General features: G+C 41.9%; 3 protein-coding genes across 3 annotated transcripts in view; 2 read left to right on the plus strand and 1 right to left on the minus strand.

Moving 5' to 3' along the window:
* LOC125537143 (uncharacterized) overlaps nucleotides 1-2,729 on the minus strand; it is a 4,440-nt gene extending 1,711 nt beyond the window's left edge. Inside the window, exons 1-5 of the mRNA XM_087539916.1 lie at nucleotides 2,031-2,729; nucleotides 1,739-1,909; nucleotides 1,310-1,576; nucleotides 207-804; nucleotides 1-75 (exon numbers count right to left, since the gene is read on the minus strand). The exon at nucleotides 1-75 is cut by the window's left edge and continues 139 nt beyond it. Of these exons, the coding sequence (XP_087396042.1) occupies nucleotides 1-75; nucleotides 207-804; nucleotides 1,310-1,576; nucleotides 1,739-1,909; nucleotides 2,031-2,507 (1,588 nt within the window). The 5' untranslated portion in view covers nucleotides 2,508-2,729. The remainder of the gene's footprint in view (nucleotides 76-206; nucleotides 805-1,309; nucleotides 1,577-1,738; nucleotides 1,910-2,030) is intronic.
* A 27,680-nt stretch (nucleotides 2,730-30,409) lies between these two features.
* Nucleotides 30,410-32,033, plus strand: LOC125541727 (uncharacterized). The gene is made up of 2 exons (XM_048705072.2): nucleotides 30,410-30,720; nucleotides 31,707-32,033. Exons 1-2 carry the CDS (start codon nucleotides 30,516-30,518, stop codon nucleotides 31,778-31,780), a joined length of 279 nt encoding a protein of 92 aa, XP_048561029.1. The 5' UTR covers nucleotides 30,410-30,515; the 3' UTR covers nucleotides 31,781-32,033.
* Nucleotides 32,034-53,166: 21,133 nt separating this feature from the next.
* Nucleotides 53,167-56,064, plus strand: LOC147985653 (uncharacterized). Its single transcript, XM_087541677.1, has 5 exons — nucleotides 53,167-54,578; nucleotides 54,660-54,962; nucleotides 55,043-55,143; nucleotides 55,234-55,894; nucleotides 56,013-56,064. The coding sequence occupies exons 1-5, from the start codon at nucleotides 53,380-53,382 to the stop codon at nucleotides 56,062-56,064; spliced, it is 2,316 nt and encodes a 771-aa protein (XP_087397803.1). The 5' UTR covers nucleotides 53,167-53,379.
* The last annotated feature ends 16,025 nt before the right edge of the window (nucleotides 56,065-72,089 follow it).

The raw sequence follows: 72,089 nt of genomic DNA on the forward strand, positions 1-72,089 counted from the left end.
TAGTGTTCTTGTCATGTGTGCTAGGGCCACTGCTTGCATCAGCAAAATGCTCTTCTGTAGCGACCATCTTAAGAGCTGTAGCAAAAAAATACAAATGGATGAGTTTGCAAGAGATTGTACAAAAAGAATTTGCTGGAATCACACAAATGTGAAAAAATGATATGGAGAAAAACAAAAAGAAATGATGCAAGATGAAGGAAGCATACTTGGGCTGTCATCATCGTCTGAAACAGGAAACACGGGGATGTTTGCATAGATGGGGCTGACTGTGCTCTTCTTAATTATAGGCTCATCCGTGGAATGCATCATCTCATAGTCTTCGGAGCCCTTTGGGAACAACTCACAGGATGGCTCGTCGTCCCAAATGCCGGCTGTCGCACTCCTGGGTGCATCATAGAAGAGTGGGGGGCTGTGAGGTGAGGCGTTGCCTTCCATCTCGAAACTCACTCTTTGTTGCTCACAAGTTTCCGCAGCCTTTGTTGCAACTTCTAGGTTCAATCCGGTGACTTCATCCTTGTTGATGCTAGGTGTTGTATCTTGAGCTTGAGCTTGAGCACCAATGTCGGCATTTGCAGCTTTAGCATCATTCTCTTTTCCACGACATTCGTCCATGATAGGTGCTTCAAAGGAAAAGTTGGGTTCATTGGTAGCTGTGATGGCGTCTCCAACATCACGAAGGAGAGCAGCCATCCGGTTGCACTGCAATTCCTTTAAACACTGTCCAAACTTGCCTACTACACCATCCACCTCTGCTGCAAAAATACCCTTGTGCTTGTCGTAGAGCATTTGAAACTGAGTTGGTACCTACAAGAAGGCAAGTGGCCAACATTTTTAGTGACAAGTATATCCAGATTTTGAGAAGTATGGATGTAAAAAAACACAAATGTGGGTGTAGCACATTAGAGGTATGGATGAAGCGAGAAACAAGTAGGTGTGCTGCTGTGTCACTATGTATCAAATAAAAGTGTGATTGTAGCAATTTACTGTCATGGATGAAGCATAAAAAACAAATGGTCTATACCTTTAGGTAGCAAATTATTGATATGGATGTAGCAAAATTATGATATGTTTGAAGCAAAAACAGAATGTAGTTGTAGCACACTAGACATATGGATGCAGAAAAAAAGCCTAGTAGGTATGAACTTAAACCACATATGAAGCAAAAACAGAACATGGTTGTAGCATATCAGAATGAGGGATGCAGCAAACAAAATATACACTTGCAGCTGGGTATAGTAAATAATGCAAAGCCAAAGGCAAACAGGAAATGAATACAAAGAAAAAGATAGTGTAGATGGGGGAAAAGTACCCTTAGATCTTGCATGCTAGGGAATGATTGCTGCAGCCAATCGTTGAGCGAGGATGATAGGTGTGGTTCAGCTTCAACATTTTGTTGAGCCTCGTTTGATTGAGAGTCCTTTGCTTGAATTTCAGCACCTTGAATTTGGCTTCCTTGGCCACTAGTTCCTTGGCCACTAGGTGCTTCAGCACCAACTCCCTGCCCACTGGCTGCTTCAGCACCAACTTCCTGTCCCACGAGTTGTGCTGCATAGGGGGTGTTGCACAAACTCCGTATCTAGGAAAACAAAACATGAGTGGCGGAAATAAGAAGGCTGCCATAACCTAAATGGAAAAGCAAAGATTGCTACATGCAAATTCAGTGAGCAAAAAACAGGGGGAGGGGTCTTAATACTCCATTGGCAAAGGAAAATACATAGGCGGGATGTAGCAAAATTACTTGGGTGTGTTTCCCGTAGAAAGGTTGGACAAGAGTGAGCTTGTTCTTGTCAACTTTATCCAACCAATCAAAATCCTTTTGACAAACAAAACGTATCCTCGGCACGGAATAATCAATGGCATGCTCATTTGGGAGGCCGGCCGAAATATCAATATGATCCATGTATATGATCTGCATAGAATGGAAAAGGACATTAGCCAACAAAAACATAAATGCGAGCTATAGAAATGTATATAAGGTTTCATGCAGCAAAGAAAAAAATGCATGTATTTCATAATGTTGCGTTGCATACCGCTAACATGGGAAGGCATGAAGCGATCTGAAACTCCGCTGCTTTTTTTGTATTTGCTTGCATCCTCTTCTTCTCTTGAAAGACTCCAACCTCCTCCATCACTCGTGCCAACAAGTGCTCATCCCAAGCGAATTCATGCACCAAAGACATATCTTCCAAGTAAGCTAGATACTCAAGATTCACCATATTGCCAGTGCTTGGGCACAAAACTGTTGCCAACGCAAGGAGTGTCCACGTCCTATTTATCATAACCACATCCTCATCGCTGCAACTAGTGAGCAACTTGACAACATGGGCGATTGGAGCCCTGTTCCCCTCCTTGTAGATGCTGCGAAGCTCATGTTCATCACTCTTCTTAAGAAGCTTCACGGGTCTATCACCGGATGGCACGTTGAAAATCCTTTTCACCATGAGCTTGCTGAAGGTGATGGACTTGTTCTTGTGTTTGAACTCAGAGAGTATGTGATTCGTGTTCATCACAACAAACTCAATGAGCTCATGGGGCACCTTGAAAGACCGGATGTCCAACAAGTCTCCAAACGGTCCCTCCCTTATGATTCTCTGTTTTTCTGGTGTTACTTGCTTCCCAATCTCAGCCAGCCTTTTTGAGTTAAACCTTGACTTAAAGCCACATAGATTGCCTTTCTTCTTGATCTTATTCTTAACCTTCTTACTCCCTTCATTCTCACCAGCGGTGCCTGCGACATCTACAAAAAGGAAAAAAAACAAGTCAATAAAACCCTAAAACTGCATCATCAGTAGCTAGGAAAAAACATACAAGAACACCTAAAAAATCTGTAAAACCTATGAAACATATAAGCACACATAAAAAATGTACAGAATAAAACATTGCACTCTAAAATTAGCATTTATACAAGTACGTCTGCTATAGAATAAAACCTAGGAGATTTTGCAGCACCAAGAAACCTATTTACAGATTTACATGGCAAACAAGGATGCCTCTATGCGGTGTGTGATTCCTTTAGGATCTCAAACAAGTTAATTTTCAGTGTCATTCTATTCACCGCTGGAGCTTGAGATACATAAGTAAGAGTTCACATGTTTCGTGTAACTCTGCTGCTGCGAACACGCGTTCGGCGCAAGGCCGGTCATAACTCCGTCACTCCGTGTAAGCTACTGGTAAATCCGCCGCATAAGATTCATGTTCAGAGATGAATTCATTTCTGTTCGTTCTAGTTTCAGCAATCAAATCTGAAATGATCCTCGATTCAGAAGCAGGGGTATTGGGCTGCGGAGTTCAAACTTGGTTCATCATACGCAAAAAAAGGTTCGGAATACATATTGATCTAGTACATTTGCTGGTAAACTCTAGTACTCCTACATGCTTGCAGATGATGATCTTAGACAAAGTGCACGTACATTTGCAAAAGTACAAAGTTGGTTTCGGCCCTATATACAACACAAAAACACAAACACAGCAGTGTGCATGCATCTTCACATGGTGATCTGAATTTTACTCTGTTCTACTGTATCATCTAAAACAAAATGTTCCTCACAAATTCCCCTCAGAAGTGTCCAGTGACCATTTAAACATAGGAATACCATTTCCCTGTATCCAATAGTTCGTGGATGAAAAAAATCCCAAATCCTAATCCCAATCCCATCCCAAATCCCTAGTGAACACAAGATTCAAATCCACCACCCGCCCCCTCCATCTGCCCGCGGGAACACCACCCGCCCCCTCCCTCTGCCCACGGGAACACCACCCCGCCCCTCCCTTGACCCGCGGGAACACCACCCTGCCCCCTCCCTCGACCCGCGGGAACACCACCCCGCCCCCTCCCTCGACCCGTGGGAACACCACCTCGTTCCCGTCCGTGCCGGCGCCGGCGCCGGCCCGCGGGAACACAAACGACTCGCCCGCACCATAACTCGCCCTAACCCTAAAGCCAACGGGGGAGGGGGAGACAACAATGAAAGGGAGAGCAGGAGGGGAGAGTTACCATCCGGGGAAGCCATAGATCACCGGAGAATCGAGATCCGCCCTGGGCCGCCGCCGCCGCTCTTGATCTCTAGGCGCCAACAAGCCCGTCGCCCGCAGGTCGCCCTGCCTCCTCGCACCGAAATGACGCCCCCGTGCGGTTGCAGCAAAAAACTGGGGAAGGGATAACCCGTGCGCGTTAAAAAAACACGGGTCTGTGGTGACACGTGGCACAGACAACGTCCTTGGATCAAAAGAGATCCAACGCATGGAGCGCGACCGGCGCCCCGGCCACAAACACTTCCCATATAATAATGCCATGATGTATCACAAAAACTAGTTTTTCAGAAAAACACAGGGAAAAAACTTTAAATAGGAGAAAACACATATTTTTGCCATTATATGTAACATGCAAAAATACCATATGCCTACAGAAAATAACAACGCACAATCTCTAAATTTGCCATGATTGTGGGAAAAACAAAATTCCCAAATTTGCCATGTGAAGTAAGTACAAAAGGTTTCACTATTTAAAATGCCATGTGAAGTAAGCAAATATCAAAAAACAATTGCCATGAGAACTAAGTACAGAAGTTTCTCTAAAATTACGCCATGGTTTCCTAGAACATTTAAAAAAATGTCGTGAAATTTTACAAATTTCCATGGTCCCTAGAACATTTTCAATTAAGGGCCATGGAAAAAATTCCATGGTCTAATTAATAAAAATGCCATGGTCTAATAAATATGATATGCTACAAAATGATAAAACTACAATGCTCTAATTAAATAAAAAATGCCATGCTACAAAATGATAAAAATACCACGGTCTAATTAAATAAAAAATGTCATTATACAAATGATAAAAATATCATGGTCTAATTATTAAAAATGTCATGGTCTGTTTAATAAAATGCCATGGTCTAATAAAAATGTCATGGTTTAATTAATAAAAATTCATGCTACAAAAAAAATAAAAATGTCATGGTCTAATTAAATTAAAAAATGCCATAGTACAAATGATAAAATGGCACGGTCTAATTATTAAAAATGCCATGGGCTATTTAATAAAAACGCAATGCTACCTATGATAAAATGCCATGGTCTAATTTTGAAAATGTCATGCTACAAATGATAAAATGCAAGGGTCTAATTTTTAAATATGCCATGCTACATATGATAAAAATGCCATGGTCTGAAGTAGATAAAATCTCCATGCTGCATATGATGAAACTACCATTGTCTAATAAATAATTTTCCCATGGTCTGAAAGATAAAAATGTCATGCTACCTATAATAAAAAATACATGACAAATTTAGGAACTTGTTCTCTAATGAACATATGGTAAATTTTGGCAAAAAAAACTGTAATGTACACAGTAAAGTAGAATTAGGGGATTTGTTTCTTTCAAAAAAGATGGCAACAATTTCTATGGGAACATATCAAAATTTAGGGGATTGATTCTGCAAAAAAAACATGCTAAAAATACACACAAAAAAGGAATCGGATGTTATACACTCCCTCCGTTTCAAAATACAAGATGTATTAGGTTTTTCAAAAGTTAATGCAGCACATGTTTGACCAACTTTTAGAAAAAAAGTGCTGACATATAGAATACCAAATTTGTATCATTAGATCTATCATGAAAAGAATTTTCACATTTTATTTATTTTATATCGCAAATATGTTGGGGAACACAGTATTTCAAAATTTTTACCTACGATCACACAAGTTCTATCTAGGAGACGCATAGCAACAAGACGGGAGAGTGTGTCTGATACGTCTCCAACGTATCTATAATTTTTTATTGCTCCATGCTATATTATCTTCTGTTTTGGACATTATGGGCTTTATTTTTCACTTTTATATTATTCTTGGCACTAATCTATTAACCGGAGGCCCAACCCAGAATTGATGTTTTTGCCTATTTTAGAGTTTCACAGAAAAAGAATATCAAACGGAGTCCAAACAGAATGAAACCCTCGGGAACGTGATTTTTGGAACGAACAAGATCCAGGAGACTTGGACCCTACGTCAAGCAACCAACAGGGAGGCCACGAGGTAGGGGGGCGCGCCTACCCACCCCCAGGCGCGCCCTCCACCCTCGTGGGCCCCCTGTTGCTCCACCAACGTACTCCTTCCTCCTATATATACCTACGTACCCCCAAACGATCAGATATAGAGCCAAAACCCTAATTCCACCGCCGTAACTTTCTGTATCCACGAGATCCCATCTTGGGGCCTGTTTCGGAGCTCCACCGGAGGGGGCATCGATCACGGAGGGCTTCTACATCAACACCATAGCCCTTCCGATGAAGTGTGAGTAATTTACCTCAGACCTTCGGGTCCATAGTTATTAGCTAGATGGCTTCTTCTCTCTTTTTGGATCTCAATACAAAGTTCTCCCCCTCTCTTGTGGAGATCTATTCGATGTAATCTTCTTTTGCCGTGTGTTTGTTCAGACCGATGAATTGTGGGTTTATGATCAAGTTTATCTATGAACAATATTTGAATCTTCTCTGAATTCTTTTATGTATGATTGGTTATCTTTGCAAGTCTCTTCGAATTATCACTTTGGTTTGGCCTACTAGATTGATCTTTCTTGCAATGGGAGAAGTGCTTAGCTTTGGGTTCAATCTTGCGGTGTCCTTTCCCAGTGACAGTAGGGGCAGCAAGGCACGTATTGTATTGTTGCCATCGAGGATAACAAGATGGGTTTTTTTTATCATATTGCATGAATTTACCCCCCTACATCATGTCATCTTGCTTAAGGCATTACTCTGTTCTCTTGAACTTAATACTCTAGATGCATGCTGGATAGCGGTCGATGTGTGGAGTAATAGTAGTAGATGCAGGTAGGTGTCGGTCTACTTGTCTCGGACGTGATGCCTATATACATGATCATACCTAGATATTCTCATAACTATGCTCAGTTCTGTCAATTGCTCAACAGTAATTTGTTCACCCACCGTAAAATACTTATGCTCTTGAGAGAAGCCACTAGTGAAACCTATGCCCCCCGGGTCTATCTTCCATCATATTAATCTTCCAACACTTAGTTATTTTCATTGCCTTTTATTTTACTTTGCATCTTTATCATAAAAATACCAAAATATTATCTTATCATATCTATTAGATCTCACTCTCGTAAGTGACCGTGTAGGGATTGACAACCCCTTATCGTGTTGGTTGCGAGGATTTATTTGTTTTGTGTAGGTGCGAGGGACTGGCGCGTAGCCTCCTACTGGATTGATACCTTGGTTCTCAAAAACTGAGGGAAATACTTACGCTACTTTGTTGCATGACCCTTTCCTCTTCAAGGGAAAACCAACACAGTGCTCAAGAGGTAGCAAGAAGGATTTCTAGCGCCGTTGCCGGGGAGGTCTACGCAAAAGTCAACATACCAAGTACCCATCACAACCCTTATCTCCCGCATTACATTTTTTGCCATTTGCCTCTCGTTTTCCTCTCCCCCACTTCACCCTTGCCGTTTTATTTGCCCTCTCTTTTTCACTCGCCTTTCTTCCGCCATGTCTGAATCAAAAAGGGTTGGGGGTTCTCTCCCGAGTTTTTGTACTTTGGACAATCCTTCTATTCTTGCTAAGCTCATAAATAAGGATACTATGGAAAAACCTACCGGAGTTATCAATGAGAATATTAATAATTTTGATGAAGATGATTCCGGAATTTTTCGTTATTTACTTGATGAATCTTTGAAATATGCTTGGTATAGACTATTAAGGATCAGGGCTAGCTATGTGCCTCAATACCAAATTGAAATTTACTTAAAAAGCTTTTATATTGCCCTTCCTTCTTCTTTTAAGCATGTCTTAGATTCTATATTTGAAGAAGGCTTTCTTGAAGGGGATGCCGTAGACACTTATGAGAAGATCAAAACCATATTTGGGCACCCCATGAATGAGAAAGTTGAGTCTACATCTCTTTTGCTCTCTTACCAAAACGAATCTATCAAAGAGATGAAGGCTAGCTTAGATACAAATTTCATAATGTACTTAATCTTTCTTCTACCATCAATAGCCATGTGCTTTATCAAAATAGAAATATTAATTCCATAGATAGCAAGTTTTCTCTTTTCTTCCCTAAAACCAAAGATGACAATACCTAGATCTATCCTTGCTTTTTATGCCTAGCTAGGGGCGTTAAACGATAGCGCTTGTTGGGAGGCAACCCAATTTTATTTTTATTCCTTGATTTTTTCTCCTGTTTAGTAATAAGTAATTTATCTAGCCTCTGTTTTGGTTGTGTTTTTTGTGTTTAATTAGTGTTTGTGCCAAGTAGAACCGTTGGGAAGACTTGGGGAAAGTCTTGTTAATCTTGCTGTAAAAAACAGAAACTTTAGCGCTCAAGAGAACTGCTGCATTTTTATTTGGAAAGTGATATTTAGTTAATTATTTTTGCAGATGATTAATAGATACATTCCTCACTTCCAACAATTTATTTTAGAATTTTTGGGGTTCCAGATCTTGCGCTAGCTACAGATTACTACAGACTGTTCTGTTTTTGACAGATTCTGTTTTTCGTGTGTTGTTTGCTTATTTTGATGAATCTATGGCTAGTAAAATAGTTTATAAACCATAGAGAAGTTGGAATACAGTAGGTTTAACACCAATATAAATAAATAACAAGTTCATTACAGTACCTTGAAGTGGTCTTTTGTTTTCTTTCGCTAACGGAGCTCACGAGATTTTCTACTTTAAGTTTTGTGTTGTGAAGTTTTCAAGTTTTGGGTAAAGATTTGATGGATTATGGAACAAGGAGTGGAAAGAACCTAAGCTTGGGTATGCCCATGGAAACCCCAATATAATCTAAGGACACCTAAAAGCCAAAGCTTGGGGATGCCTCGAAAGGCATCCCCTCTTTCGTCTACTTCCATTGGTAACTTTACTTGGAGCTATATTTTTATTCACCACATGATATGTGTTTTGCTTGGAGCGTCTTGTATGATTTGATTTTTTGCTTTTTAGTTTACCACAATCATCTTTGCTGTACACACCTTTTGAGAGAGACACACATGATTCGGAAATTATTAGAATACTCTATGTGCTTCACTTATATCTTTTGAGTTATATAGTTTTGCTCTAGTACTTCACTTATATCTCTTAGAGCACGGTGGTGGATTTGTTTTATAGAAACTATTTATCTCTCATGCTTCACTTAGATTATTTTGAGAGTCTTAAATAGCATGGTAATTTGCTTAAATAATCCTAATATGCTAGGTATACAAGATTAATAATAAAATTCTCTTATGAGTGTGTTGAATACTATGAGAAGTTTGATACTTGATGATTGTTTTGAGATATGGAGATGGTGATATTAGAGTCATGCTAGTTGAGTAGTTGTGAATTTGAGAAATGCTTGTGTTAAAGTTTGTGATTCCCGTAGCATGCACATATGGTGAACCGTTATGTGATGAACTTGGAGCATGATTTATTTATTGATTGTCTTCCTTATGAGTGGCGGTCGGGGACGCGTGATGGTTTTTTTCCTACCAATCTATCCCCCTAGGAGCATGCGCGTAATACCTTGCTTTGATAGCTTGTAGATTTTTGCAATAAGTATATGAGTTCTTTATGACTAATGTTGAGTCCATGGATCATACGCACTCTCATCCTTCCACCATTGCTAGCCTCTCTAATACCGCGCACCTTTCACCGGTATCATACACCCACCATATACCTTCCTCAAAACAGCCACCATACCTACCTATCATGGCATTTCCATAGCCATTCCGAGATATATTGCCATGCAACTTTCCACCGTTCCGTTTACTATGACACGCTCCATCATTGTCATATTGATTTGCATGATCATGTAGTTGACATTGTATTTGTGGCAAAGCCACCGTTCATAATTCTTTCATACATGTCACTCTTGATTCATTGCATATCCCTGTACACCGCCGGAGGCATTCACATAGAGTCATATTTTGTTCTAAGTATCGAGTTGTAATTGTTGAGTTGTAAGTAAATAAAAGTGTGATGATCAGCATTTTTAGAGAATTGTCCCAAGTGAGGAAAGGATGATGGAGACTATGATTCCCCCACACGTCGGGATGAGACTCCAGACGAAAAATAAAAAAATAAAAAAAGGCCATAAAAAAGAGAAAAGGGCCAAATAAAAAAATGAGAGAAAAAGAGAGAAGGGACAATGCTACTATCCTTTTACCACACTTGTGCTTCAAAGTAGCACCATGATCTTCATGATAGAGAGTCTCCTATGTTATCACTTTCATATACTAGTGAGAATTTTTCATTATAGAACTTGGCTTGTATATTCCAATGATGGGCTTCCTCAAAATGCCCTAGGTCTTCGTGAGCAAGCAAGTTGGATGCACACCCACTTAGTTTCTTTTTGAGCTTTCATATACTTATAGCTCTAGTGCATCCGTTGCATGGCAATCCCTACTCACTCACATTGATATCTATTGATGGGCATCTCCATAGCCCGTTGATACGCCTAGTTGATGTGAGACTATCTTCTCCCTTTTTGTCTTCTCCACAACCACCATTCTATTCCACCTAAAGTGCTATGTCCATGGCTCACGCTCATGTATTGCGTGAAGATTGAAAAAGTTTGAGAATGTCAAAAGTATGAAACAATTACTTGGCTTGTCATCAGGGTTGTGCATGATTTAGATACTTTGTGTGGTGAAGATAGAGCATAGCCAGACTATATGATTTTGTAGGGATAACTTTCTTTAGCCATGTTATTTTGAGAAGACATAATTGCTTAGTTAGTATGCTTGAAGTATTATTATTTTTATGTCAATATTAAACTTTTGTCTTGAATCTTTCGGATCTGAATATTCATACCACAATTAAGAAGAATTACATTGAAATTATGCCAAGTAGCATTCCAAATCAAAAATTCTGTTTTTATCATTTACCTACTCAAGGACGAGCAGGAATTAAGCTTGGGGATGCTTCATACGTCTCCAACGTATCTATAATTTTTGATTGCTCCATGCTATATTATCTTCTGTTTTGGACATTATTGGGCATTATTATTCAATTTTATATTATTTTTGGGACTAACCTATTAACCGGACGCCCAGCCCAGAATTGCTTTTCCCCCCTATTTTAGAGTTTTGCAGAAAAATAATATCAAACGGAGTCCAAACGGAATGAAACCTTCGGGAACGTGATTTTTGGAACGAACAAGATCCAGGAGACTTGGACCCTACGTCAAGCAACCAACAGGGAGGCCACGAGGTAGGGGGCGCGCCTCCCCCTAGGCGCGCCCTCCACCCTCGTGGGCCCCCTGTTGCTCCACCGACGTACTCCTTCCTCCTATATATACCTACGTACCCCAAACGATCAGATACGGAGCCAAAACCCTAATTCCATTGCCTAACTTTCTATATCCACGAGATCCCATCTTGGGGCCTGTTTCGGAGCTCCGCCGGAGGGGGCATCGATCACGGAGGGCTTCTACATCAACATCATAGCCCTTCCGATGAAGTGTGAGTAGTTTACCTCAGACCTTCGGCTCCATAGTTATTAGCTAGATGGCTTCTTCTCTCTTTTTGGATCTCAATACAAAGTTCTCCCCCTCTCTTGTGGAGATATATTCGATGTAATCTTCTTTTGCGGTGTGTTTGTTGAGACCGATGAATTGTGGGTTTATGATCAAGTTTATCTATGAACAATATTTGAATCTTCTCTGAATTCTTTTATGTATGATTGGTTATCTTTGCAAGTCTCTTCGAATTATCAGTTTGGTTTGGCCTACTAGATTGATCTTTCTTGCAATGGGAGAAGTGCTTAGCTTTGGGTTCAGTCTTGCGGTGTCCTTACCCAGTGACAGTAGGGGCAACAAGGCACGTATTGTATTGTTGTCATCGAGGATAACAAGATGTTTTCTATCATATTGCATGAATTTATCCCTCTACATCATGTCATCTTGCTTAAGGCGTTACTCTGTTCTCTTGAACTTAATACTCTAGATGCATGCTGGATAGCGGTCGATGTGTGGATTAATAGTAGTAGATGCAGGCAGGAGTCGGTCTACTTGTCTCGGACATGATGCCTATATACATGATCATACCTAGATATTCTCATAACTATGCTCAATTCTGTCAATTGCTCAACAGTAATTTGTTCACCCACCGTAAAATACTTATGCTCTTGAGAGAAGCCACTAGTGAAACCTATGGCCCCCGGGTCTATCTTCCATCATATTAATCTTCCAACACTTAGTTATTTTCATTGCCTTTTATTTTACTTTGCATCTTTATCATAAAAATACCAAAAAAATTATCTTATCATATCTATCAGATCTCACTCTCGTAAGTGACAGTGTAGGGATTGACAACCCCTTATCGTGTTGGCTGCGAGGATTTATTTGTTTTGTGTAGGTGCGAGGGACTGACGCGTAGCCTCCTACTGGATTGATACATTGGTTCTCAAAAACTGAGGGAAATACTTACGCTACTTTGCTACATCACCCTTTCCTCTTCAAGGGAAAACCAATGCAGTTCTCAAGAGGTAGCAGTGTCCACGTACCCTTGTAGACCGAAAGCTGAAGCTTTTTAGTAACGCGGTTGATGTAGTCGAATGTCTTCGCGATTCAACCGATCCTAGCACCGAACGTACGGCACCTCCGTGTTCAGCACGATGACGTCCCTCGAGCTCTTGATCCAGTTGAGGATGAGGGAGAGCTCCGTCAGCATGACGGCGTGGCGGCGGTGATAACGAAGTTACCGACGCAGGGCTTCGCCTAAGCACTACGATGACATGACCGAGGTGTGTAATTGTGGAGGGGGGCACCACACACGGCTAAGAGAAGACTTGATGTGTCTTTGGGGTGCCCCCCTCCCACGTATATAAAGGAGGGGGGAAGAGGAGATTGGCCCAAGGGGCGCGCCAAGGGGGGGAGTCCTACTTGGACTCCCGGTCCAAGTAGGATTTGCCCCCCCTTTCCTATTCCAACTAGGAGAAGGAGGGAAGGAGGAAGAGGGGAGAAGGAAAGAGGGGGGCCGGCCCCCCCTCCCCTAGTCCAATTCGTTTTGGTCAAGGGGGGGGCTCATGTGGCCTTTCTCCTCTCCTCCAACAGGGCCCAATAGGCCCAATACCTCTCCCGGGGGGTTCCGGTAACCTCTCGATTCTCCGGAAAAATGCCTGAACCACTTGGAACCATTTCGATGTCCAAATGCAACCTTCCAATATATGAATCTTTACCTCTCGACCATTTCGAGACTCCTCGTTATGTCTGTGATCTCATCCGGGACTCCAAACAAACTTCGGTCATCAAATCACATAACTCATAATGCAAATCGTCATCGGAAGTTAAGCGTGCGGACCCTACGGGTTTGAGAACTATGTAGACGTGACCGAGACACATCTCCAGTCAATAACCAATAGCGGAACCTGGATGCTCATATTGGTTCCTACATATTCTACTAAGATCTTTATCGGTCAAACCGCATAACAACATACGTTGTTCCCTTTGTCATCGGTATGTTACTTGCACGAGATTCGATCATCGGTATCATCATACCTAGTTCAATGTCGTTATCAGTAAGTCTCTTTACTTGTTCTGTAATGCATCATCCCGTGACTAACTCATTAGTCACATTGCTTGCAAGGCTCATAGTGATGTGCATTACCGAGAGGGCCCAGAGATACCTCTCCGATACACGGAGTGACAAAGTCTAATCTCGATCTATGCCAACTCAACAAACACCATCATAGACACCTTTAGATCATCTTTATAATCTCCCAGTTACGTTGTGACGTTTGATAGCACACAAGGTGTTCCTCCGGTATTCGGGAGTTGCATAATCTCATAGTCAGAGGAACATGTATAAGTCATGAAGAAAGCTGTTGGAGATATGCCCTAGAGGCAATCATGTATGATGATATTTCCTATGTGTTTATGAATAAAGATAGTCCTTGGACATTATCAATGATGTGTATCAGCAAGTACGTGACTTGTCTGTGGGACTATGCATTGTATGATAACTATCCTAAAAGGTCCCTAGTCGAAAGGGCTATGTGAATGCGCAACCAACTGGACTAGCATATGACACGGTCGATGGCTTGGTCTCACTAGCCATGGAGCATTGGATGCTAACCGGATAATATGGACTAGGAAGGATTTGGTCGGATTCGACGTAGTCGGATCTGAGTTGAGACAAGGTCTGAGTCGGACAGACCCAACTATGAGACGCATCGATATGTCATTTGTGAGTCTCTAGTACAATATACGTTCTATGTCCTAAGACCTGAGCTGGCGCTTGTACCCGGGATGGTGACAGACTTGCTTTGGTCCAACCAACGCTACTCCGTGACTGGGTAGTTACAAAGGTAGGTTTCGGGCTTGTCCAGACCCATGCTGCGAGACATGGTCGAACAAGATGGGATTTGCCCCTCCGATCAGGAGAGATATACTCTGGGCCCCTTGTGTGATCCGACCAGGATAAGCATGGCCATGCGACAAGGATTATGAGATAATCTGGTTTGTGGTTGGCATCACTGGAACGAGAAAGAGGTCGGGCTAGCACAAGGATGACAAACTCTCCTTGAGCCCGACAACATATATCGTGTGGCAAAAGGAATGGAAGTATGATGTACAGGTTCGCCTAACCAGCTTCATAGTCTGCTTGGTGTTCGGCATGCCTTGCTAGGGGCCGCTACCAACCATGCAGTTCGGAGATGATTCGAACTACGACCAAGCCGGCTTGAACCTAAGGGGTCGCGCGCTTAAGGGAAGGAACCTATGAGGTCAGAAAAGGAATATCAAACGGAATCCAAACGGGATAAAACCTTCAGGAGAGTTATTTTTGGAACAAACATGATCCAGGAGACTTGGAGTGGATGTCAACAAATAAGCGAGGAGGCCACAAGGCAGGGAGGTGCGCCCAGGGGGGTAGGCGCGCCCCCACCCTCGTGGGCCCCTTGCAGCTCCACCGATGTACTTCTTCCTCCTATATATACCCATATACCCCGAAAACATCTAGGAGCACCACGAAACCCTATTTCCACCGCCGCAACCTTCTGTACCCGTGAGATCCCATTTTGGGGCCTTTCCCGGCGCTCTGCCGGAGGGGGAATCGATCACGGAGGGCTTCTACATCAACACCATAGCCTCTCCGATGATGTGTGAGTAGTTTACCACAGACCTTCGGGTCCATAGTTATTAGCTAGATGGCTTCTTCTCTCTCTTTGGATCTCAATACAAAGTTCTCCTTGATTCTCTTGGAGATCTATTCGATGTAATTCTTTTTGCGATGTGTTTGTTGAGATCCGATGAATTGTGGGTTTATGATCAAGATTATCTATGAACAATATTTGATTCTTCTCTGAAATCTTTTATGCATGATTTAAATATCTTTGCAAGTCTCTTCGAATTATCAGTTTGGTTTGGCCTACTAGATTGATCATTCTTGCAATGGGAGAAGTGCTTAGCTTTGGGTTCAATCTTGCGGTGTCCTTTCCCAGTGACAACAGGGGCAGCAAGGCACGCATTGTATTGTTGCCATCGAGGATAAAAATATGGGGTTTATATCATATTGCTTGAGTTTATCCCTCTACATCATGTCATCTTGCCTAATGCGTTACTCTGTTCTTATGAACTTAATACTCTAGATGCATGCTGGATAGCAGTCGATGTGTGGAGTAATAGTAGTAGATGCAAAATCGTTTCGGTCTACTTGTCCGGGGCGTGATGCCTATATACATGATCATGCCTAGATGTTCTCATAACTATGCGTTTTTCTATGAATTGCTCGACAACAATTTGTTCACCCACCGTAGAATTTGCTATCTTGAGAGAAGCCACTAGTGAAACCTATGGCCCCCGGGTCTATCTTCCATCATATTATTTTCCTATCAACTTGCTATTTCTATTACCGTTTAGTTTGCAATATTTATTTTCCAATCTATATCATAAAAATACCAAAACTATTTATCTTATTATCTCTATCAGATCTCACTTTCGTAAGTGGCCGTGAAGGGATTGACAACCCCTTTATCACGTTGGTTGCGAGGTTCTTGTTTGTTTGTGCAGGTACTAGGTGATTGTGTGTTACCTCCTACTAGATTGATACCTTGGTTCTCAAAAACCGAGGGAAATACTTACGCTACTGTGCTGCATCACCCTTTTCTCTTCAAGGGAAAACCAATGCATGCTCAAGAGGTAGCAAGAAGGATTTCCGGCGCCATTGCCAGGGAGGTTGCATCAAGTCAAGACATACCAAGTACCCATCACAAACTCTTATCCCTCACATTACATTATTTGCCATTTGCCTCTCATTTTCCTCTCCCCACTTCTAAAACGATTTTCGAAAACCTTTGCCTTTTCTTCGCCTTCTTCCCGCATGTATCTTTGTTTGTATTTCCATGTGCCTTCTATTTTCTTGCTAAAAATCTATTGATATGGATTCACTTAAAGTGTTCTACTTGGATCATATTCGATCCTTATGCGCTCGTGCTGAAACCCCAACTAGCCTAGTTGATGGGAAATCTTTAGATGAGCATGCTCATTTTGTGTGTCACCATTTGTTTGAAAAGGGAGAATCTTATGGGATCAAATAAACATATTGCTATGTTATGCTTGGAATCTTTGTGAAATTTATGATTTTACTTGTTGCTCTAAGAACCCTAAAAAACACCTCCCCTAACTATGTGAGTTTAGATAATGAAATCTTATCTTCTTATGCAAATGATGTTTATAGTTACTACGATATCGAACAAATTAAAGAATTTGTTGCTCTTAAGGGTGCTTATGAAGTTGCTTCTTTGATTGAAAAGTATGATATTACTCTCTACGAATCTGAAAATTTTGACATACTTAAATATTGCTATGAAAACTATGCTCATAATGTCTATGTCAAATAATTTATTGAAAGAATGACCGTTGCTTGGGGAGAAAATAATGATATGCATGAATCTATAGATAATTATGATTCCGATGATTTGATTGAAATATCCCTTGATGAAAATGATGCTTGCTATTCTTGTGGCCATGATGCCAATATTTATGAATATGAGTTTGCTATAGTTCCTTATGTTAAACATGAGATCGTTGCTATTGCACCCATACTTGATAGTTCCTTCGATGAAAAGCATGATTGCAATTATGTTATCATAAATTCTCTTAATGCCAATTGTGTTAATGATATGCAAAACCTCAAGCTTGGGGATCCTAGTTTTGCTATGACTACTATTTGTTGCAATGCTCATGATTGGGGTGATTCTTCTTATGATCTTGAAAATTTATTTAAGCCCCATGATGAATATAAGATTGATAATAATGTTTGAAATATTGAAAGTGGGTTTGGAAGAGTGTCAATTTTAGATCCCACATATTTGGAGAATGTTCAATCTTATGAAATTTTTGATAAAAGTGGGTTTGGAGAGGTCATGACTTTAGTTAATGTTAATCCCACTATTTTGGAAGAGTGTCAACTTTGCATGCATGTGGATCGTTGATGTCTACTACACAACCTTCTTCTTATAGACGTTGTTGGGCCTCCAAGTGCAGAGGTTTGTAGGACAGCAGCAAATTTCCCTCAAGTGGATGACCTAAGGTTTATCAATCCGTGGGAGGCGTAGGATGAAAATGGTCTCTCTCAAGCAACCCTGCAACCAAATAACAAAGAGTCTCTTGTGTCCCCAACACACCAAATACAATGGTAAATTGTATAGGTGCACTAGTTCGGTGAAGAGATGGTGATACAAGTGGTATATGGATGGTAGATAAAGGTTTTTGTAATCTGAAATATAAAAACAGCAAGGTAACTAATGATAAAAGTGAGCACAAACGGTATTGCAATGCATTGAAACAAGGCCTAGGGTTCATACTTTCACTAGTGCAAGTTCTCTCAACAATAATAACATAATTGGATCATATAACTATCCCTCAACATGCAACAAAGAGTCACTCCAAAGTCACTAATAGCGGAGAACAAACGAAGAGATTATGGTAGGGTACGAAACCACCTCAAAGTTATCCTTTCTGATCGATCTATTCAAGAGTCTGTAGTAAAATAGCATGAAGCTATTCTTTCCGTTCAATCTATCCTAGAGTTCATACTAGAATAACACCTTAAGACACAAATAAACAAAAACCCTAATGTCACCTAGATACTCCAATGTCACCTCAAGTATCTGTGGGTATGATTATACGATATGCATCACACAATCTCAGATTCATCTATTCAAACCAACACAAAGAACTTCAAAGAGTGCCCCAAAGATTCTATCGGAGAGTCAATACGAAAATGTGTGCCAACCCCTATGCATAGGTTCATGGGCGGAACCCGCAAGTTGATCACCAAAACATACATCAAGTGGATCACGTGATATCCCATTGTCACCACAGATAAGCACGACAAGACATACATCAAGTGTTCTCAAATCCTTAAGGACTCAATCCGATAAGATAACTTCAAAGGGAAAACTCAATCCATTACAAGAGAGTAGAGGGGGATAAGCATCATAAAATCCAACTATAATAGCAAAGCTCGCGATACATCAAGATCGTATCACCTCAAGAACACGAGAGGGAGAGAGAGAGAGAGATCAAACACATAGCTACTGGTACATACCCTCAGCCCCGAGGGAGAACTACTCCCTCCTCGTCATGGAGAGCGCCGGGATGATGAAGATGGCCACCGGAGAGGGATTTCCCCTCCGACAGGGTCCCGGAACGGGTCTAGATTGGCTTTCGGTGGCTACGAAGACTTCTGGCAACGAAACTCCCGATCTATTGTGTTCCCCGAAGGTTTTAGGGTATATGGATATATATATATATACATATATATATAGGCGAAAGAAGTTGGTCAGGGGAGCCACGAGGGGTCCACGAGGGTGGATAGCGCGCCTAGGGGGTGGGCGCACCCCCTGCCTCGTGCTCTCCTCGTTGATCCCCTGACGTGCACTCCAAGTCTCCCAATTGCTTTCTTTCCAAAGATAACTCTCCCGAAGGTTTCATTCCGTTTGATATTCCTTTTTTTTGAAACACTGAAACAAGGGAAAAAAACAGGAACTGGCACTGGGCTCTGGGTTAATAGGTTAGTCCAAAAAATAATATAAAAGTGTACAATAAAGCCCATAAACATCCAAAACAGATAATATAATAGCATGGAACAATCAAAAATTATAGATACGTTGGAAACGTATCAATCGTGTTGAAAATATTTTATGTGATAGCTATTTTGTTGAATTTTCTTATGATCCCACATGTAATTATTATGAGAGAGTAAAATATGATTGGAGAAATTTTCATGTTACTAAATTACCTCTCGTTATGTTGAGATTGCTATTGTTTCTTTCCGCTTCGTTGCATATGCTAGTTTTTGCTTGCCTTGATAATTTGATTGCTTATAAAATACCTATGCATAGGAAGTATGTTAGACTTAAGTGTGCTTGTCACATGTTCTATGATGCTCTCTTTGTATTTCAATTACTATCTTTCATGTGAGCATCATTGAAATTATCAATGCCTAGTTAGGGGCGTTAAACGATAGCGCTTGTTGAGAGGCAACCCAATTTTATTTTTGTTTCTTGCTTTTTAGTTCTGTTTAGTAATAAATAATTCATCTAGCTTATGTTTAGATGTGGTTTTATGCTTTTAATTAGTGTTTGTGCCAAGTAGAACCTTTGGGAAGATTTGGGGGAAGTTTATGTGATCTTGCTGTAAAAAACAGAAACTTTAGCGCTCACGAGATCTGCTGCCATTTTTTTACTGGAGAGTGAAATTAGGTTGATTCTTTTTTCAGATGATTAATAAACAAATTCCTCATGTCCACCAATTTGTTTCAGAATTTTTGGGGTTACAGAAATATTCGAAACCTACAGATTACTACAGACTATTCTGTTTTTCGTGTGTTGTTTGTATATTTTGATGAATCTATGGCTAGTATCGGGGGTATGAACCATAGAGAAGTTGGAATACAGTAGGTTTAACACCAATATAAATAAAGATTGGGTTAATTACAGTACCTTTAAGTGGTGGTTTGTTTTCTTATACTAACGGAGCTCATGGGATTTTCTGTTGAAGTTTTGTGTTGTGAAGTTTTCATGTTTTGGGTAAAGATTTGATGGATTTTGGAATAAAGAGTGGAAAGAGCCTAAGCTTGGGGATTCCCAAGGCACCCAAAGGTAAAATTCAAGGACAACCAAAAGCCTAAGCTTGGGATGCCCCGGAAGGCATCCCCTCTTTCGTCTTCGTCTATCGGTAACTTTACTTGAGGCTATATTTTTATTCACCACATGATATGTGTTTTGCTTGGAGCGTCTTGTATGATTTGTGTCTTTGCTTTTTAGTTTACCACAACCATCCTTGCTTTACACACCTTTTGGGAGATACACACATGAATCGAAATTTATTAGAATACTCTATGTGCTTCACTTATATCTTTTGAGCTAGAAAATTTTGCTCTAGTGCTTCACTTATATCTTTTTAGAGCACGATGGTGATTTTATTCTATAGAAATTATTGATCTCTCATGCTTCACTTATATTATTTTAAGATTCTTATAAAACAATATGGTAATTTGCTTTGGCTATAAAATTAGTCCTCATATGATAGGCATCCAAGATGGGTATAATAAAAACTATCATAAAAAGTGCATTGAATACTATGAGAAGATTGATACTTGATGATTGTTTTGAGATATAAAGATGATGATATTAGAGTCATGCTAGTTGAGTAGTTGTTAATTTGATAAATACTTGTGTTAAAGTTTGTGATTCCCGTAGCATGCACGTATGGTGAACCGTTATGTGATGAAGTCGGAGCATGATTTATTTATTGATTGTCTTCCTTATGAGTGGCGGTCGGGGATGAGCGATGGTATTTTCCTACCAATCTATACCCCTAGGAGCATGCGTGTAGTACTTTGTTTCAATAACTAATAGATTTTTGCAATAAGTATGTGAGTTCTTTATGACTAATGTTGAGTCCATGGATTATACGCACTCTCACCCTTCCACCATTGCTATCCTCTCTAGTATTGCGCGACTTTCGCCGGTATCATAAACCCACCAATTACCTTTCTCAAAACAACCACCATACTTACCTATTATGGCATTTCCATAGCCATTCCGAGATATATTGCCATGTAACTTACCACCATTCCGTTTATTATGACAATTTATATCATTGTCATATTGCTTTGCATGATCATGTAGTTGACATCGTATTTGTGGCAAAGCCACGTGCACAATTCTTTCATACATGTCACTCTTGATTTATTGCACATCCCGGTACACCGCTGGAGGCATTCACATAGAGTCATATTTTGTTCTAGCATCGAGTTGTAATTTTTGAGTTGTAAGTAAATAAAAGTGTGATGATCATTGATGACCCACAAGTATAGGGGATCTATCTTAGTCCTTTTGATAAGTAAGAGTATCGAACCCAACGAGGAGCAGAAGGAAATGATAAGCGGTTTTCAGCGAAGTATTCTCTACAAGCACTGAAATTATCGGTAACAGATAGTTTTGTGATAAGGTAATTTGTGATGAGTAACAAGTAATAAAAGTAAATAAGGTGCAGCAAGATGGCACAATCCTTTTTGTAGCAAAGGACAAGCCTGGACAAACTCTTATATGAAGGAAAGCGCTCCCGAGGACACATGGGGATTATCGTCAAGCTAGTTTTCATCACGATCATATGATTCACGTTCTGTACTTTGATAATTTGATATGTGGGTGGACCGGTGCTTGGGTGTTGTCCTTACTTGGACAAGCATCCCACTTATGATTAACCCCCGTTGCAAGCATCCGCAACTACAACAGAAGTATTAAGGTAAACCTAACCATAGCATGAAACATATGGATCCAAATCAGCCCCTTACGAAGCAACGCATAAACTAGGGTTTAAGCTTCTGTCACTCTAGCAACCCATCATCTACTTGTTACTTCCCAATGCCTCCCTCTAGGCCCAAACAATGGTGAAGTGTCATGTAGTTGACGTTCACATGACACCACAAGAGGGATGACAACATACATCTCATCAAAATATTGAACGAATACCAAATTCACATGACTACTAATAGCAAGACTTCTCCCATGTCCTCAGGAACAAATGTAACTACTCACAAAGCATATTCATGTTCATAATCAGAGGGGTATTAATATGCATAATGGATCTGAACATATGATCTTCCACCAAGTAAACCAACTAGCATCAACTACAAGGAGTAATCAACACTACTAGCAACCCACAGGTACCAATCTGAGGTTTGGATACAAAGATTGGATACAAGAGATGAACTAGGGTTTGAGATGAGATGGTGCTGGTGAAGATGTTGATGGAGATTGACCCCCTCCCGATGAGAGGATCGTTGGTGATGACGATGGTGATGATTTCCCCCTCCCGAAGGGAAGTGTCCCCGGCAGAACAGCTCTGCCGGAGCCCTAGATTGGTTCCGCCTCGTGGCGGCGGATTTTTGTCCCGAAAGCTTGCTTATATTTTTTCCTCAACAAAAGACACCATATAGCCAAAGATGGGCATCGAAGGGCCACCAGGGGGCCCACGAGGTAGGGGGCGAGCCCAAGGGGGTAGGGCGCGCCCCCACCCTCGTGGCTGGTGGGTGGCCCCCTCTGGTACTTCTTGCGCTCAGTATTTTTTATATATTCTGGAAATAACTTCCGTGAAGTTTCAGGACTTTTGGAGCTGTGCAGAATAGGTCTCTAATATTTGCTCCTTTTCCAGCCCAGAATTCCAGCTGCCGGCATTCTCCCTCTTTATGTAAATGTTGTAAAATAAGAGAGAATAGGCATAAGTATTGTGACATAATGTGTAATAACAGCCCATAATGCACTAAATATCGATATAAAAGCATGATGCAAAATGGACGTATCAATCATCATTAGTAGAGCATTGTCCCAAGTGAGGAAAGGATAATGGAGACTATGATTCCCCCACAAGTCGGGATGAGACTCCGGACAAAAAAAAGAGAAAATAAAAGAGGAAGGACATAAAAAAGAAAAAAAGAAGGCCCAAAAAAAGAGAGAAAAAGAGAGAAGGGACAATGCTACTATCCTTTTACCACACTTGTGCTTCAAAGTAGCACCATGATCTTCATGATAGAGTCTCCTATGTTGTCACTTTCATATACTAATGGGAATTTTACATTATAGAACTTGGCTTGTATATTCCAATGATGGACTTCCTCAATATGCCCTAGGTCTTCGTGAGCAAGCAAGTTGGATGCACACCCACTTAGTTTCTTTTTGAGCTTTCATACACTTATAGCTCTAGTGCATCCGTTGCATGGCAATCCCTACTCACTCACATTGATATCTATTGATGGGCATCTCCATAGCCCGTTGATACGCCTAGTTGATGTGATACCATCTTCTCTTTTTTGTCTTCTCCAGAACCATCATCCTATTCCACCTATAGTGCTATGTCCATGGCTCACGCTCATGTATTGCATGAAGATTGAAAAAGTTTGAGAACAACAAAAGTATGAAACAATTGCTTGGCTTGTCATCGGGGTTGTGCATGATTTAAATATTTTGTGTGGTGAAGATAGAGCATAGCAAGACTATATGATTTTGTAGGGATAACTTTCTTTGGCCATGTTATTTTGAGAAGACATGATTGCTTTGTTAGTATGCTTGAAGTATTATTATTTTTATGTCAATATTAAACTTTTGTCTTGAATCTTTCGGATCTGAACATTCATGCCACAATAAAGAAAATTACATTGAGAATTATGGTAGGTAGCATTCCACATCAAAAATTCTGTTTTTATCATTTACCTACTCGAGGACGAGCAGGAAATAAGCTTGGGGATGCTTGATACGTCTCCAACGTATCTATAATTTTTGATTGTCCCATGCTATTATATTATCTATTTTGGATGTTTAATGGGCTTTAATTTACCTTTTTATATATTTTTGAGACTAACCTACTAACCAAAGGCCCAGTGCAAATTGCTGTTTTTTTGCCTATTTCAGTGTTTCGCGAAAAAGTAATATCAAACGGAATCCAAATGGGATAAAACCTTCGAGAGAGTTATTTTTGGAACAAACGTGATCCAGGAGACTTGAAGTGGACGTCAAAAAAGAAGCAAGGAGGCCATGAGGCAGGGAGGTGCGCCCCCACCCTCGTGGGCCCCTCGCAGCTCCACCGACGTACTTCTTCCTCCTATATATACCCATATACCCCGAAAACATCCAGGAGCACCACGAAACCCTATTTCCACCACCGCAACCTTCTGTACCCGTGAGATCCCATCTTGGGGCCTTTTCCGGTGCTCTGTCGAAGGGGGAATCGATCATGGAGGGCTTCTACATCAACACCATAGCCTCTCCGATGATGTGTGAGTAGTTTACCACAGACCTTCGGGTCCATAGTTATTAGCTAGATGGCTTCTTCTCTCTCTTTGGATCTCAATACAAAGTTCTCCTTGATTCTCTTGAAGATCTATTTGATGTAATTCTTTTTGCGGTGTGTTTGTCGAGATCCGGTGAATTGTGGGGTTATGATCAAGATTATCTATGAACAATATTTGATTCTTCTCTGAAATCTTTTATGCATGATTTAAATATCTTTGCAAGTCTCTTCGAATTATCTGTTTGGTTTGGCCTACTAGATTGATCTTTCTTGCAATGGGAGAAGTGCTTAGCTTTGGGTTCAATCTTGCGGTGTCCTTTTCCAGTGACAGCAAGGGTAGCAAGGCACGTATTGTATTGTTGCCATCGAGGATAAAAAGATGGAGTTTATATCATATTGCTTGAGTTTATCTCTCTACATCATGTCATCTTGCCCAATGCGTTACTCTGTTCTTATGAACTCAACACTCTAGATGCATGCTGGATAGCGGTCGATGTGTGGAGTAATAGTAGTAGATGCAGAATCGACTCGGTCTACTTGTCGCGGACGTGATGCCTATATACATGATCATGCCTAGATATTCTCATAACTATGCGTTTTTCTATGAATTGCTCGACAGTAATTTGTTCACTCACCGTAGAATTTGCTATCTTGAGAGAAGCCACTAGTGAAACATATGGCCCCCGGGTCTATCTTCCATCATATTATTTTCCTATCAACTTGCTATTTCTATTACCATTTATTTTGGAATCTTTATTTTCCAATCTATATCATAAAAATACCAAAAATATTTATCTTATTATCTGTATCAGATCTCACTTTTGTAAGTGACCGTGAAGGGATTGACAACCCCTTTATCGCGTTGGTTGCGAGGTTCTTGTTTGTTTGTGCAGGTACTAGGTGACTTGTGTGTTACCTCCTACTGGATTGATACCTTGGTTCTAAAAAACTGGGGCAAATACTTACGCTACTGTGTTGCATCACGCTTTCCTCTTCAAGGGAAAACCAACGCATACTCAACAGATAACATTCTGCGTGTAGGAAAATTTTAATTTGCAGTTGACGCGCCCTACCGTAGAACCCAACAGAAAGCAATAGCAATAAAATTAAACGATCATTATGCTAAACTAACAGATGGGTTTTGTCCATCACATCATTCTCTAATTATGTGACCCCGTTCATCAAATGACAACACATGTCTATGGTTAGGAAACCTAACCATCTTTGATTAACAAGCTAGTCAAGTAGAGGCATACTAGGGACACTATGTTTTGTCTATGTATTCACACATGTATTAAGTTTCCGGTTAATACAATTCTACCATGAATAATAAACATTTATCATGATATAAGAAAATATAAATAATAACTTTATTATTGTCTTTAGGGCATATTTTCTTCAAAATATTGATAATTTGTTCCAAAATCATGGTCAAACATAGACGCATTTTACTTGCATGAAAATGGATACACCTTATATTCTAAAAACAGAGGGGGTACATTATAATTGTCATGTTCTGCACAAAAATTTTCCTACAATATATTTTTGGCATGGGGACACACGTGAAAATGCCATGGGACACATTGTTAAATTGAACAATTTTCCAATGCCATGGGACACATTAAAATAAACAAAACTGAAATGCTTATGGATGGTGAATCTTGACATCTAGGTAGATATGGTCCATGTTTTGTCGCGTGCTTTACATTTATATTGCTATAATTGCCATGTGCCCTAGTACTAAGTACTAACCACAATGTTTCTTCATTTGAGTTGTTCATAAAAACTGATGCGTCTCTCGTGCATGATGGCATGACAATTTTTCCATGAAGTTTGAAATAAACTTTATCAAATGCATAACCACAAATCAGCGAGGACTAAAACTACCAAATGAGGACTAAAGGAATTGCTAGGCAATATGAAAAAATGCTATATATTTATGAAAAAAAATCTTCATACACGCATCAAATTTTCTCACCCCAATTCAGACAAAAAATGCAATTAATTTTTCTTTACAAGCACATCAGGAGGCTACCACGACGATGTCTAGGAGCTCACTGACACAGCCATGGCGCTCGGGCTCCAGGGCTAACCGAACGAGGGAGAGAGGGAAGATGAGCAGAGAGAGAGAGAGAGAGAGAGAGAGAGAGATCAAGGACAGAGATAGGTACGGGAGGGAGACGAAGAAGGAGAGTGTGGACTTGCAAAACATGCTCGGCCTCCGCGTGCCCACCTGCCCCTGACGGCGCCACATCATCCTCTTCGTCCATGACTAGACAACCGCCGCGTCTAGCTCATCCAAAATTGAGCTTCACCGCCACTCCCGTCGCCACCGGCGCAAGCAAAGCAGCGAGAAGCCTCGCCGTTGTGACCACCACACGCACCCGCCAACGTAATCCGCCTCGTTGAAGAAATCAATAGCGGCAACACCAGTGCGCCACCCCCATGCCCAGCCCAACTCTGCCATGTCGCCCTCGGCGCAGCCCGCCAATGATATGAGCGGGGAGTGGTCTCACACTCTCATCTTGCCGCTTCCGTGTCACGAATTGGAAATTGAGGAAGGGGAAGACAACGACTGTGAAGTGATAAGGTTGGTGTAGATTCTTCAACACATTTGCGTCGATGAAGCCCACAACGAACATAAAAAAACATGTAGTTGCTACTTCACGTGCTTCGAGATCCATACTTTTCATCGTACGGTTGATGGCTACTGTAAGGGGAATGTTTTTATGTGGTGCTAACAATTTGGTAACTAGCTTTGTAGCTCTAGAATTATTTAGTCTATCTTTCTATCTATTGCTTGAATATACCAGGGAAGATCCAAAATCTAATGAGGCTACTATCAAATGTTTACTCATGAATAGGGCAAGCTTTTTATGACCTCCCTCCCAGCAAAGGTCACCAGATATAATAAAGAGCCCCTTGAACAGGAGACCAAGTTTACCTGTAATGAGAGTATCATAGCTTGTATTATGCATACCAACTAGTCAATTCTGATAAGATGACATAGAAGTATATAAAGAAAAAAAGATTAAGTATCATATCATGATACCATATCATAATAAATAATGTACTACTATTCTAGATAAGAACACTAAGATACTAACCTACACTACAAGAACCCCCATGCGTTGCAACGGGGCCACATTAATTTTAAGAGTTCAATATCAATTATGTTAATATTACATTTAATATTCTCATACATATCATGTGACATTGGTGACCTTTTTTACCATCAAATTCTCACACACACACACTCTCTCCCTCCCTCTTCCTCACTCTCTCTCCCCCTCTCCCTCACTCTCTCTCCCCCTCTCCCTCTCTCTCTCTTTCTCTCTCTCTCTAACACACACACATATCCATCTTATTAGGTACGGGACCATAATCCATTTATTTCACACGCACACGTGCTAGTGCATAACAATATGGATTATGTGTATTATATTTGCCACCACAACTGAGGGAATTAATTTCATGTAATCGGCCAGCCACAACTCCATGACAAACAATACATCTAAATTCTCAGCGTTATTTTTATGTAACATTGGCGAGAGGTAAACGACGGTGATTGTTTCCTTTATTTGGAGATTGATTACCATCCGTGGGTTAAGCTGGGTACTAAAGAAGAATCTGATTGTGATACATGAATTGATTGTTGCCTTGTACGTTTGGTTTTGGTATTTGAAGATTGATTACCATCCGTTAGTTGGGTTACCAAAGAAGAAATCAATCACCATATGTAGAAAAAGGAACTACATTGCACATGCTTACACCTCATGTACTCGTGAGAATATATAGAATTGGAGCAAACAAAATAAGTGCAGACGAGAGATAAAACATCAATGAGGATCCCTAATGTCTTGACTAATATGTTGTCCTCTAGCTTGAGAAGCACCTACAAGGAAGGGCTAACATACAGAATCACGAGCCACTCCAATTTATGACTCACACAACTTCATCTTCAACCTGTTGATTATGCGTGAACCTCAACGTACCATGTGGTACTGTTGGAGGCCATGATGACCTAGTGCACCTGTGACTCACCAACGTTTCATCATGCGCAACGCCTCCTGGAACGCCTTTGTCATCGCATGACAGAAGGTAGGAACGCGTTAAGAGAAATTGAGGCAAAACAACAAACAAGTGGCACCCCTCTTGTAAATATGTAACATCGATATCTTTTGTTAATTAAATTCAGTAGAAGCCTCTCCTATCGTTTCCTCCTAAAAAACAAAAGAATGGCACAATTGAATGGTGGTATCACACAATCCAACTCTTCACGTCAGCGAACTCCTTAATCTGCCTGGCCCTATTCTTATTCAAAAGGTTGTGCAACCAGGACCGGTTACTCCTACAATTTTGCTGTCGAGACACGACTTATGTGATGCAGTAAAGCACATGAAAGAGATGACGTCGCTGACGAGATCTTGGCGATTATATGCATGTAGAAGCGCTTCTTGCCTGCGAATCCATAGTCAGATAGAGAAATTGGAACCCATTCCCATCACCAACTGATAAAGAAAGCACGTAAGAAAATTGATATCGGGCCAACTTGGATCTTCGGTGATTGTCCCCCGGTATGGAGAATTTAGGAGGGTGGGTGCAGGGAGTGGCCTTGTGGATGATGGATGAAGGTGCGGAGGGATGTGGTCGCCGGAATGTCGAAAGCGGAGAGGGTCGGGCACGTTAGGTGGAGCCGGTGGTGCGCGACAACCGGAGGCGGCCCAATCATGGGCGGCAAACCGACGATAGCCTCGGCCCATCTCTCGACGCGGCGAAGATAGAGAGGACGGCGCTGTCGGTGCTCGAGGCCGCCGCTCGGCACCATCTACATTGAGGGGAAAGCGATAGGATGATGCGGGCCTAGGGGTTGCGGAGGAGGGTGGGGGTGTGCGATTTGAATGAATGGTTCTGCCCACTATTTTCTTGTACGTGGCGGTGGAGACGGCGGCGTCCAGCCATGCAGGCGAGGCATGGCTCGAGACGGGCACACGGCGAGGCGCAGAGGCGGTGGCGATTTTTTGCTACTGAGATGCAGGGTGTGGGATTGATCGTTCATGTTCTCTTTTCCTTTTTAATGGGAGATGGATGCGATTTTTTCACGAGGGGAGAGATACGACCACATACAGATTCCATAATAAATTAATTAGGTCCATAACGGGATTTGTTTACAATGCGTTAAGATTTACGTGTTAGTTTTCTTAATAAAGAAATGCACTGATGTAGGGATCGATTGATTCGGGTAAGGAAAGATAGATTCGTGATCTTTTATATGTTAGGAAATTACTAGTTTGCAAGGAAAGAGTGGAGAGAAAAAGAACCGTACAAATTCCATAATAAATTAATTAGGTCCATAACAGGATTTGTTTACAATGCGTTAAGATTTACGTATTAGTTTTCTTAATAAAGAAATGCACCGATGTAGGGGGCGATTGATTCAGGTAAGGAAAGATAGATTCGTGATCTTTTATATGTTAGGAAATTATTGGTTTGCAAGGAAAGAGTGAAGAGAAAAAGAACCAGTACGATGGGGTGGTGGGAGGTGGGACGAAGAAAAATCGGACAAAATTGGGAGGTGGGAGGGGGCCGAGTAAAAAACCGACGAAAAAAACCCAACAAAATTGAGAGGTGGGAGGGAGGACGAAAAAAAAGGGAAGATGGGACGAAAATAAATCCGGAACGGAAACTACCAACTGAGACATTAAGAGTAGAGATTATAAGCTAGTATCACACACTAATATCATACACATGATACTAACTTATGATCAGAATTGCTAAGTCTTAGTCGATTGAAATGTAATGAAGTCCCAGTCGATACTATATTCATGAGATCGTACACAAAGATTCATGCAAAAATTTCCTGTAAATTTCCTCTACTTTTTAATATATTGTGTCACTTATTGATACTACCACCGGCCTAACCCAAGCAACATCAATCCAAACACCCCGCAGAAAAAAAACATCAATCCAAACAGCGCGGGCGTGTCCAGAAGTCCTACACGACCGTTTGGCTCCAGTCCAGATGTCCACCACGCTCGACCAAAGGGCACCGCCCCAGCACCACGCGTCCCCCCAGAGGCTCGCGGAAGCCTCCAGAGCCGCCACGTTGAAACCCCTTGCTCCACCTACTCTACTCTCCCACCGCTTCGCTCCACCGATCCAAACCCACTTCGCAAAACCTCTGCACGAAAGAGCCCCCAAACCCAACAACGAGCGAGCGATATCCATGGAGAAGAAGGACCTGCTCGGCGTCCGGACGAAGCCGGCGGCAGGGAAGCGGCGGCGCAAGGTGGCAGCTGGCCCGGGACTCGCCAAGGCGATCGCGGAGTACCTCGCGTCCGACTCCTATATGTACGCGCCGCTGGTCTCAGAACCTCAGGAGCCGCCTCCGCCGCCGCCGCCCGCGGCTGCGCCTGCGACAAGTACTCCTGGTTGGTCACCGATCCCTCATTCCTAATCCTTCTAGCGAGCGATGTAGAATCATGTACTTGCGTGTGGTAATTTAGGACCCGTTTCAGATAAATGCCACTGTGCCCTGTTTTTACTTAGAAAATCCAAGACCGGGTACAGTTTAGCGCATAATTCCACTGCTGACCTGGTGAAATTTCAGTGTGTGTTGCATACCTGCATCCCACAGCGAACTGCTTGGGCAACTGAGAACTACTCCCTCCGTCCCATAATGTAAGACGTTTTTCAACACTACACTAGTGTCAAAAAGCATCTTACATTATGGGACTGAGGGAGTAGGTAGCAGCGCAATTTGGTATCTATACAGTAGTACATGCTGGTGCCTAATACGTGTAATCCGCGGGGAGGACGAATCTTTTGATGTGAGTAATACTAATTTTACAGTTCAGTTCTACTCTACTACTTGACCAAAATAGCAGACGGTAGAGATAAAAACTGAGAGCTGGAATTTAGAAGAGAAGATATCAGAATTGTGTACGTGGATAGCTAACAGTATAGCCCACGGGAAGATATCAGAATTCTTTCTAAAAAAGAAGATATCAGAATTATGTTGATCGTGCTGCCGGAATTCAATCTTTTGGTGATCGATATAGCAGAAGGATGGGGTTGCATTCAACTGTTTATTATACAGAGATGGTTGAAGGAACATATAGTCTTACAAAGCAAATTAATCCAGTTAGAGTTGTTACTGATCTTCCAGATTTCCTTCTTCCCGTTTAGTTGCCGTCTTAAGAAAAATGTAATGTTGTTGTTTATCACGATTCTGTGGAATCTTGAAGTCTTGAGTTTAGCGAGTCTTAAGCCATTTTCCATTCAGTCGAACATGTAGCTTGCTTTTCGATTGTCTGCTTATTAATTTATTTGGACCAAACTATTTATTGGTTGGCTGCTTCATTTCAATTCAGTTTAGTCAAGTAAGATGTTCACCTCATGATATATTGTCGTGCAGCTTCTGCAGAGAAAGGAGTAGCTCTGGTGCAGAAATACAGAGGCTCTTGGCGTGGTACATTTGCTGCCTGTTAGAAGCATTTGTGGCGATGTAGCTGTGTGGCCTTTTAGCATAAGCTTTAAAGCTTTCCCGATGTTGTTTTATTCTCCTTCGACTATGCACATATGCTTTCTCTAACAATTTACCTTTGTTCTGGAGCCACTGTCTCTGAGAAAGGCTAACAGTTAGTTAATCCAGGGGCATATGCAACTATCTGTACCTTATCTTGTGTCTTCACTGATGCAACCGGACTCTCGGTGTATCTCGTATGATGTTCTGGTTCTGCTACTTTGCTGCCTTTTCTTTGGATGTAGCTTAATTCCTTTGATTTCTATTGTTTTGTTTGTCTATCTCACCTGAAAAGTGAATAATCTTACTGCATTCTCGACCGTAGTATATATCTGTCGAACTAAAGTTGGTGCAGTCAGGATGGGCAAAGCACCGATCATTGGGTAGGGTTTACTGGGTTGTTTGGTTTGTCATATGAGCATCTACAATCGGGCCCACCACTTCCCTTCGGGCGGAGCGGACAGCTAGAATACCGGGGAATCGAAAATACTCAATCAGACCCACCAAACCTATACCAAATGTTTGGGAAACGTTTGGGGCCGGGGCGCCGGCCGAAGCTTCGGCCGGTCGCGTCCACTCGCCTAGCCACACGTAGGATGGGGGCCCACTCGCGTCCACTCGCCTAGCGACACGTAGGATGGGGGCCCACCCACATGCATCTTCTTTCTCTTTTTTTCTCTTCTTCCTATCGCTCATATCTCTCTTCTCTCTCCCTGCCGCCATGGTCAACCCGACGCCACACGCCAGAGGCCTCTTAGGGGAATCAGCCGATCTGGCCGCCCTAGACCAGATCCGCGTGGATCCACATGCATCGAAGCTTTGCCTTCTTTGCCGGACCCAGCCAGGATGGAGTTGTAACCAGCCATGACAGACTACACCCCATGGCGTAATTTGCTGGAACTGGCAGACGTTGAGGGGTACAACCATGGTGTTTTTTTTGCTACAACCGTTTGTTGGTTTTGCTCTACTATTGGCGTGCAGAACCTTGCAACTCCGGTGACCCTCGACTGGAAAGTGGTGGAGGCATTGCAGAACCTGCTGCATGCGCTCATGCTACAATCACGCGTTCATGCTATAATAGCTAATCCAAAAGCTTCAAATGAGATGAAAAAAAAGCTTCAACTAGATATATAAAAAGCTGCAAGCAGTCATTGGCATGTTAGAATGCTATGTTGGAATGCTACAACTGTTGACATAAAATGCTACAACCCTTGATAAAAAAGCTTCAACCAAAACGATAGAAAAAGCATTAACCAAGACTGTTACAACGAAAAATAGCTGCAATTGTTGATAAAAAAGTTTCGACCATACATGCAAAAAGCTACAACCATTAAAAGAGAAAGCTACAACCATACACTGCACAATCAGAAAAGTTGCATCCGTTGTAAAGAAAGCTTCAATCGTATGTGCGAAAAGCTTCAATCGTTGCCATGTCAAAATGTTACAACCATTGACATAAAATGCTATAACCCTTGATGAAAAAAGCTTCAACCGAAACAATAAAGAAAGCATTAATCAAGACTGTTACAATGAAAAATAGCTGCAACCGTTGATAGAGAAGTTCCGACCGTAGATGCAAAAAGCTACAACCGTTAAAAGATAAAGCTACAACCATACACTGCATAATCAGAAAAGTTGCATCCGTTGTAGAAAAAGTTTCAATCGTATGTGCGAAAAGCTTCAACCGGCATGCGTTGCCACCGGAGCTGCAATCACAGTTAATGGCCTGGTAGCCGTCGTCGACGCAATTTTGGTGCAGCGATGAGCATCAATGGCGAGTCGCGGCAGCGGAGCTACAACCGAGGAGAGCTACAAGCGTCGCCGCTGCAAGCTGCAGCCGCAGATGTAGTTTGTTTCATGCGTCGCGACGACGATGAGAATGGCCGGCGAGTGTTGGAAGCGGCGACGGGGACGGGCGACGAGGGTGGGGACCGGCGACGGGGATGGCCGGCGAGGGTGCGGATCGGTGATGAGGACGACTACCGGAAGGGCTAGGAGGCGCGGCGCGGCGCAGCCCGAGTGAGGGGATCGGACCCGAGGAAGAAGAAGCTGGGGTAATTTTTTTTGCTCCAGATCCAACTGCTACGTGGCTCGCATCGGGCAGCTAGGACTGGACCGGCCGAAATTTTCGGCCGATGCGCCGACGCCTAGCAGTGCCCCAAATGTTTGGGCTGTCCGGCACCCTTCATACGTAACTCCACCAAACTCATCCAAAGCTATGCCAAATGTTTGGGCTGTCCGACACCCTTCATATGTAATTTTACCAAATCAATCTCAAATGTTTGGGCTGTCTAGGACCCTTCATATGCAACTCAGCATATATTGGGTGGATATGAGGTGGTCAAAACCTCGGCTCTTCCAGCCGCACCATCCCAGGGACTTTGCCCAATAAGCAGCAACGGCAACACACGAGGAAAAGGGCATGTTGTCGAGGGGCGGCCAGGAAGGAGCAGGTTGAGGCCATGCCACCATGTTGGGCCGGCCGGAGGACACAAACAATAGTCGGAGGAAGGCCCAAACTTTGCTAGATCGGATCTGGGGTGGAGGGGAAGGGGGTGCCACGGTGCGTCAGGGTCGGAGTGGCCTGCCATCACCATCCCGGGGCGGCGTGCAGCTTCGTCGGTAGCCCTCCAACAGCGGCGATGCAGAGGGAGGAGGGAGCTAGCGGCGGTGGCTAGCTTTCCCTCATGTTGCGGGGAATGAGTTTCACCCAATTCTACACACACAAAAACGAAAAAAAAATCATAAAAATCAAACTATTATACAATAATTACTTTATGTAACAAGGATATAGAGAGAGATTGTAGAAAGGGATGGGATAGTTATTTTTGTAAATTCCTCAACTTAAGAAAAAACACATATACATAACATAAAAAATAATAAGTAAGATGAGATTCGACCTCCCCCTGCATACTTAATTTCTTCTCCTATACAAAAGCTAGCAAACCCCGCTCCATTGGTAATTCCATCAATAACACCCTTATAAAAAAATGTTAGTTCGGTTAATCCTCTTATATCGAGGATAAAAAAGTCCCTATTATACAAAATATTTATATAACCATGATTATATGACCAACTGATGGTGTGTGTCTTTTCTTTCGATTTGTAGGTTGACGGTGACCAGATTAAGCATGGCGACTTAAGAAATTGTTTGCTATTTACTTCTATGGCAATTTCCTGTTTCCTATCCCGGCAATTTTGCCATGTGAATTAACATGTTGTATGGTGGTGGCATGATTTTTTTTTGAATAAAAAATCTTATAACATGGCAATACGTTGTTTTAGTTCATTCACATGACATTTTTTTGAATCTTTTCTATCCTAAATCATGGCAAATTTAGATAATTGTTTGTAATGGTCACATGTGAAATGTAGGGTTTTGTTGTTCTATACAACAATCCATGTTTTTAATAATGTTTTAGTAGTCGCCAGACAATAAATTCTTTCACTTTTGTACATTTGCATGGTAAAAAAATTAGGACGTTTTTCTGTCCCAAATGACGGAATTTTTTTATATAATTGTTGTTATTTTCACATGGCAAAATGTAGGTATTCTGTTTCTGAGTTGAACCATGGCAAAAAAATGGGTTTACCATGGCATTTTCATTGTAATTTTCCCTTTTACCATGTATTTGTAGATACTATGGCATATTATTTTCTTGAACATAGTATTTTTTCCATGATCCTTTTAAAAAAATCCACTCATCTATGATTTTCCTACCTTCCACCATTATATAGACATGAAAAATGCACACATATTACGAATTTCATCTGTCCGAGTTTCAACGAGCCAATGTGAAATTTGATGACACATGCCAATTTTGGTTTCCTTTGCCATGTCCATGTCCAAAAGTAGAAAAACGAGAACTTGCGAGGTATCATCTACATTTTTGACGATCCATGGTGATTTGGTTTCATGATGCATGGCAATTTGGTTTGATGACACATGGTAATTTTGGACATGTCCATGTCCAAAATGAAACTAATTTTGCCATTTATCATCTACATTTTATCCTACATTTGCCATGGCAAGCAAGATCCTTTGTACTACCTTTTGACAATTTAATTTCATGTTTGGCCATGCCAACAATTATTCCTTCCCTTTTTTGATGATGACATGATAACATGTGTTTCCATGGAAAATTTGAAATATTTTTTTAGGATTTATTTTGCTAATTTTGCCATGTCTTATTTACATTTCTTCTGATATTTTCCATACCTATGAAAAATCTTTTTTTTGTCTTTAGCAGTTTTGTTCTCAATTGCGCCATGGTAACTAAATATCCTTAACTTTTTGTGTTCCCATGGCAATTTTTGAAATGTTTGTTGGAAAAAAAATTGCTATTTTTCCATGCCTCATCTACGATTTTATTTACTAAATTTTCCATGGCAAAAGAAGATCTTTTTATTGCCTTGGCAATATTTTTTTTCCAATGCCAACTAAATATACTTCAAATGGAGTTTTTGTAGCATGGCAGATTTTGGTTTGCGAAATTTAGATGCACAATATTCTTTGATAATGAATTATATATATATATGTATATATAAACAAATATAACTTTACATACCATGGTCAATTATTTTGGTACATTTATTTTGGACATGGCAAATTTATTGGACATACCATGGCAAATTAGAGTTTTTGATAAATTATTTTGTGTATGCCATGGAAAATTTGTTTCTACATGACTATTTCAAAACTTTTAATTTTAATTTTTTTACCATCTTCTCTTATGAAACAATTTCTTTGGTTAATCTACTATTTGATGGTACAAATAATTTTAGAATTTTGCATGCTCTATACAAACAATTTCCCCTTAATTGATATGTGACGTTTTATACCTTTCTTCCAAATCTTGCCATCATTGAATTTTTATTTCACAATGGCAAGATTTACATTCATTAGTTGCATTGCTAGACCATGGCTGGTTTTACATCCATGGCGAAGAAAAACAATATCAAAATTTTAAACAAAATTGCATTGCTAGGCCATGGTAATTTGTTTCTTGGAAAATTTATTTTCAGAGACATGTCAATTTAGTTTTTTCCCTGTGCCATGACAAAATTGTCTTTGAAATCCATGTCAAATTTAGTTTTTCAGCAATTTGAAAAATTCCACACGTTACAATCACAGTATAAAAACTCAAATTGCATTTTTTTTCATTTAGTGTTACCATGGCAATTTAATTACAATCGGCACAATTTTTCTAAGCGCTCTTTTACCATGAGAAGATGTTCACATGTTAATTTTTTTTGTATTTGTTTTATCATACACATGGAAAATTTGTATACAAAATTAATTCATTAAATCATGCCAACTCTAGATGTCTTCCAATACTTGTTTGAATTGGGGGTTAGGAACCGAAGGGAGGGGGTATTTTATGCCTAAGTATTTCTAAGTTTCCCATGATCCTGGGCAAGATGTGTTAAGTGCAAACTTTTTTCAAGTTCTCCTTTATCTCTAACTCTATAAATTAGATGATGGCAGTTTCATATAACATAACATGGCAATGTTTACAAACTAGAGCATGGCAAGTTGTAAATTTTTGTTTATGGAATTTAAAGAAAAATAGTTAACCTGGCCTAACCCGTTTTCCCCACACGTTGTTTGGGCCAACCTAAGGCTTCTCTGAAATCCCACTGCATCGAACTTTCTAGAAAGAGGGAATGGTTCGCTCAATGGAATCTCCCTGTATGACGTTGGACTAGTATTGAGATCCAAAATTAGTACTTCCTCTTATATGATGGGATGGAGGGAGTACATACTCGAAAGTACCCTTATGAGCTCGAATGAATAGTAAAATTGAAAAAAAATCAAACAATTCTGAATCTTTTTGTGGTAAACTTTGACAAAGGTTCAAAGTGTTTGAAAATTTTCATCATGAGATCACATTCTTGGAATGCGTAGCAAAAAAGACAAAATCAGTGCTCCAAAATGCTTTTGAAAGTAGCATTTTTGGAGCATCAATTTTTTTGTCACGCTTTTCCACGAATGTGATCTCATGATGAAAATTTGCAAGCACTTAGAACATTTGTCAAAATTTACAAAAAAATCAGAATTTTTTGAATTTTTTCCGATTCTACTCTTCATCCGAACTCATTTGAGCCCGAGCTCTGATACTCAGCGTCCGTAAATACCTTGCCTTTTTAGACAATAGTACATACCTTGCTCGCAGCGAAATTCCACGGACTGAGAATCAGAGTAAATAGCAGAAAACTACCCATATTACAGTTAGGGTTTAAAAAAACTACTTACTTTTTTTTCACAAATACCTACCAACTATCCAGCTTCTCCTTTTGGAAAACTCGAAGTAACCAACAATTTTGTTAACGTCTTTAGCTTTTCCTCCCATATCCTTGACGGCTAAGTCAAACTCTCCCTTCCAACCTTTAATGGAAAGACCATGAATTCCCCTCTCCTTTGTTTGCCGCTCTGGCGGCCGATGGCGGGGAGGGGAATATGGTGCCTCCGCTCCTGTAAGTAGTATAGGTTAAGTTATTTTTGTCCTTGCAGGTGGATCGCGCGGGCGGATGACGCCATTTCTTCTTCGAGTTTGTCTCTTGGGCTCCGATCATCCTTGAGTTCATCCATATGGACGTAATCGACGGAGCTACGATGTAGATTATTGACGGTTCCTTAGTACAGTGAGTTTAGGGTTTCTCGTCGCATGCGAGATTTTGATTTCAGATGCTGCAAATATATTCAAGGGTTCAACGGCGATGACAATGGATGTAGGTCATTTTTTTAACTATGGGTCAAGGTTACAGGAGTAGCAGTTACATTTCTACAAGAGAGGTCATGAGAGTTTTACCAAGGAAAAAAGAGAGGGAGAAAAGATAGACACTAGCCTAAAAAACACAGAAAGAAACAAAAGAAGTTCGAGGGTCACTAGTGGCAGGCCGGACACAAGATACGGATCTAGGGCGTTAGTCTTAGGAAAACATGCACAAAGACTTCCGGGTTTTCATTGATAAGATTAAGCCGGCTCCGGTAGAGGAGCAATGACAATGACGCGACGGTGGCTTGTTCTAGCGATGGTAGTGGTTGTTTGATGGTCTCGGAATCTCGATGTAATTTTATTATGTTTGAGGTGTTTTGTTCGTCTGTGAACTTTGATGGATCATTTTCATAATAAAAAGTGGTAGGTATTTGCAAAAAATTTAAATTAAGTAGTTTTTTGGAACCTTAATTGTAATTGTAGTACTGGTGATTTTATGCTATTTACTCCATGAGTCAAGGCCCACCCAGTCAAAACTCACACCGGCCATATTTTCTTTTGGGAAAGGACCACTAGCCAACCCGTGGATTCGCCTCGCCTTTGCCTGCTGCTCTAGTGGCTGGTGGTGCGGAGGGAAATCCCGGTGCCTTGACTCTGGCTAGTAGTTTAGGTTAGGGCCTGTTAGTCCTCGTAGGGGCAATGCTTTGGCAGATGGCGGTGCATCATCTTCGAGTTGGTCTTCTAGGCTTTGATCCTCTTCGAATTATTCTATTAGGATGGAGTCAACGAAGCTCTAGCATACATTTCTGTCATCTCCTTTGGGCGGTGAGGTTAAGGTTTATCGCCATACGCGTGCGACTGAAATATTTGGTGTCAGGCACTTCAGATTAATTCAAGGATTAAAGGGTTAAACAATAATGACCGTGACTCCAAGGCGCTAGTCCTTAGAGGCATGTGCATGAGGACTTCCCGGTTGTCATCGAAAAGGTCAGGTCGGCTCCGGTATTAGAGTGGCGACGACGGAGCATCAACCACTCGTTCTGGTAATGGTAGTGGTTGTTCGGTGGTATAGGAATCTTGATATAATTTTTATTATGTTTGGGACACTTTGTACTTCATGTGAACTCTCTTAATAGATCAATGCCTTTAAAAAAATAAACAAGAGTTTTTTTTGTCTTTTTATATGAGGAAGAACCAGAGTTGCTCGTAGCCATCCGCCCACAAACACTTAATTTTCCAGGGCATCTCCAACGCCGACCCTCAAGATGTCTGCAATAGTTCGGACCGCGTTGTATCGGTCCACCGATTGGTTGGGACGTGCTCTTTCCCGCAAACTGGAAACAAACTAAGAAGGGAGGGACTTTGCAGGCGTCCGGACTGCCACCATGCCCTCTTCTAACTGCCTTGGCCCACCCAAAAAAACCTCCGTTGCCGGCGCCTCTATGCGCCCGAAGGCAGCTGCCCGCACTAATGCAACTCTAGAGCAGCCGCTCTGCATTGACACCAGCCCAGAGCAGACGTGACCTCTCACTGGCGCTGGCATTGACGTGGCTCACCGGCCGAGGGCACCGCCCGCACTGCATCTCTGATGTCCATGTCTGTTTAATGCCAGAAAAGACGTTTACCGGACGGGACGAGAAGGATATCTACCACGGCCGTTCAATGCCTGTCCCTCCATCTGCCGCCATTAAATAGGCCCGCCAGCCGAGAAACCAACTCTCGTGCTCGCTCATTGATGCACCCAGACGCTTGGCCTCAGTGGCATCCACTATTTAAGGGCAGACACAATCGGGTCACATCACACCACAACCCATCTGCTACACATCTTCCTCCCGTGCACCACCTCCGCCATGATCGCGAGCGAGAATGCTATGTGAGAGAGACTGTCGACGGAGCAGAAGCATGAGGTCACCGCCCTTGTGTTCTACATGCTGGGCGGATAGAGGCCGACATGTCGGCTAACTCTCCGGAGGTCTCCGACAACGACCCCACAATGAACACTGGCTTTGATGACGGCTCCATGTCGGAGCCCGCACCGGTGCATGTCGGCTTGACGATGGAGCGGGCACACACGCACTTCAACGCCCCCATGGCCGAGGAGCAGCCAGCGTCCGCACCTATGTCGGTCAAGCGTAAGAGGAACAACGCTACAATCTGATCCTGCTCGAGCAGCACCGGCTGGCGAAGGGCCAGATCAACGACGAGCGTGCAAGCGAGAAGGCCATGGTCACGGTGAACCTCAACTTTGTCGCTGAGCAACAGACGCTCTACGAGGCCGCCCGTGCTCAAGCCGTCGATCGCAACATACAGGCGACACAGCCGGACGTGGAGGTGGCGCTGGCTGCACAGGCAATCGCGACGAGAACGATGCCATCCGTGCATCCTACATGTCTCCAAATGATGTTTGTCCACGATGGTGGGGTAACGAGCATGTAGGCTCCTCCACTTCCGTCGTGGACCTCATGTCTGTCGGCGACAGACAGGCCATGAACTCCGACGAGGATAAGTAGGGCATGGGAGGCGGTGGGGCTCGAGTCCCAAATGGGCCGGTCCGTCTCCCATGTTCTACTCTTCCTCGCCCGTGAACGCACATTCACTTTTACAGCTCATTCTGTCAGTCCACTAACACTAAACATATTCTCTCGTGGAAGAATATATTTCACATTAAAAGTAGGACGCTGATATCCACCACACGTGTGGCATCTAGGGGCTATGTGTCGCACGCCCCGTGTGGCATCGACATAGGCCCACCCGCACGAGCACGTACGGGCACACCTCGTCACAGCCCGCACGTCTGGTGTACTCGTGGATCGCCCACATGTCCATGCGAGCGACCCCGCGGCACGCACAACCAAAATCCGTCTCTCGACTGTCGTCCCTCCCCGCCTACAAGCCAGAGTAGCCACCGTCGGTCATCTCCAACCTCCGGATCGGCAAATCTTCCCCTACCTTCATCCTCCTCCCTCTCTGAGGGGGTCCTGGATTCGGGGGTCCTCAGGTGTCCGGCCTATTCGGTATGGGTCGGGCTGATGGGTCATGAAGACGAAGCAGAAGATCACCTCCTATGTCCGGGTAGGACTCCTATGTGTGTAGGTCGGCAAGTTTGGTGTTCGAGTGTTATGTTTCCTTCCTCTGCAAACCGACTCTGTACAAACCTAGGCCCCTCTGGTGTGTATATAAACCGAAGGGTTTAGTCCGTAGAGGCTATTAGAATAACACTACAAAAAATACACTTCTATGATGATACGTGTTTGTCACAGTAGGTCACGTTTTTTGTCATGCTTGTACATCCATGACGATTTTATGACAGAATCAAGATAGTCATACCTGTGCTGTCGTAGAAGTGTTCCATGACATTACCAAAATTATCATCATGGAAATGTCCACTTCCATGATGATAAATGACGCGTCATGGAAGTGCTTTCGTCAAGGGTGACCGACACATGGCATCCACCGTAACAGATAGCTGTTAAGCTATCGGGTCCGGTTTCGGATCCGATAACCCGTTAACAGCCCAGACCAATGGGTATTTTCCACGTGTAAAATTCTCATTGGCCGAAGGAAACACATGTTGGCTCACCGTTGGGATAGATGTCATCCACTCATTGGACAGGAGACGCCTATGATACGTCGACACGTGGCACGGCCCAACAGTGGCCCATTCTGGTGAAAAAGGCCGGCCTAGTAAAAATTAGCAGGCCGGCCCATATAAGGCCTACTTGTGTCAGGTCCATTTAAGCCAACGACCCATACGAGATGTGCCAATCGGCCTGTCAACGGCCCGTTAATGATTTGACACCATTGCAGTCCATCGTCAGTTCGAGCCCGTTAACAACCCGCTATATATTTGGGCTCAGTATCGGCCAGATGTGGTTTCGGCTTGTTAACGGCGCATTCAAGGGATGGGCCAATTTTCAGGATGTATGTATTTCGGCCTTTTAGCGACCCATTTAAGTGTTGGGCCAATTTTTGGCCTGTTGTGTCTTTCAGCCTCTTGACGTTCCATAAATGAGTTGGGCCATTTGCATTCGGACCTGAGTTTTGGCCTTTCAATGGCCCATGCTCTTCATGGTCCAATACCAGCCCATTTTCTCTTTCGGCCTGCTAAAGGCCCACAACACAGTTGGGCCATATACAGTATGACCTGACTTTGGGCCTCTTAGCGGCCCATGCTCTTCATGGTCCAGTACGAGCTCATTGTCTCTTTCGGCCTGCTAAAGGCCCACAGTATAGTTGGGCCATATGTAGCATGACCTTAGTATCGGCCTATGCAATCAAATGGGCCCACTTGTTTCCTGCTTCGATGTCGGCTTGTTAATGACCCGGGAGGTAACATGGCCGACCATGAACTTTCGGCCTCGTAACGGCCCATTAACTTAATGGCCCACCAAAGTTCGAACATGTCTGTATTCCCAATTAGATAATTTGAGTCCATTACGACGAGCAATTATGCACATGACCAAAACCGATCAATCAAAGGCCTATGAGAATTTTGGCCCCTGCGAGCCCATTAGGGAAGCTCATTAAGGGCAGTGGGCTGATTCCTTCATATAGGGCCCATGACTGTTCGTGCTAACTAATAATTCACTACTTTTTTAGCTTCCTAGCGACCATTTAGCTGGAATGCGAGGCGCGCTAAGCAAAGGTATGGCATACAGGGAAAAACGTTGCACATCCAACATATATTACAGGAAATTGCATCCATTGGGCAATCAAAGATTGATGCCAATGCAAATAAATGAACATAACCAAACGACCTACAACGTCACAATCTGCAACCTCAGCGCGGATGACGCCCATAAGCATGTGGGCAAGTTCTTCCTGCTTTGCTACACTGTCTCTGAAAACATTGATCAGTTGTTGTTGCACAAGAATGTGCACCTCTGATTCCTCCACCATTTCCATCATTGCTTCAGCCAGTAATTGGTTCACAAACATACATTTTTTTCATTGAATTCGAGACAAAGGAAACTGAATAGATTCAGATGGCGATTTTGGCAGCCTTGTATTATTGATAGCGGAGAGTGTCTCGACCACTGCATCATAATATAAATTAGGAGGGGAACCGAACAGATTAATGAAGAGTTGTTGCCATATTACCTGGCCTAGATTTATTGGAAAGAAACAATGGGGTTGCCTTGCTGTTTTTAGAGTTTATCTTCTTATCTTTAGCAGCCTGCACCAAATTAACACACTAGCATTGCTATCATTGGCCAGGTCAGATAATAGGAAAGCAACATTAATACAACGAATGTTTGGGCAACCAGACCACACCAGCCTACACCAAATTAACATAGTATGGCACAACTATCATTAGCCAGGTAAGGTAATATGAAAGCAACATTGACACAATGAATGAATGGGCAACCAGAGCAGCACTACAATTCAATAATGTGCATGATATGAGATAGTACACTCATGTAGCTCAGTATGCAAAACTACCAGGAAGTTTTCCTTACAAAAATCAACATTGTCGCCTTTAATTATACATTTTGCTACAACTAAATTTAGATCAGATAAAGGTTGGATTCACGCCGATTAACCAAATACATGTTGATGTAAAAATATAGTGATATACAACATGTACTTACATCAGCATTGGAGCACGGAGAGTTCCTGCAAGATACTTTCCTCGAATACGATCCCAGTACAGAAAGTCTTCTATCCTTCAAGCTTACTTTCTAAAAGAGAGATGGGTAAGAAACATGTAGAAAATATGATCAGAATGCTATAAAATTTCATGATGCGAGGATACACACACACTTCTTAGAATGGAGTTGACATATTTTTGCTGGACTGGAGCGGATTAGTTCTTTGGCCACTAGAATCTGCTTATTGTCAGTAGGAGTTGGGTTTCTCTGTGCTGGAGTAGTATCTATGAAAACTGGAGTTGGTTTACTATCTCTGGCATTTGGATCTTTTGCAAAGACTTGGTTTGTAACTGATGTCTACTACACAACCTTCTTCTTGTAGACGTTGTTGGGCCTCCAAGTGCAGAGGTTTGTAGGACAGTAGAAAATTTCCCTCAAGTGGATGACCTAAGGTTTATCAATCCGTGGGAGGCGTAGGATGAAGATGGTCTCTCTCAAACAACCCCGCAACCAAATAACAAAGAGTCTCTTGTGTCCCCAACACACCGAATACAATGGTAAATTGTATAGGTGCACTAGTTCGGTGAAGAGATGGTGATACAAGTGCAATATGGATGGTAGATAAAGGTTTTTGTAATCTGAAAATATAAAACAGCAAGGTAACTAATGATAAAAGTGAGCGTAAACGGTATTGCAATGCTAGGAAACAAGGCCTAGGGTTCGTACTTTCACTAGTGCAAGTTCTCTCAACAATAATAACATAATTGGATCATATAACTATCCCTCAACATGCAACAAAAAGTCACTCCAAAGTCACTAATAGCGGAGAACAAACGAAGAGATTATGGTAGGGTACGAAACCACCTCAAAGTTATTCTTTCCGATCGATCTATTCAAGAGTTCGTACTAGAATAACACCTTAAGACACAAATCAACCAAAACCCTAATGTCACCTAGACACTCCAATGTCACCTCAAGTATCCGTGGGTATGATTATACGATATGCATCACACAATCACAGATTCATCTATTCAACCAACATAAAGAACTTCAAAGAGTGCCCCAAAGTTTCTACCGAAGAGTCAAGACGGAAACGTGTGCCAACCCCTATGCATAAGTTCACGAGGTCACGGAACTCGCAAGTTGATCACCAAAACATACATCAAGTGGATCACGTGATATCCCATTGTCACCATAGATAAGCAAATGCAAGACATACATCAAGTGTTCTCAAATCCTTAAAGACTCAATCCGATAATATAACGTCAAAGGGAAAACTCAATTCATCACAAGAGAGTAGAGGGGGAGAAACATCATAAGATCCAAATATAATAGCAAAGCTCGCGATACATCAAGATCGTGCCGACTCAAGAACACGAGAGAGAGAGAGAGAGATCAAGCACATAGCTATTGGTACATACCCTCAGCCCCGAGGGTGAACTACTCCCTCCTCGTCATGGAGAGCGCCGGGATGATGAAGATGGCCACCGGAGAGGGATTCCCCCTCCGACGGGGTGCCGAAACGGGTCTAGATTGGTTTTCGATGGCTACGGAGGCTTGTGGCGGCGGAACTCCCGATCTAGGTTTCTTTCTGGAAGTTTTGGGTTGTATAAGAGGTGTTAGAGTCGGGAACAAGGCAGGGGGTCTCCGGGCTGTCCACGAGGCAGGGGGCGCGCCTAGGGGGTGGGCGCGCCCCCCACCCTCGTGGGTAGCCCGGGACTCTTCTGGCCCAACTTTTTTTTACTCCATATTCTTCTTCTGGTCCAAAAATAAGTTTCGTGAAGTTTCAGGTCAATTGGACTCCGTTTGGTTTTCCTTTTCTGCGATACTCGAAAACAACGAAAAAACATAAACTGGCACTGGGCTCTAGGTGAATAGGTTAGTCCCAGAAATCATATAAAATAGCATATAAATGCATATAAAACATCCAAGTTTGATAATATAATAGCATGGAACAATCAAAAATTATAGATACATTGGAGACGTATCAAGCATCCCCAAGCTTAATTCCTGCTCGTCCTCTAGTAGGTAAATAATAAAAACAGAATTTTTGATGTGGAATGCTACCTAACATATTTATCAATGTAATCTTCTTTATTGTGGCAAGAATATTCAGATCCATAAGATTCAAGACAAAAGTTTAATATTGACATAAAAATAATAATACTTCAAGCATACTAACTAAGCAATTATGTCTTCTCAAAATAACATGGCCAAAGAAAGCTTATCCCTACAAAATCATATAGTTTGGCTATGCTTCATTTTCGTCACACAAAAATGCTCTCATCATGTACAACCCCGATGACAAGCCAAGCAATTGTTTCATACTTTAGTAATCTCAAACTTTTTTCAACTTTCACGCAATACATGAGCGCGAGCCATGGATATAGCATTATGGATGGAATATAATATAATGATGGGGGTTGTGTGGAGAAGACAAAAAGGAGAAAGTATCACATTGACGTGGCTAATCAACGGGCTAGGGAGATGCCCATCAATTGATGTCAATGCAAGGAGTAGGGATTGCCATGCAACGGTTGCACTAGAGCTATAAATGTATGAAAGCTCAACAAAAGAAACTAAGTGGGAGTGCATCCAACTTGCTTGCTCACAAAGACCTAGGGCATTTGAGGAAGCCCATTGTTGGAATATACAAGCCAAGTTCTATAATGAAAAATTCCCACTTAGTATATGAAAGTGACGACATAAGAGACTTTCTATCATAAAGATCATGGTGCTACTTTGAAGCACAAGTGTAGAAAAAGAGGATAGTAGCATTGTCCCTTTTTATTTTGTTGGAGTAATTGGACACGGATACCCCGAAGACGGCGAGACAATAAATGAAGACATCAGGCTAGCAAAGCCCCTTAGTCCGATTGCCCGGCCGCTCCTGCCGGCTCCCCGTCCGACTGCTCTACCCGGCCGGCTACCGGCTGCCGATTGCGCCAACCAGCCGGCTGCCGACTACAGCCTGACGTGACCCCGACAGGACGGCCATACCGCGGACAAGACAGCTGTACCGCGACGCCATCATCTACAGTGTACCTGTCCCCTTGGCACTATTCTATAAAGTGCCTAGGGGACAAGCTTGACATGCACCATGCCCCATGCATGGCTTGGCTTGTAAGCTACCCAAGGTAGCTTACAACCAACGCCATGTCCCATGCCCAGTACACACTATATATAGCTAGCTCCATCCATCCATCAGAGGATGGACTCACACACTCACGCACACACACAAGCTAGCTAGCTAGCAAGAGAGCTAGCTAGCAATCCATCCATCCACTCCTACGGGCAAGCATGCCCAAGCACACCCATTCGGCCAAGAGCAACGGCCACCATGCCACATGCATATACGAGGCCAGATGCCTATGGCACTGACCTCAGATACAACTCCAGGAGAACTCTGTACCAGATATACCACATATACTCAGACATGTAGGAGTAGGGGTGTTATCTCTCCGGAGAGCCCCGAACCTGGGTAAACTAGCGTGTGATACTTGCGTACCCGTCCTTGGATATTCCGGCAGCAGTCTTGCCCTCACACGAAGCCACCTTGTGGCATATGTCGTCTTGCACCCCCCGTGAGAATACCATGAGATTTGGCGCCCATCGTGGGGCGGTACTATGCTACCGCGCTGCTGCTGGTTTCGCAGTCCGGGCGGGACCATCTTCGTCATCACCGCGGCATCGCCGTCGTCTCTCCGGTAGCGCTCGGGGGCCCGACATCGACGCGCCCTCGGAGCGGCCGCGAGGGGCGGCACGTCCTCGCCGTCGGCCTCTTCATCATCACCACCGCAACGCCGACCGTCCGTGCCTCGCTTCGGTCGGCCGCATCCGTGCACGCGTCGTGCCGCGTCGCTCGCGTCTGCTCCTCTATGCGTTGTGCCTTGCTCCGGCCGAAAAGCGTGTTTGCCACTCCATATATCATCCATACAAGCTAGCTAGATGCAAGTCAAACTGTGGTCAAACGTTAGCTATACACTGGTTATACATGCCTCGTACGCTTCCTGTACCATGGCCATGCGCCACCAAAACCATGCCCAGATATTCCCCAGATAATAGTCACATAATCCCCCTATAATCCACTGCTTGTACACTGACCGGATACTAGTCAGATATCCATCAGAGAACGCCCAGACTGTAGCGCTGCTTGTTGCTCCTGCCACCCCGCGCGCCTGGCTCCGTCTCCCGCGTGGACCGGGTCGCCCTTGCCGCGTCCCGCGTCGGCCGGGTCCTCCGCTGCCGGGTCCGACTCCTCCCGCGTCTGTGCCGTCTAGCGCTGGGTCCGGCTCCGCGCCCGCCTTGCCACTCGCCGGCTCGCCTCCCGCCGCCTCCGCCTGCAGCGTCGGGTTCGGCCCCGTCCGCTGGAGTCCTCCGACCCGGCCGCGCCGGCTTCCTCGCAACCCGGCGTGCCGGCTTCGCCCCGGTCCGGCTTCCTACCCACTCGGCACGCCGGCTCCACCCGCGTCGGCTACCCGGCCGGCCTTGCCTCCTGCCGTCTTCCCAGCGACCCGGCCGCTTGCCGGCTCTGCCCGCAACCCGGCGACCCGGCCGCGCCAACTTCCTCGCAACCCAGCCTGCCGGCTTCTGCTGCGCCCCGGCCGCTGGCTTTCCCGCAACCCGGCGCCGGCTTCTGCCGCGCCCCGGCTGTCGGTTTCAGCTGCGTCCCGCTCCTGCCTGCTACTCATGCAAAGAAAGAAAGAAAAAGAGAGAAGGGGCCGGCTGGAAAGAGTTTCCGGGTTTAAAAAAAGGAAGAAGAGCTGTGTCCGACTGCTCAAGGCCGGCTGGCGAAAAAAAAATGGAGTGAGATGCCGGCTGGAAAGAAGCAAAGGCCGAGTGCCTAGCCGGCTAAGAGAAAGAAAAGAGTGGCCGGCTGGATATAAAAAAAAGAGAAAAAGGGGAAAGATCTGACTGCGCAGACTGCTGCCCAGCCGACTACTTTGTTTGACCGACCGCGTCACCGCTTGGCTGGCCGGTTCATCTGCCCGCTTCGCTGCCTGGCCGACCGATGAGCCGGTCCGGCTGCGCACAGCCGGCTGACGAGGAGAAGAGAAGAACAAAGTAGTCGCCGGGAGATCCGGCCCGACTGCTCGATAGTCGGCCCAAATCTTGGGGGCTACACCTAGCGGGTGCGCCGACGCGTAGCCGCACCGGCTGTCTTCGACGACCTCTGCCGCGACTACATGAAAATCAATGTGAGCTCCTCACCCGCATATTTTTGCATCACGCATGCACGGTTAACCCCGAACGATGCTCGGGGGGCTATCTCCGCATTTTTATTACAGTTGCACCACTGTTCGCCCCGGTGCCAGTCAGAGTTGGCCCGGGGCTGACCGCTTGGCCTAAGATGTTTTTTCCCGCAGACGGCTTAGTAGCGTGTGGAGTACCAAAGGCCAACCTCTCAGCCACAGATCGCAGAGCGGCTGTCCGGCTAGCGAGAGCAAAAGCTGGAGGTCACCCCACGCGAAAAAACGTCCGGGAAGAGAAACGCTTCGGGCGACCCAACCGTTTCCTTTATGAGTATCTGCTCGGTTAAATCCACTCCCAGAGTCCGAGTACTATACACTCCACTTTGCGGCCCACTCTCAGCCACAGACCGCAGAGCGGCTGTCCGGCGAGCAAGAGCACCAGCCAAAAAGCGGAGGGAACACGAAAAAGATTAAGGGGGCTCGGACGAAACCGAGTCGGCACCCTCCGCATAAAACTTGCAATGCTAAAAGCAAACATTAGATATATCTGCGTTGACTAACTTTGTCTTTTTTATGATAATTTCCATGAACACTCGCCAAAAAACCTCCGCCCAACTTTGCCAAGTTGCCTGGAGGCTTGGGAGCTACTGTCGGAGTAATTGGACACGGATACCCCGAAGACGGCGAGATAATAAATCAAGACATTGGGGCTAGCAAAGCCCCTCAGTCCGACTGCCCGGCCGCTCCTGCCGGCTCCCCGTCCGACTGCTCTGCCCGGTCGGCTACCGACTGCAGCCTGACGCGACCCTGACAGGACGGCCATACCGCGGACGAGACAGCTGTACCGCGACGCCATCATCTACAGTGTACCTGTCCCCTTGGCACTATTATATAAAGTGCCTAGGGGACAAGCTTGACATGCACCATGCCCCATGCATGGCTTGGCTTATAAGCTACCCAAGGTAGCTTAAAACCAACGCCATGTCCCATGCCCAGTACACACTATATATAGCTAGCTCCATCCATCCATCAGAGGATGGACTCACACACTCACGCACACACACACAAGCTAGCTAGCTAGCAAGAGAGCTAGCTAGCAATCCATCCATCCACTCCTACGGGCAAGCATGCCCAAGCACACCCATTCGGCCAAGAGCAACGGCCACCATACCACATGTATATACGAGGCCAGATGCCTATGGCACTGACCTCAGATACAGCTCCAGGAGCACTCTGTACCAGATATACCACATATACTCAGACATGCAGGAGTAGGGGTGTTATCTCTCCAGAGAGCCCCAAACCTGGGTAAACTAGCGCGTGATACTCGCATACCCGTCCCTGGATATTCCGGCAGCAGTCTTGCCCTCATACGAAGCCACCTTGTGGCATATGTCGTCTTGCACCCCCCGTGAGAATACCACGACATATTTATTATTATTTTTTTGGGCCTTCTTTTTTTATTTGGCCTTTCTATTTTTTTGGGACAATGCTCTATTAATGATGATCATCACACTTCTATCTATTTACAACTCAATGATTACAACTCGATACTAGAACAAGATATGACTCTATATGAATGCTTCCGGCGGTGTACCGGGATATGCAATGACTCATGAGTGACATGTATGCAATAATTATGAACGGTGTCTTTGCCACAAATACGATGTCCACTACATGATCATGCAAGGCAATATGACAATGATGATGCGTGTCATAATAAATGGAACAGTCACTACACCACGGTGGAGTTTAGGTGACACAATTCTGTGGGCAAAGGTCTACTGATGTCCACAAAATAAGTGTTGGCGTATCTTTTAAGTTATGTCTTCACATCATGTGTCGGCGAAGATAAATCAATGTGGACACAGTAAGTGTCAGCAACCACAAAGCCACCACGTATCAGTCGGCGTTTTCTTAACAACACGTCATGTGTCGGCACATGTGTGGCGATTGACAGTTTATCAGTTGGCGTAGATACGCACTTAGCGACGTCAGATGTGTTGGCGTATGTAGGGTGTATGGGCACGGATTAAGTGTCGGCGTAGGTTGACACGTGTCAATCGACCGGAGGTTGCAAACTTGGCGCGAGATTTAGGCGCGAGGAGGTGAAATTTTCGGCGTGCCCGTGCAAAATATCCCCAAATATAGCCAGTTCCTACCTCAATAAAAAAAACACAATTCCATAACCCTACCCGTGCCTGCCGCCACCACCCTCACGCTCGATCCACCGTCATCGCCGTTCTCGCGCTCCACCCCGACGCCCCAGCCACCATCCTCGCGTCCTCGCACTCCACCCCGTCGCCTAGCCGCCGTCGAGCTCCACCCCGTCGCCCAGCCGCCCTCTAGCTCCACCCCGTCGCCCAGCCGCCGTCTAGCTCCACACCATCGCCCAGCCGCCGTCGAGCGCCACCCTGACGCCCAACCGCCGTCGAGCACCACCCCAACGCCCAGCCGCCGTCGAGCACCACCCCGACGCCCAGCCACCGTCGAGCTCCAGCCCGACGCCCGGCCTCCCCTGAGCTCCACCCCTACATCGAATCCGCCGTCCTCGCATCCCCCACATCCAGCCGACGCTCACCCTCGACTTCCAGCCGCCTCAGAACATCCTGGGCGCCGTCAGTCTTCGACCTGCGAGCTGCGCCCCTCCCAAAGCGAGCCGTCGTTGCTGCCGATTTCTGCACAAGACTCATCCCCATCCATACTCTGTTCCGTGAGGTAAGCATCAGCTCCTCCTGTGATTTCCTTCTATATACTGTTGTTTGCTTGTGCATTACTGAACTTGAACCATATGCAGTTGTTTTTGTTGCTTGAATAATGATAGTTTGATATTTCTATTGTTGCTTGCATAATGATTGTAGCTTCACGGATGCAAAGCTAACACTGCCGCACTGGCCAAATACAGATTAGTTGGCAAATTTGATATTAAGGGTGCATCATGGACAAAACATGGTTGTCTCAGCCTAGGTACATCAAATTAGCTTTTTTTCCAACTCATAAGCGGTATAATTATGTCATGAACTGTTCTGATATCTAAAAAAATTACATGTAGGCACACAAATGAGTATGTACAGGGGGTAGACAAGTTTATAGAGTTTGCTTTTATTAATTCAACGAATGGAAACAAAATCTTGTGTCCTTGCAAGATATGTTTGAACTCTAAATGGAGAGTAGCAACTGAAATACGTGACGATTTGATATGTGCGGGTTTCATGGAGGGGTATCATACATGGTTGTTTCATGGAGAATCTAGCCACTCTTTCCCAAATGTTGAGGGGGTAGAAGCAAAGACTTCATCGGCAGATAATGAATTAGCTGATTTCTTGCGAGACATAGCTTATGGATTAGATGATGGGGGGTGTTGGAAGAGAACAATGAGGACAGTAACAACCCCCATGTTGATGCTGATACCAAGGCTTATTTGAAGATGGTTGATGATGACAACAAAGAGCTATACCCTGGGTGTAAAAACTTCTCAAAATTGTGTTTTGTTGTCAAATTGCTCCACATCAAACTTCTTGGGCGATGAAGTGACAAATTTTTTGACATGGTGCTTGAGTTACTTAGCGATGCATTCCCCAAAGGTTCAGTACTTCCCAAAAATTTCAATGAAGCTAAGAAAATAGTTAAATTTGTTGGGCTTGGGTATGTAAATGTACTATTCAGAAATGAATTTGATAAGGATAATCAGTGTCCAAAGTGTAAAACTTCAAGGTGGAAATCAGAAAAGAAGAGTCCTGATGGGAAAAGGGTACATAGGGTTCCTAAAAAGGTTCTTCGCTATTTTCCTATTAAAAGAAGGCTTCAAAGGTATTTTGCGTCCTCTAAAACTGCAACTGACATGAGGTGGCATGATGAACAACGTACCAAAGATGGTCTGATTAGGTGCCCAGCGGATGCTATTTTCTGGAAGGATTTTGATTCCAAACATCCACTAATTGGTAATGACAGTCGCAATTTTAGGTTTGCTGCGACAACAGATGGCTTTAATCCATTTAGGACGACAAGGAGTACCTATAGTATCTGGCCAGTCTTTTTGATTCCATACAACCTTCCTCCTTGGATGTGCATGAAGCGGCCTAATTTCATCCTTTCTTTGCTCATTCCTGGCCCTAAGGCACCTGGTGGTGATATGGATGTCTACCTTGAGCCTTTAGTAGACGATCTAGTAGATATGTACTACCATGGTGTAAAGACATTTGATGCTTCTAAGTCTGAAATATTTGATCTTCGTGCTGCCATCCTTTGCACCATACACGACTTTCCAGGTTTAGGCTACACTCATGGGTGTGCTACCCAGGGTGAGGTAGCTTGTCCTGAGTGCCATTCACTCACTTGTTCTCTACAATTAAAGAAGGGCAGCAAATATTGTTATATGGGACATCGTAGGTTCTTATCATCCAACCATAAGTTTAGGTCAGATGAAAAGTTATTTGATGGCAAGTCAGAGCATAGGACTGCACCTATACCTCTTATTGGTGAGGAAATTGATGATTTGACAGCAAATCTTGAAACATCCTTTGGAAAAGATCCAGCTGCTAGGAAAACATCAACGAGAAAACGCAAAGAAGGTGAATCGCCTCCCCTTTATAAAAGAAGATCTGTGTGGTTTAAGCTGCCCTATTGGAAAGATCTGATGTTGCGTCATAATTTTGATGTTATGCATATAGAAAAAAATGTATGTGATAACATAGTTAACACACTTCTGGGCCTTGAGGGAAAATCAAAGGATAACGTAAATTCTCGCCTAGACATCCAAGCTTTGGGTATTATGGGGGACCTTCATCCTGTTGAAGTAGAAGAGGGTAAATTGTATATACCTCCAGCACAATATACTTTGACACCTGAGCAGATGAAACATTTTCTCCAAGTCCTGATGGGAGTCAAGTTTCCACAAGGCTTTGCAGCTGATATACGACGTTATATCCATGTTGCCGAGAAGAAGATTTTTGGACTTAAGAGCCATGATAATCACATTCTATTGCAACACCTGCTTCCTCTTGCGATTCGAAAAATACTGCCAACAAGAGTATGTGCTGCATTGACTCGTGTTAGTAACTTCTTCAAGAAGATTTGCTCACCTGTTATCCGCATCAGTGATATGCAAATCCTAGAGGCTGAAATAGCTGAGACCTTAAGCATACTTGAAACTATATTCCTACCAAGTTTTTTTGATGTCATGGTCCACTTGATGGTGCATCTGCCTGCCCAAGTTAGAATTGGTGGTCCAGTACACTTCCGAAGCATGTGGTCGTTAGAAAGGTGATCTTCTAAAAAAAATCTAATAGCAACATTTTTTTACAAATGAATTTTTCAAATAGGCTTACAATCTGTAGTATGTAGGTATTTGGGGCACTACAAAGGACATGTTCGCACTAGAAGCCATCCCGAAGGATCAATCGCTAAGGGTTACTTGTTTGATGAGAGCCTTACATATTGTTCTCGCTATCTAAAAGGGTGTGAGACTAGGTTCACCCGGCAAGATAATAATGTTGAGGTGCTGAATAATGAAACCTCCAGTACCAATCCATACTTCTGCCACAAGGGGCAAGGTTTGGGTAGCATTGTATCATTATCGACCAATTCTTGGATCCAAGCACATAGATATGTCTTGTTCAACCACAATGAAATAAAACCTTATGTGAAGTAAGCTTCCCATGCTGTAGTAATATTATCTCTTCCTTTCTTATCTTTCTTACAATAGTTAATTTGATACACAATTATAGGAAGCACCGCGAGCACCTATCCTCAATTGGTCTTCCCAATGAAAAAGCAATCAATACTATGCAACATGAGAAATTTCATGAGTGGTTTCGACAACATGTAAGTAGGACATGACTTGACCTATTGTGCTCAACATTAATCATGTTGACTTGTTGTAACTAACAACAATTCTATACTCAGGTGTTGGCATTAGTTGAAAGAGGTGTAGAAGTATCAGAAGAAATGCAAATTTTAGCCCAAGAGCCTTTCATGATTGCTAGAAAATTTAACAGCTATACTACTAATGGGTTTGATTTCCATACACACTCAAGTGATGATGGTAGACCTATTCAAAATAGTGGAGTAGCTATAAATGCGCAAAATTCAGAAGGAGTAGAGATATATTATGGCATTATTAGGGAGATAGTTGAGCTAAACTGCCGCCAAAAAGGATATATGGTGTTATTTCTATGTGATTGGGTTGACAATCGTGAACAAGACAAATGGGTAAAAACCGATCAGTTTGGGGTTACAACTGTTAACTTCAACCATTTATTCAGTAGCGGTGATAAGTTATCAGATGAACCTTTCATCTTAGCATCACAAGCCACACAAGTTTTCTATGTTCCAGAGGTTGATAATGAAGGTTGGTGTGCAGTTGTCCAGAACAATAAACCACATGGCATGTACTCTATGGCTGCTGTGGATGAAGAAAATATGGATGATGATGATGATGAAAATTTAGTTCTTGAAAATGCTAATAAGGGGTTGTTAATTGATCTACACACAGATGTTGATCCCGACATTGATTATACCAAATTTTCTCATGTAAGGACTGATATAGATGGAATAATTGTTGCTGCACCAAAGAGGAAGTAAGTGTGATAATGATTTTCTGCATCTTATTTGGTAGTTGTGTAAAATTTGGTTGTGATGTTAGTTCAAATACTTGATTGTTGTATAGACTACTAACTCATTTGTAAACACTTACAGGAGCAGGAGCAAAAATGGCAACCGCAGCAAGAAGCGCAGAAAGAATCCCTGAATATGAACTCGAAAAGAACAAAAATGTAGTTGAAGTACTTAGAAAACAAAACGAGAACATGAAGAGAACTTTGAATCTGAAAGGTCTAGCAGATGCATATGTGTCAGAAGGCCTACCTGCTCCCCAAAAGAAGAAAAAGGTATTGCTTTGAGTAATGCATATGTTTGCACATGCAGAATGACATGTTTGCATGCTATGAAAAGCTGAACATTGATATGGCTATCCCATTTAGAATAGTTAACACTTATTTATGTTGTAATTGTAGAGACAAAAGCAAACTCCTGTTTCACAAACTCAAGCTCCTGAACGACAATTGAGGTCTACTTCAAGATTAACTACTGAAATAATAACCGAACCTGAGGTTGTAGTGAATGAACCTGAAGGTATGCTTCTTAACTTTGATACGTGTACCTTGCATTGCTTAGAAGCTAGTTTGTGCATTCTTTGTGAACCTTGCAATTGAATGATAATGCACTGATAATACTAAACCTGTTTTCTGCATTTGTTGTGTATCAGGCCAGGAAAGGGAGGTCAGGAAAGTTACTGCTATGAAAAGCATATGGGGAAGGCAAAACAAGCCTAAACTCAAGTTGGAAATAAATGAGTATGGTCAGCCTTGTGGTAAATCTTCTACACGGTTTGCTAACTTTGTTGGAACACAAATAAGAACCAAGGGTTTTCCGGTTGAATTTGATGATTGGAGGAAGGTTGATCTATCGAGAAAACTTGCTTTATGGGCTGAGGCAAAGGTAATGCGTTTATGTCCTGCTCTTATGTCCTGGATGCTATCTTACTGTTATGATTAGGAGTGACTAGCGATTTAGTATATGTCATATTGTTCTCTAATGGCTTTTTTTGAATGCCTATTTTTCAGTTGTTTTGGCAATTAGACCAACGAGTTTTCCAATGGTATATGAAAACAGCACAAATTAAATGGAAAGACTTAAAATCAGACCTAAAGAGGGAATATTATGATGAATCCTATACGTATGATGAACTTATAGCATCATGTGATGCTAGAGTTCATCCGGACCAATGGAAGTTGCTTGTTGCATTTTGGTTAACTCCAAAAGCTAAGGTAAGCTCTTTGTTAGGTTGGTATTGACATATGATTCTACTTGTTTGACATGATTTTATGACACCATTTCGTAGGCTCGCTCAATAAGAGGCAAAAAAATCAAGCAAATCATAATCAAAATCACACATCTGGAAGTAAGAGTTTTGCTCGGGTTGACACTGAAATGGTATGCAACCATGCAATCTTTGTTGTAAACTTGGATGTTTATACATTTTGAAAATTGTTTTAATCTTTTTATTGCTTGACATAGACCGAGGTGCTCAATCGTCGCCCGCATAGACATGAACTGTTTATTGAAACACATACACATCGAATTAGTGGACTTCCTCAAAAAGGGTCTGCATTAAGAATTGTAAGTTCAGATGCACTTTAAGTTTTTGATTCCTTTCATATTTTTGTTTATGTAGTAAATACTAGGAACACATAACACATTTCTGAAATTTACAGAAAGAACTTCAAGATGAAGCAGAAAAGCACCCTGAATTAGTGGACAATGGTATTAAGGATGGTGATTTGTTTGCATTTGTTTGTGGAAAAGAAAAAAATGGATATGTTCGTGCTATCGGATTGGGTCCAACTCCATCTGAACTAGAGTTTCCTGGAACCCAGCAGTATAAATCTACAAAGATTCAAATGGCAATGGAGGCGTGTCGTGTATCTGACCAAAAAGTGGAACATCTGCAAGAACAAATGGACGACATGAAGAAAAAAATGACACAAATGGATGACATGAAGAAGCAAATGGCTGAGATGAGGGAACTTCTTTTGTCTTCACAAGGGCAACGAGATCAACCCAATAGCACACCTGCTGCAACATCACAACAGGTAACACGATAGTTCTACTATATTGTATCTCTGCAATAGTGGAACATGTAGTGATATGATTTATTTATTGTTTATTATATTTAGTAACATCTATAATGCTTGATTTTGATGTAGAACATAAGGACAAGAGAAGCTAGTAATACTGAAGAAGGTAATACTATTCTGGAGGACGTGGCTGAGTCAAATGCTATTGGAATTGGAAGAAGAGTTGTTAATGTACAGAAACCTGACAAGCAACAAGGGGTAAACCTTTCTTTCCTACATAGAAGATGTTATGCCCTCCTTTTGACTGTAATGCTATGCTATGATTCAACTTCATTTGAATTTAATGCTATGATACAACTTGAATGAAAATTCATTTGACTTAAGTCTGAATGATAATTCATTTAACTAGATCTTGTCAATATGATGCTTTATTAACTTAAGTTTTTCTGCTTCGGATTTCCTATGCCTTTCTACACAATAATATGTATTTGTAGACTTGAACTTGCTTCTTTAAAATGAAAGTATGGTCTGAATTACAATTTTTCCCTATAGGGTGGAAGAGATGTGATACTATATAGCATAAGTAGACCCTTAAGTGTTGCTGTTGCCAAAGGAACAATTCAAACAACCAATCCAAAGGCTGTGGTGGGGGGTGAGCCTCTAGGTTCTCAATTTGTTGAAATTGTCGTCTATTCGGTGTTCAAAAGGGACACTCAGTTGCCTTGTCCGTATGGAAATGTGCTTACCATGGCAGATGCTAAGGGTAAATCAATTGCATGGCCATCTGCTATGGTAAGAATCTAGAGCACTTGATTTCTTTTCTTTTTCGCTGATTGATCACCTATTGGCCATGGGAGATGTTAAGTAATGATTATTGTTGTAGATGAAAGATGCACAGAAGGCAGCCAATGTGCCACGAGGTGCAGGTACTATGACATACTCCAAACTTCAAGTTTACTATGATGCATTATTTTCCTTGTATTCTGTGATTGTTGTGCCATCAACAACTTTTTATGTGATGTGATGAAATTATTGTGATTGGAAATAGTGGAATGCTTGTTGAATGTGAGAAACCATCTGTTTATTGCTGGCACAAATCCATATCATGTTTTTCACCTATCTAATTCATGGTAGCACTTCACTAGCTATTGTTATGTTCTTTGCATTCTATTCTTTTTTACTGCCTTTTTTTAATTGTAAACCTGAGTGAGATATTGATTGTTTGCATTTGTGGGTTTTCATAATTTATTGGATCACTTTTCTGAGTGTGAGAGACGGGCCAGAACAACTTGTAGCCAGAGGTGTCCTATATTACATTCAAATACAGGAGTAGTGTGCAGAATTATGCATTGTTTTATTCTCAATGTAAATGTCCTGGAACAAATTTGTCATGGTTTTTTTATTCTCAATGTGCCCTGGTGATCTCTTCTCAATGTACTATGCTTGCTATGAAACTTCCATGCAAATAATTTCTAAATCCTATCTGTAATTTATTAAGGAGAATAAAACCATGCATAATCTGTTCCTGCCAATCTTTATTTGAACTTTGAACATTTTTGGGGTTGAATGCTCACTTGAGAAATTTTTATGGATTTCAGGTACTTAGCCACCTAGCGCATGGATATGATGACTTGGAGTGTCATGGAACATTTGGCTATTTGCAGTATTTTGGACCGGCCAACTTCAACCATTCCATGAATCTTCTGTGTGTTATTTGGTGCTTCAAGTATTTTGGAGTAGAACTTTGTGCTCATGTATATGACTTGTGTTCTGGACTAGTGTTTGAACTCTTTTAGACCAGCAAGTAGTGCTCCTATTAATGCGACTTGTTTTGTTATGAACCTGGGTCAATATATATGTAAGTTATTATGAACCTGGGTCAAACATATGCAGTGCTCATGGATGGGCAAACTATGTTGGTTGTTGTGAACCTGGGTCGATATATATGTATGTTGTCATCTTGATGCTCTTTATGGATGAAATTTGAGCATTGTATATGTATATCAAATATTTTCATTTTGATGTCGTTTGTGGATGACACTTGAGCACCGCATATGTGCCAAATTATTGTTTTGGCTGTACACTTTATATGGATGTTGCATGGTACCTGTTGGCCATGGTACATACCTATCTTCACAGAGTAAGTGTTGGGAAACGTACCTAACTAGCTGGACAGAATGAGTGTCGGCCAAGGTATGTACCTACATTGACAGATTAAGTGTCGGCCAAGGTATGTACCTACCTCGACAGATTAAGTGTCGGCAAAAGCATATACCTAGAGGGACAACCTATGTGTCGACAAAAGTAGGGTGTACGCCCACAAAAGAGCTGTCGGGGTAGATAGGGTGTACGCCCACAAATCATCTGTCGGGATATGTAGGGTGTATGACCGCAGGAAATGTGTTGGCGTAGGTAGGGTGTATGCCGACTGAACGTGTGTCAGGAAATAAACAACTGTCGGCAATACCTTTGCCAACATCAAGTCCTCCGACTGTTTTATCTTTTGTCGGCCTAGATCTTAGCTACAATTTATGTGTCGGCAAAGGTACCCTATGCCAACAGATAGGTGTATCACCAAATCTTGACCGTGGTGTAGTGGGTGAAAAGTTGCATGGCAATATATCTCAGAATGGCTATGGAAATGCCATAATAGGTAGGTACAGTGGCTGTTTTGAGGAAGATATAAGGAGGTTTATGTGTGATAGAGCGTATCGTATCACGGGATTTGGATGCACCGGCGAAGTTTGCACCAACTCTCAAGGTGAGAAAGGGCAATGCACGGTACCGAAGAGGCTAGCAATGATGGAAGGGTGAGAGTGCGTATAATCCATGGACTCAACATTAGTCATAAAGAACTCACATACTTACTGCAAAAATCTACAAGTCATCAAAAACCAAGTATTATGTGCATGCTCCTAGGGGGATAGATTGGTAGGAAAAGACCATCGCTGGTCCCCGACCGCCACTCATAAGGAAGACAATCAAATAACACCTCATGTTTCTACACAACGGTTACCATACGTGCATGCTACGTGACTTGCAAACCTCAACACAAGTATTTATCAATTTCACAATTACTCAACTAGCACGACTCTAATATCACCATCTTTATATCTCAAAGCAATTATCAAGTATCAAACTTCTCATATTATTCAATGCACTTTATATGAAAGTTTTTATTATATCACTCTTGGATGCCTGTCATATTAGGACTAGTTTCATAACCAAAGCAAACTACCATGATGTTCTAAAGACTCTCAAAATAATATAAGTGAAGCATGACAGTTCATCTATTTCTTCAAAATAAAACCACTGCCGTGCTCTAAAAAAATATAAGTGAAGCACTAGAGCAAAAGACAAACTACTCGGAAAGATATAAGTGAAGATCAATGAGTAGTCGAATAATTATGCAACTATGTGAAGACTCTCTAACTTTTAATTATTTAAGATCTTGGTATTTTATTCAAACAACAAGCAAAACAAAATAAAATAAAATGACGCTCCAAGCAAAACACATATCAGGTGGTGAAAAAAAATATAGCTCCAAGTAAAGTTACCGATGAACGAAGACGAAAGAGGGGATGCCTTCCGGGGCATCCCCAAGCTTAGGCTCTTGGTTTTCCTTGAATATTACCTTGGGGTTCCTTGGTAATCCCCAATCTTAGGCTCTTGCTACTCCTTATTCCATAGTCCATCGAATCTTTACCCAAAACTTGAAAACTTCACAACACAAAACTTAACAGAAAACTCGTAAGCTCCGTTGGTATAAGAAAATAAATCACCACTTAGGTACTGTTGTGAACTCATCCTAAATTAATATTGGTGTAATATCTACTGTATTCCAACTTATCTATGGTTCATACCCTCCGATACTACTCATAGATTCATCAAAATAAGCAAACAACACAATGAAAACAGAATCTGTCAAAAATAGAAGAGTCTGTAGTACTCTGGATCAAACGTATACTTATGGAACCCCAAAAATTCTAAAATAAATTTCTGGACGTGAGGAATTTATCTATTAATTATTTTCAAAAAGAATTAACTAAATAGCACTCTTTAATAAAAAATGGCAGCAATTCTCGTGAGCACTAAAGTTTCTGTTTTTTATAGCAAGATCAAAAAGACTTTCCCCAAGTCTTCCCAACGGTTCTACTTGGCACAAACACTAATTAAACACAAAAACACAACCAGAACAGAGGTTAGATAAATTATTTATTACTATGCAGGAGCAAAAAGCAAAGAACAAAAATAAAATTGGTTTGCCTCCCAACAAGCGCTATCGTTTAACGCCCCTAGCTAGGCATGATGATTTCGATGATGCTCACATAAAGGATAAGAATTGAAACATAAAGAGAGAATCATGAAGAATATGACTAGCACATTTAAGTCTAACCCACTTCCTATGCATAGGGATTTTGTGAACAGACAACTTATGGGAACAATAATCAACTAGCATAGGAAGGCAAAACAAGAATAACTTTAAAACTTTATGCACATAGAGAGGAGACTTGATATTATTGCAATCCCTACAAGAATATGTTACTCCCTCATAATAATTTTCAGTAGCATCATGAATTAATTCAACAATATAACCATCACATAAAGCATTCTTTTCATGATCTACAAGCATAGAAAATTTACTACTCACCACATAAGCAAAATTCTTCTAATTCATAATAGTGGGAGTATCATAAGAAACTCGAATACTATAAATTGTTTCCACATTAAAAGACTAATGTTCCGAAAAAGGGTGATCATAATCATGACAAGTTTTATAAATATAATCGTCACTACTTTTTATAGCATAAGTGTCATCACAATAATCATCATAAGTAGCAACTTTGTTCTCATCATAATCAATTGAAACCTCTTCCAAGATAGTGGAATCATTACTAAATAAAGTCATGAACTCTCCAAACCCACTTTCATAATTATCACAATAAGATTCAACACCCTCCAAAATAGTGGGATCATTACTTCCTAAAGTTGACACTCTTCCAAACCCACTTTCATCAATATAACCATCATACATAAGAGGCATGCTATCATCATAATAAATTTTCTCATAAAAACTTGGGAGACTAAAAATATCATCTTCATCAAACATAGCATCCCCAAGCTTGGGCCTTTTCATATCATAAGCATAATCACTCTCATCATTAATAGTATGGATAGCACCAATAGTATAACAATTATCATCATCACAATGAGTAATAGGAGCAACATTATTTGGGAGGGATACATTTTTACCTTTGCTTCTCCGTCTTTTCTTTTTATTCTTCACATCATGTGTGGGTTTTATCCTCTTTTCGGAGCTCCTTAATAATGATATTGGTTGAATAGGAGGCTCCTTCTCGTTACCTGATTCATCATAAGAAATAATAGGAGAATATTGGGAAGTCTCTTTCCTTTCATTATTATTCTTTTCATCTTCTATTTGTTTTCTTGTCTTTATGTAATTGGCAATATAAGGATTTTCAATGCAATTCACCACACAATACATACAAATTTCTTCTAGATCAAAATCAAGAAATCTATTAAGATTAAATTTTGGAATACCCTCAGTTATATGTTTCATTTCTTCATACCCCAAAAGAAGACTAAGCTCTTTATGATGATCAAGGGTAATCAAGTTATCACAATTTTTGGACACGATTTGATCATGAAACAAATAGCATTGGAGCTTTAAATGACCATGTTCATTGCAAAGTTCACAAGGATGGCGATAAATATTGAATCTTTCAGCACAATCATCTAGCCTTTCTTGGAACCATTTAGTTTCCAAATACTTATGCCTCTTGCAAAATCTATCTTCCCTATTTGGTGTGTACTTGCAAGCTCTATGTATTCCACAAAAGTTGACATGCTTATAAGAGCCATTTTCATCATGACTAGTGCAATCATCATTAGTACTATGGATATTCAAAGAATTCATACTAACAACATTGCAATCATGCTCATCACAATTTTTAGTTCCAAACATTTTAATGCATTCTTCTTCTAGCATTTTGGCACAATTATCGGAATCCTTATTTTCATAAAAGACATTAAAAAGATGAAGCATATGAGGTACCCTCAATTCCATTTTTTTTTGTAATTTTATTTGATAGACTAAACTAGTGATAAAACAAGAAACAAAAAGATTCGATTGCAACTTCTAAAGATATACCTTCAAGCGCTAACCTCCCCGGCAACGGCACCAGAAAAGAGCTTGATTTCTACTACACAACCTTCTTCTTGTAGACGTTGTTGGGCCTCCAAGTGCAGAGGTTTGTAGGACAGTAGAAAATTTCCCTCAAGTGGATGACCTAAGGTTTATCAATCCGTGGGAGGCGTAGGATAAAGATGGTCTCTCTCAAACAAACCTGCAACCAAATAACAAAGAGTCTCTTGTGTCCCCAACACACCCAATACAATGGTAAATTGTATAGGTGCACTAGTTCGGCAAAGAGATGGTGATACAAGTGCAATATGGATGGTAGATAAAGGTTTTTGTAATATGAAAATATAAAAACAGCAAGGTAACTAATGATAAAAGTGAGCGTAAACGGTATTGCAATGCTAGGAAACAAGGCCTAGGGTTCATACTTTCACTAGTGCAAGTTCTCTCAACAATAATAACATAATTGGATCATATAACTATCCCTCAACATGCAACAAAGAGTCACTCCAATGTCACTAATAGCGGAGAACAAACGAAGAGATTATGGTAGGGTACGAAACCACCTCAAAGTTATTCTTTCTGATCGATCTATTCAAGAGTTTGTACTAGAATAACATCTTAAGACACAAATCAACCAAAACCCTAATGTCACCTCAAGTATCCATGGGTATGTTTATACGATATGCATCACACAATCTCAGATTCATCTATTCAACCAACAAAAAGAACTTCAAAGAGTGCCCCAAAGTTTCTACCGGAGAGTCAAGACAAAAACGTGTGCCAACCCCTATGCATAAGTTCACAAGGTCACATAACTCGCAAGTTGATCACCGAAACATACATCAAGTGGATCACGTGGTATCTCATTGTCACCACAGATAAGCACATGCAAGACATACATCAAGTGTTCTCAAATCCTTAAAGACTCAATCCGATAAGATAACGTCAAAGGGAAAACTCAATTCATCACAAGAGAGTAGAGGGGGAGAAACATCATAAGATCCAAATACAATAACAAAGCTCGCGATACATCAAGATCGTGCCGACTCAAGAACACGAGAGAGAGAGAGAGAGATCAAGCACATACCTACTGGGACATACCCTTAGCCCCGAGGGTGAACTACTCCCTCCTCGTCATGGAGAGCGCCGGGATGATGAAGATGGCCACCGGAGAGGCATTCCCCCCTCCAGCAGGGTGCCGGAACGGGTCTAGATTGGTTTTCGGTGGCTACGGAGGCTTCTGGAGGCAGAACTCCCGATCTAGGTTTCTTTCTGGAAGTTTTGGGTTATATAAGAGGTGTTGGAGTCGGGAACAAGGCTGGGGGGGTCTCCGGGCTGCCCACGAGGCAGGTGGCACGCCCAGGGGGCGTGGGCGCTCTTTTACTCCGTATCCTTCTTCTGGTCCAAAAATAAGTTTCGTGAAGTTTTAGGTCAATTGGACTCCGTTTGGTATTCCTTTTCTGTGATACTCTGATACGCCCATTTTGCATCATCCTTTTATATAGATATTTATTGCATTATGGGCTGTTATTACACATTATGTCACAATACATATGCCTATTCTCTCTTATTTTACAAGGTTTACATAAAGAGGGAGAATGCCTGCAGCTGGGATTCTGGGCTGAAAAGGAGCAAATATTAGAGACCTATTCTGCACAGCTCGAAAAGTCCTGAAACTTCACGGAATATGTTTTCCAAATATATAAAAAATACTGAGAGCAAGAACTTCACCAGGGGGGCCACACCCTGCCCACGAGGGTGGGGGGCGCGCCCTACCCCCTACCTCGTGGCCCCCCTGGTGGCCCTCCGGTGGCCATCTTTTGCTATATGGATTCTTTCGATGGGAAAAAAATCATAAGCCATCTTATCGGACGAAACTCCGCCGCCACGAGGTGGAACCTTGGCGGAACCAATCTAGGGCTCTGGCGGAGCTGTTCTGCCGGGGAAACTTCCCTCCCGGAGGGGGAAATCATCGCCATCGTCATCACCAACGCTCCTCTCATCGGGAGAGGACAATCTCCATCTCATCTCAAAACCCTAGTTCATCTCTTGTATCCAATTCTTGTCTCCAAGTCCGGGATTGGTGCTAGTAGGTTGCTAGTAGTGTTAATTACTCCTTGTAGTTGATACTAGTTGGTTTAATTGGTGGAAGATCATATGTTCAGATCCTATATGCATATTAATACCCCTCTGATTATGAACATGTGTATGCTTTGTGAGTAGTTACTTTTGTTCCTGAGGACATGGGAGAAGTTTTGCTATTAGTAGTCATGTGAATTTGGTGTTCGTTCGATATTTTGATGAGATGTATGTTGTCTCTCCTCTAGTGGTGTTATGTGAACGTCGACTACATGACACTTCACCATTATTTGGCCTAGAGGAAGGCATTGGGAAGTAATAAGTAGATGATGGGTTGCTAGAGTAACAGAAGTTTAAACCCTAGTTTATGCGTTGCTTCGTAAGGGGCTGATTTGGATCCATACGTTTCATGCTATGGTTAGGTTTACCTTAATACTTTTGTTGTAGTTGCGGATGCTTGAAATAGAGGTTAATCATAAGTGGGATGTTTGTCCAAGTAAGGGCAGGACCCAAGCACCGGTCCACCCACATACCAAATTATCAAAGTACCGAACGCGAATCATATGAACGTGATGAAAACTAGCTTGACGATATTCCCATGTGTCCTCGGGAGCGCTTTACATCATATAAGAGTTTGTCCAGGCTTGTCCTTTGCTAAAAAAGGATTGGGCCACCTTGCCGCACTTTATTTACTTTTGTTACTTGTTGCTCGTTACAAATTATCATATCACAAAACTATCTGTTACCACTTATTTCAGTACTTGCAGAGAATACCTTGCTGGAAACCGCTTATCATTTCCTTCTGCTCCTCGTTGGGTTCGACACTCTTACTTATCGAAAGTACTACGATAGATCCCCTATACTTGTGGGTCATCAAGACTCTTTTCTGGCGCCGTTGCCGGGGAGTGAAGCGCCTTTGGTAGGTGGAATTTGGTAAGGAAAAATTTATATAGTGTGCTGAAATTTACTGTCACTTCTCACCATGGAAAGTAATCCTCTGAGGTGCTTGTTCGGGGTATCTTCACCCCGACCAGTAGAGCAAAGAGTTGCTCCTCAACCTACTGAACCTACTGAAAATGAAAATGAAAATGCTTGCTTTGAAGTTCCTGCGGGTATGATAGAAAAACTGCTAGCTAATCCTTTTTTAGGAGATGGAACAAAACATCCTGATGAACATCTGATATATGTGGATGAAGTTTGTGGATTATTTAAGCTTGCAGGTGTACCCGGAGATGTTGTTAAGAAGAAGGTCTTCCCTTTATCTTTGAGGGGAGATGCATCGACGTGGTATAGGCTATGTGATGATATGAGGTCTTGGAATTACAAATGATTGAAATTGTAATTTCATCAGAAGTTTTACCCTATGCATCTTGTTCATCGTGATCGCAATTACATATATAATTCTTGGCCTCACGAAGGAGAAAGCATCGCTCAAGCTTGGGGGGGGCTTAAATCAATGTTATATTCATGCCCCAATCATGAGCTCTCAAGAGAAATAATTATTCAAAATTTTTATGCTCGGCTTTCTGGTAACAATCGCACCATGCTTGATACTTCTTGTGCTGGCTCTTTTATGATGAAGACTATTGAATTCAAATGGGATTTATTGGAAAGAATTAAACGCAACTATGAAGATTGGGACCTCGACAATGGTAAGGAGTCAGGTATGACACCTAGTTTTGATTGTGTTAAATCTTTTATGGATACCGATATTTTTCATAAATTTAGCACTAAATATGGACTTGACTCTGAGATAGTAGCTTTTTTCTGTGAATCTTTTGCTGCCTATGTTGATCTCCCCAAGGAGAAGTGGTTTAAATATCATCCTCCCATAGAAGTAAAAGTAGCTGCACCTATTAAAGTTGAAGAAAAGACTATCACTTATAATGATCCTATTGTTCCTACTTCTTATGTTGAGAAACCACCTTTCCCTCTTAGGATAAAGGATCATGCTAAAGCTTCAACTGTAGTTCGTAAAAGCAATATTAAAACATATACACCTCTTGAGCAAGTTAAAGTTGAACCTAATATTGCTATTGTTAAAGATCTCTTGTCTGATAATATTGATGGGCATGTTATTTATTTTTGTGATGAAACTTCTAGAATTGCTAAACCCCGTGATAAAGATAAACCTAGACCTGTGGTAGGCATGCATGTTATTTCTGTTAAAATAGGAGATCATTGTTATCATGGCTTATGTGATATGTGCTAGTGCTAGCGCAATACCTCATTCCTTATACAAAGAAATTATGCATGAGATTGCACCTGTTGAAATAGAAGATATTGATGTCACAATTAAACTTGCCAATAGAGATACTATTTCGCCAATGGGAATTGTTAGAGATGTTGAAGTCTTGTGTGGGAAAACCAAATATCCTGCTGATTTTCTTGTTCTTGGTTCCCCACAAGATAGCTTTTGTCCCATTATATTTGGTAGACCCTTCTTAAATACTGTTAATGCCACCATAGATTGCAAAAGGGATGTTGTTACTATCGGTTTAGATGATATGACTCATGAATTTAATTTTTCTAAAAGTAGACAACACCGTGAAGAAAAATTACCTAGTAAGGATGAAATTATTGGTCTTGCTTCTATTGCCGTACCTCCTAGTGATCCTTTAGAACAATACTTGCTAAACCATGAAAATGACATGTTTATGAATGAAAGAAGGGAATTAGATGAAGTATTCTTTAAATAGGAACCTATTCTGAAAAACAATTTACTTGTAGAAATCCTAGGGGATCCTCCTCCACCCAAGGGTGATCCCGTTTTGAGCTTAAACCGTTACCTGATACTCTTAAATATGCTTATCTTGATGAGAAAAAGATATATCCTATTATTATTAGTGCTAACCTTTCAGAGCATGAGGAAGAGAGATTATTGAAAACTCTGAAAAAGCACCGTGCTGCTATTGGGTATACTCTTGATGATCTTAAGGGAATTAGTCCCACACTATGTGAACATAAAATTAATTTGGAAGAAGATGCTAAACCAGTTCGTGATCATCAACGCCAGCTGAATCCTAAAATGAAAGAAGTGGTAAGAAATGAGATACTAAAGCTCCTTGAGGCAGGTATAATTTATCCCGTTGCTGATAGTAAGTGGGTAAGGCATGTCCATTGTGTCCCTAAGAAGGGAGGTATTACTGTTGTTCCTAATGATAAAGATGAATTGATTCCTCAAAGAATTATTATAGGTTATAGGATGGTAATTGATTTCCGCAAATTAAATAAGGCTACTAAAAAAGATCATTACCCCTTACCTTTTATCGATCAAATGCTAGAAAGATTGTCCAAACATACACATTTTTGCTTTCTAGATGGTTATTCTGGTTACTCTAAATACCTGTGTTAGCCAAAGATCTATCAAAGACTACTTTTACATGCCCTTTTGGTAATTTTGCTTATAGACGTATGCCTTTTGGTTTATGAAATGCACCTGCTACCTTTCAAAGATGCATGATGGCTATATTCTCTGACTTTTGTGAAAAGATTTGTGAGGTTTTCATGGACGACTTTTCCGTCTATGGATCTTCTTTTGATGATTGCTTGAGCAACCTTGATCGAGTTTTGCAGAGATGCGAAGAAACTAATCTTGTCTTGAATTGGGAAAAGTGCCACTTTATGGTTAATGAAGGTATTGTCTTGGGGCATAAAGTTTCTGAAAGAGGTATTGAAGTTGATAAAGCCAAGGTTGATGCTATTGAAAAGATGCCATGTCCCAAGGACATCAAAGGTATAAGAAGTTTCCTTGGTCATGCTGGTTTTTATAGGAGGTTCATTAAGGACTTCTCAAAAATCTCTCGGCCTCTGACTAATTTATTACAAAAAGATATACCATTTGTCTTTGATGATGATTGCGTAGAAGCATTTGAAATACTTAAGAAAGCATTGATTTCTGCACCTATTGTTCAGCCACCTGATTGGAATTTACCCTTTGAAATTATGTGTGATGCTAGTTATTATGCTGTAGGTGTTGTTCTAGGACAAAAAGTTGATAAGAAACTAAATGGTATTCAATATGCTAGTAAAACTCTAGACAATGCTCAAAGAAATTATGCTACCACTGAAAAAGAATTCTTAGCAGTTGTATTTGCTTGTGATAAGTTTAGACCTTATATTGTTGATTCTAAAGTAACTATTCACACTGATCATGCTGCTATTAAATATCTTATGGAAAAGAAAGATGCTAAACCTAGACTTATTAGATGGGTTCTCTTGCTACAAGAATTTGATTTGCATATTGTTGATAGAAAAGGAGCTGAGAACCCCGTTGCAGACAACTTGTCTAGGTTAGAAAATGTGCTTGATGACCCACTACCTATTGATGATAGCTTTCCTGATGAGCAATTAAATGCCATAAATGCTTCTCATACTGCTCCATGGTATGCTGATTATGCTAATTACATTGTTGCTAAGTTTATACCACCTATTTTCACATACCAGCAAAAGAAAAAGTTCTTCTATGATTTGAGGCATTACTTTTGGGATGACCCACATCTTTATAAAGAAGGAATGGATGGTGTTATTAGACGTTGTGTACCTGAGCATGAACAGGAACATATCCTACGCAAGTGTCACTCTGAAGCTTATGGAGGACACCATGCTGGAGATAGAACTACACATAAGGTACTGCAATCTGGTTTTTATTGGCCTACTCTCTTGAAGGATGCCCGTAAGTTTTTCTTATATTGTGATGAATGTCAAAGAATTGGTAATATTAGTAGACGTCAAGAAATGCCTATGAATTATTCACTTGTTATTGAACCATTTGATGTTTGGGGCTTTGACTATATGGGACCTTTTCCTTCCTCTAATGGTTATACACATATTTTAGTTGCTGTTGATTACGTTACTAAGTGGGTAGAAGCTATTCCAACTAGTAGTGTTGATCATACCACTTCTATTAAAATGCTTAAAGAAGTTATTTTTCCAAGATTTGGAGTCCCTAGATATTTAATGACTAATGGTGGTTCACATTTTATTCATGGTGCTTTCCGTAAAATGCTTGCTAAATATGATGTTAATCATAGAATTGCATCTCCTTATCACCCTCAGCCCAGTGGGCAAGTAGAATTGAGTAATAGAGAACTCAAATTAATTTTGCAAAAGACTGTTAATAGGTCTAGAAAGAATTGGTCCAAGAAACTAGATGATGCATTATGGGCCTATAGAATTGGATATAAAAATCCTATGGGCATGTCTCCATATAAAATGGTCTATGGAAAAGCATGTCACTTACCTCTCGAACTAGAACACAAGGCTTATTGGGCTATTAAAGAACTTAATTATGATTTTAAACTTGCCGGTGAGAAGAGGTTATTTGATATTAGCTCACTTGATGAATGGAGAACCCAAGCCTACGAAAATGCCAAGTTATTTAAAGAAAAAGTTAAAAGATGGCATGACAAAAGAATACAAAAGCGTGAGTTTAATGTAGGTGATTATGTATTGCTATACAACTCTCGTTTAAGATTTTTTGCAGGAAAACTTCTCTCTAAATGGGAAGGTCCTTACATTATCGAGGAGGTCTACCGTTCCAGTGCCATAAAAATCAACAACTTCGAAGGTGGTGAACGGTCAAAGAATCAAACATTATATCTCAGGTAATCCCATAAATGTTGAAACCAATGTTATTGAAACCGTAACCCCGGAGGAATACAAAGGGACACTTTCCGGAACGTTTCAAACTCCGAAAAGGAATAGGTATGTGGTACGGTAAGTAAACCGACTCCAAAATAGTTTTTAAGGCAATATTTCTCCGTTTTGGAATATTTAGAAAAATAGAAAAATAAGAAGCAGTCTGGGAAGGACACGAGGCCTGCACGAGGGTGGAGGGCGCGCCCTACCCTACTTGGCGCACCCCCTACCTCGTGGGCACCTCGTGTGCTC

Source organism: Triticum urartu, chromosome 2A (assembly GCF_056163025.1).
Source record: "Triticum urartu cultivar PI428250 chromosome 2A, HENAU_Tu73, whole genome shotgun sequence".
Classification (NCBI taxonomy): domain Eukaryota; kingdom Viridiplantae; phylum Streptophyta; class Magnoliopsida; order Poales; family Poaceae; genus Triticum; species Triticum urartu.

Coding starts and splice junctions, on each gene's coding strand:
- LOC125541727 (XM_048705072.2), top strand. CDS start 30,516: ATGGAGAAGAAGGACCTGCTCGGCGTCCGGACGAAGCCGGCGGCAGGG. Junction 30,721..31,706: donor GCCTGCGACAAGTACTCCTG/GTTGGTCACCGA, acceptor ATTGTCGTGCAG/CTTCTGCAGAGAAAGGAGTA.
- LOC147985653 (XM_087541677.1), top strand. CDS start 53,380: ATGTGCATGAAGCGGCCTAATTTCATCCTTTCTTTGCTCATTCCTGGC. Junction 54,579..54,659: donor AGCATGTGGTCGTTAGAAAG/GTGATCTTCTAA, acceptor TGTAGTATGTAG/GTATTTGGGGCACTACAAAG. Junction 55,144..55,233: donor GTGGTTTCGACAACATGTAA/GTAGGACATGAC, acceptor TGTTGGCATTAG/TTGAAAGAGGTGTAGAAGTA.